The sequence below is a fragment of the Megalobrama amblycephala genome, linkage group LG1 (assembly GCF_018812025.1).
Source record: "Megalobrama amblycephala isolate DHTTF-2021 linkage group LG1, ASM1881202v1, whole genome shotgun sequence".
Classification (NCBI taxonomy): domain Eukaryota; kingdom Metazoa; phylum Chordata; class Actinopteri; order Cypriniformes; family Xenocyprididae; genus Megalobrama; species Megalobrama amblycephala.
Window position 1 is genome coordinate 52,678,574 of NC_063044.1, and position 59,973 is coordinate 52,738,546.

A 59,973-nucleotide genomic window follows, 5' to 3' on the forward strand; every position below is an offset into this window, starting at 1 on the left:
GTGGTTCACTTGCTTTCTCAAACAGGAAAATCGATGTCATTTAGAAATAAGATTGCATGGGTGTTTGATTTGAGATCACAATCTTTTTACGATTAATCGTGCAGCTCATGTTAGCTACATAAAATGGTGGCTTCATGTTGATTTTAATTTTCCACAATGTTTTGGGATCACCTCTATGAAGTGGATGTTCAGAGCCAAATAATCCATTTTAAGACATAACAAAAAATGCATTCTATGTTTATTTAATCATCTGCATTAAAGATGTGAATGACAAAAGGGTAAATAAAGAGCTTTCATCTTCAATTCACCCTCATGGAGACCATTCTCAACAAAAAAAAAAGTGTTTTTCAGTCAGATAAAAAAGCTTTTCAAAGCGCAGCAGGACTGAAGGTCGCTGGCAAAGGCAAAGCAGGGAGAAATGACTGCGACGATATGCCCACCGGGAAAACTCATCTGAGCACGTGTTGTTCTTCATTGTAGATCCCGAAGGGAAAAGTGAACAGAAAACACTCTCTCTCTGGGCTGAACATGTGCTCTTTATACTGACACTGTGACTTTAATGAAAGCCTTTGAAATACGCTTTCTTCTGCTAATAAAGGAGCACAATACAAAGACATGGAGGTGGGTTTGTGTTCGTTTACAAAGAGCAACGTGAAAATAGAAAAGTTAGCGGGGAATTTCAATCATACACCCGAGGATTAAAGCTCATAACAGATTATTCAAGAGATTGCATGTTATTTTCGTTGTTTTCATGTTAAAGCAGGCCGAATGCTGCTTAATTACACACCGGAGGAAACATGAACGCGAGTGTTTTGTTCCTAACAAAAAAACAGTATGCAAATGCTTGGCCAACAAATTGTAAGCATGCATTAGAGTGGCATAACAAACCTCAGTATGATGGAGTTACACACTTTTTCCCTAAGCATTTTCAATCCTTATTCTTTTTGAATGGAGTGGAGACAAATATGCTAATGAATAACTAACCTAATAAATAACTGGTAATTAATGTAAGTTATTAGGAAACTGTAATGCTGTCAGTGCATTCAATCAATGCATATGATAAACACACTCTTTTTCGAATATGTCCATTAAACATGCTCTACGCAAGTTTGTAAACCCAAACTTTGCTGCCGTACCATGAGTGCAGCAGGCGCAATGATATTATGCCTTATAGGCGCAATAATATCATTGCGCCTGCTGCACCCATGGTACGGCAGCAAAGTTTCTTGATTATTACGCCTGAATGAGAGTATAGTTCCTAGCCATATCGGCCTAGAAAATCGCAACTTTTCATTTTCCGTCGGTCTTAGTACACAATGTAACTACAGAAGAGTCAAGTTTTAAATAGGAAAAATATCAAAACTTTTTAGTAATTTTTGAGCGAGATGCTAATGGTCTAATCAGATTCAATGAACTATGCTAAGCTATGCTAAAAGTGGTACCGCCAGACCCGGAGATCGGCTGAATGGATTCGAAAACATCCATGGTTATAATATATAATGGTTCTTATTATCATGTTGAAAATCATGATTTACTGCTGAATATTTTTGTGGAAACCATGATCATTTTTTTTTCAAGACTCTTTGATGATTAGAAAGTTAAAAAAAAACAGCATTTATTTGAAATTAATCTTTTGTAACATTATAAATGTCTTTACTGTCACTTTTGAATAATTTAGTCCGTCCTTGTTCAATATAAGTAAAAAAAGAATTGTTGGTTTAACTTAAAAAAAAGTAAGTTACCTGGTTGTCTTAAAATTGAGTTCATTGAAATTAAAAATTTGAGTTAATACAATGAAGGTGATTGGATTAATCAAGAAAAACTCAAAATATTATGTTAAATGAACTACATTAATTATCTAAGTTGATTTGACAAAAGAAAAAAATTTTGTGATAAATCATGAAAATATATTTTTACAGTGAATTAATGTCACGGTTGCTGATCCGCTGTCTCATTCTGTTGTCTTGTGTGCGTGTGGTTTGTCACGTAATCTGTTCGTGTGGGCGTCGCCGCTGATTGTTTGATCAGCGGCAGCTGTATCTCATCACCTCAGCCTACTTAATGCCCTGTCTTTCGTCTCTTGTTGTCAGATCGTTGTTTGGAGTCCCGCTTGTGTTTTCCCCTCGTGTTCCTCGTGAGTTTACCTGTGAGTGGAGTCTTCGTGTCTTCGTGTTCCTGTTTCCACGCACCCACGCTGGATTACACTCTCCCCGGACTTCCACTGATCTGCATCACCACGGACCTGTTTCACCACCTCATCTCACCTGCTTCACGGCCCATCGAAGTCCCTGTGATCACCCCTCTCCTGCTGCCAGCCCATTGTATCTTGTGTTAACTTTCTGGAGTGAAGCTCAATAAATGAGATTGTACTTGCATTTGCATCCGCCTTATTATTCCGTGACAGAACGATCTGACCATCATGGATGCAGCAAGTTCAGCGGCGCTGACTGAATTCATCAACCACAGTATTTCACGGATGGATCAGCAGCAGGAGAGTATCTCATCCACCGGCCGTGCTGTACAAGCCCTGGTGACACAGGTGTCCGAGCTCTCTCAGCAGCTACAAGAACTACGCAATCCCACTGCGCCACCCACGCCGCCCGTTCCCCCCTCACCACCGGATCGAGGAGACCATCCTGAGCCTCGACTGCCTGTCCCTCAACCATACTCGGGTGAGCCGAATTTCTGCAGAGCCTTTCTTAATCGTTGTTCTATGCATTTCTCTCTTCAGCCTCGCACCTTTGAGAGAGAGGAGACCAAGGTGGCATTCGTGCTCACCCTGCTCACGGGACAGGCAGCTTTATGGGGGACGGCGGTGTGGGAGAATCGGGATCCCTGCTGTTCCTCGTTCCAGGCACTCGCCGCGGAGATGAAGAGGGTCTTTGACCGTGCGGTCGCGGGCAAGGAAGCGGCTCGCCAACTCACGGAACTTAAACAAGGTCGTCGCACTGTGGCCGAGTATTCCATTGAATTCCGCACCCTCGCGGCGGAGTGCCGATGGAACGAGGAGGCGCAGTGGGACGTCTTCCTGCATGGGCTGGCTGACCGTGTCCACAAGGAGATCTACGCTTTGGACCTACCACCGGATCTCAACGGCCTCATTGAACTGGCGCTACGGGTGGATTCCCGGCTCAATCGTTTAGAGCGCCTCTCCCGGCCAGACGGCGGAGCTAGTGGCTCGGAGGTTCGGACAGGCGGCGTAAGAGACACGGTCAGTCCCGCTTTCGATCCGGAGCCCATGCAGGTTGGGAGAGCTCGGCTTTCCCGGGAGGAGAGAGAGCGGCGGAGGTCCCAAGGACTGTGTATTTACTGTGGTGGTTCCGGGCACTTCCTGAATGCGTGCCCGGTAAAAGACCGAGCCCGGTAGTAAAGACGAGGCTACTATCGGGCGGGATCTCCGCGGAAAAGTCCTCTCCATCCACTCTCCTTCCGGTAAGACTTAGATGGGCCAATCACTCAGTCACCTGTCAAGCCTTGCTGGATTCAGGAGCAGAAGGTAATTTCATGGACACTCAGTTTGCACTCAAGTTTCATTTATCCACTGTTCCACTCACTAAACAGATTACTGTCAACGCACTCAACGGCCAGAGTCTACCGGACATTTCATTCTCCACCGAGAAGATAACCATGGTCACTTCCGGCAACCACACTGAACGCATTCATTTCCTTCTCATGGACTCACCACTAGCACCCATTGTTCTCGGACACCCGTGGCTCACCCAGCACAATCCCAAGGTGGACTGGCGGCAGCACACCATTCTGGAATGGAGCACTCAGTGTCATGAGTCCTGTCTTGTGTCTGCTTGTCCGTCTGTTTCTGTTTCTGTGTTACAGGAGAAGGCAGCGGATTTGTCAAACGTGCCTGTGGAGTACCTGGACCTGAAGGAGGTGTTCAGTAAGTCCCGGGCTGCTTCTCTCCCTCCGCATCGTCCCTATGACTGTGCTATAGATTTAGTGCCCGGTAAGTCTCCGCCTAAAGGCAAATTATACTCTCTTTCTGTTCCTGAGAGGGAGGCCATGGAGAAATACATTTCTGATTCTCTAGCAGCGGGGTTCATCCGTCCTTCCTCTTCTCCAGCGGGGGCGGGGTTCTTTTTTGTGGGGAAGAAGGATGGTTCCTTGCGACCTTGTATTGACTACCGAGGGCTGAATAACATCACGGTAAAGAATACCTACCCTTTGCCGTTGATGGCTTCAGCCTTCGAGAGGTTGCAGGGAGCATCCGTTTTCACAAAACTGGATTTACGTAACGCTTATCATTTGGTCCGCATCAGGAAGGGGGATGAATGGAAGACTGCCTTTAACACCCCCAGGGGGCACTTTGAATACTTGGTCATGCCCTTCGGGCTGTCCAACTCCCCGGCGGTCTTCCAAGCACTCGTCAATGACGTGTTGAGAGATATGGTTGACCAGTTCATATATGTCTACCTGGACGACATATTGATTTTCTCCTCGTCTCTCCAGGAACATGTTCAACATGTCAGGCGAGTGCTTCAACGACTGCTAGAGAATGGGCTTTTTGTCAAGGCGGAGAAATGCGATTTTCATGCACAGTCTGTTTCTTTTTTAGGGTACATCGTCTCGTCTGAGGGAGTTCGCATGGACCCTGACAAGGTTAAGGCTGTGGTGGATTGGCCAACTCCAGATTCCCGTAAGGCCCTACAGAGGTTCCTGGGGTTTGCCAATTTTTACCGGCGTTTTATTCGCAATTTCAGCCAACTAGCCGCGCCTCTGACCGCCTTGACCTCCCCCAGAACGGCGTTCAGGTGGTCTGACGCAGCTCAGGCTGCGTTCTCCAAACTGAAAGGCCGCTTCGTTTCGGCTCCCATTCTGATTGCCCCTGATTCCACACGTCAGTTCGTGGTGGAGGTCGATGCGTCAGAGGTGGGGGTAGGTGCAGTTCTATCTCAGCGTTCTCCCACAGACGATAAGATTCACCCTTGCGCGTTTTATTCTCATCGCTTATCTCCAGCCGAACGCAATTACGACATTGGTAACAGAGAGTTGCTGGCGGTCAAGTTAGCATTGGAAGAATGGCGTCATTGGTTGGAAGGTTCGGGGGTACCTTTTATCGTTTGGACTGATCACAAGAACTTAGAATATATCAGATCTGCCAAAAGACTCAACTCCAGGCAGGCTCGGTGGGCACTTTTTTTCGGACGTTTTGACTTTTCTCTCTCGTACCGCCCGGGTTCAAAAAACATCAAACCCGATTCTTTATCTCGTATTTTTGATCCATCCGAACGCCCGTCTACTCCCGAGTGTATTTTTCCCGAGACATTAGTGGTCTCCACTCTGACATGGGAGATCGAATCGAGGGTCAAATCGGCCTTAGAAGGGGTAACGCCTCCGACCGGGTGTCCACCGAATCGGTTATTTGTGCCGGAGGAGTTAAGGTCCAATGTTATCAAGTGGGGGCATTGTTCCAACGTGGCCTGTCATCCAGGGGTTCATCGTACCATTTTTCTGGTCAAGCAACGATTCTGGTGGCCTGCCATGGCTCGTGACGTTCGCAGTTTTGTTTTGGCTTGCTCGGTTTGTGCCACTGGTAAGACTTCCAATCGACCTCCAGATGGGTTACTCCAACCGCTGTCTGTCCCTTCGAGACCCTGGTCCCACATTTCGCTAGATTTTATCACCGCCCTCCCACCCTCCCAGGGTAACACGGTCGTTTTGACCGTAGTGGACCGATTCTCGAAGGCGACTCATTTCATCCCTTTGCCCAAATTACCCTCTGCTAAGGAGACAGCGGTAACTGTCGTAGACCAGGTCTTTCGGTTACATGGCCTCCCGATGGATGTGGTCTCCGACAGGGGTCCCCAATTTGTGTCCAAATTTTGGCAAGAATTTTGTAAGTTGCTGGGGGCGACGGTCAGTCTTTCCTCTGGGTTTCATCCCCAGAGCAATGGTCAAACCGAGAGAGCCAACCAAGATCTGGAAAGAGCGTTGCGATGTTTGGTCTCCAAGAATCCTTCCTCCTGGAGCCAGCAACTCTCTATGATTGAGTACGCACATAATTCGTTACCAGTGTCTTCCACGGGCCTCTCGCCGTTCGAATGTAGTTTAGGTTACCAGCCACCTATTTTTCCCAGTATGGAATCCGAAGTCGCGGTCCCCTCCGCTCACGCCTTCGTCCAGAGGTGCCGCCGCACCTGGAGTAGAGCCCGTGAGACTCTACTCCGGGTGAGGGCGCGCACCAAGGCTAAGACCGATCGCCACCGGTCGAGGCCTCCCGTATACGTCGTGGGTCAAAAAGTGTGGCTTTCTACCAAGAACATTCCTCTCCGCTCCGTCTCTAATAAACTTGCTCCTAAATTTATTGGCCCATTTCCTGTCACCAAGATCATTAGTCCGGTGGCAGTCCGCCTTAAACTTCCTCCAGCGTACAGGAGAATTCATCCCGCTTTCCATGTGTCCAAAATTAAACCTGTGTTTCATTCACACTTTAATCCGCCCACTCCGGTTCCCCCACCGCCGCGACTCGTAGACGGGGAACCCACTTATTCGGTTAATCGTATTCTGGACTCGAGAAGGAGGGGACGCGGTTTCCAGTACTTGGTGGACTGGGAAGGTTACGGTCCGGAGGAGAGAAGTTGGGTTCCTGCTAGGGACATTCTGGATCACACCCTTATCGATGATTACAATCGACAGGTAGGTGCTCCTGGGAACGCCGTGAGGCGTTCTTAGGAGGGGGGGTACTGTCACGGTTGCTGATCCGCTGTCTCATTCTGTTGTCTTGTGTGCGTGTGGTTTGTCACGTAATCTGTTCGTGTGGGCGTCGCCGCTGATTGTTTGATCAGCGGCAGCTGTATCTCATCACCTCAGCCTACTTAATGCCCTGTCTTTCGTCTCTTGTTATCAGATCGTTGTTTGGAGTCCCGCTTGTGTTTTCCCCTCGTGTTCCTCGTGAGTTTACCTGTGAGTGGAGTCTTCGTGTCTTCGTGTTCCTGTTTCCACGCACCCACGCTGGATTACACTCTCCCCGGACTTCCACTGATCTGCATCACCACGGACCTGTTTCACCACCTCATCTCACCTGCTTCACGGCCCATCGAAGTCCCTGTGATCACCCCTCTCCTGCTGCCAGCCCATTGTATCTTGTGTTAACTTTCTGGAGTGAAGCTCAATAAATGAGATTGTACTTGCATTTGCATCCGCCTTATTATTCCGTGACAATTAATTTCTATTTAAAAAAAAAAAAAAAGGTTTTACTTACCCCAAAGTTTTCCACAGTTTCCACAAAAATATGAAGTGATTTCAACACTGATAATAATCAGAAATGTTTCTTGAGCATCAAATCATCATATTAGAATGATTTCTGAAGTATCATGTGACTCTGAAGACTGGAGTAATGATGCTGAAAATTCAGCTTTGATCACAGGAATAAATTACATTTTAACATATATTCACATAAAAAACACTTATTGTAAATTGTAATAATATTTCACAATATTACCGTAGTATTTTTTATCAAATAAATGCAGTCTTGATGACCAGAGGCGACTTCTTTCAAAAACATTAAGCACTTGTAATTATTCCAAACATTTGACGTGTTGTTATTTTGAAATAAAAGCACACATACCTTTATACTGGACAAGATTTTGGTCACACGGCCCACACTAGAGGACCCACACTGTCATCAGGCCTGTATGATCCTCTGAAGACCCATTCACTGAAAGCTGCATCGTCCTTGTCCTGGAAAGAACAATAAACTTAATGTCACCAGCCACTCTTGAAACCAGAGAAAAGAATCATGGGACACTTTTTTCTTTCTTTTATGTCTGTGTGTGTCCTTCATGTCCATCTGTAGCTCAGACTCATCACACACTCTTTTTGAATTCTCCGTTCAGCTTTTTGCCTTTAAACGTCTCTTGAGATCCGAGTCCTTGGTACTGAAACAAAGCTGCCTGAGTCTCTGCGGATGTAATAGACTGTCTCATAAAGAGCGTTTCTCTTTACAAAAACAGAAAATGACATCTCCTGACTGTCTGTCCTTTTGTAACTTCACAGTCAACTTCGTCAGAGGTCTTTCAGAAACATCCATCATGCTGAAACAAAACATTTTTGCTGTCATGCATCACCTTCCCCTGTTGTTTATTTGACGCAGCTTTTTTATTGAAAGTCTAAGGCCTGAAATTTACTATTTGCAAGTATGTGAATGCAAATGCTTACGCAAGCTTGAATTCATTGTGCTCCAAAATGTCATAATGGAATTTATAAAACAACATAAAGTGCATTATCTGAAATGCTATACAGTGCTTTCACATCTTCTTCTACAGTCAGCAGAATTCAGAATAGCATACTAGTATACTATTTGTACTATTTCAGCCATGAATGAATATAGTATAAGAGTATATATGACAGTATATCATATTTTCATTCAGCAAGGATGTATTAAATTGACGATAAGCCATGCCAACATGGCTGGGAGTGTCAGACCAGCTGCAACAACAAGCAAGTAACAACATTTTAAGATGATTTTATGCAAATTGGCTGAAAAATCATAAATACAGTCATTACAAATATGATTGAAAGGTTTATCACAGTCGACCAATAGGTGGCGCTGTGACCAAATTGGTGTGGTAGGGTCAGAGTGAGGTGACAATGACTCATGCAAAGTTTGGTGTCAATATGCATTACAGAGATACAGCTTCAAGAGTTGTTTTTGCATAATTCCTCAACTCATTCCCGAAAACGGTTTGACGAATCGACTTGAATTCCTTTTTGAAAACCTTTTTGTCGGCATGGTCTGAAGATGATATGATTCCATTTTGGTGAAAATCGGAACAACGGTCTAGGAGGAGTTCGGAAAAGTAGGTTTGAAAGAAAAACAAAATGGTGGACAGGAAGTTCAGCCGATTATGGGAAAATTGGTATCTATGTTCTCGGCATGACCCAAGGAATCTACTGAGTCCAGTTTCATTAATATAGGTTAATATTTGAATTGGATTTGATATTGGATTTGGTTTAACAAATCAACATGAATTCCATAACATTTTGTCAGCATGGTCTGAAGATGATCTGGTTCAATTTTCATACAAAAAACGGAGCACCGGCCCAGGAGGAGTTCAAAAAGTAGGTTTTTTGGAAAATTCAAAATGGAGGAAAAATTCCATGATGGAAAATGACATGCAATCATTGAGGCAAGGAATCAGAGGAAAAGTCTTTATGATTCAAAAGTTATTAGCATAAATGTGAATTCAACTTTGGACAGCTGGTGGCACTAGAGGGATTAAGTTAGAGACTCCAAATTTGCAGTGGAGACAGTTTGGACAGACAGGAATGCCAATGGATACAATAGGTGCCTAAGCATCTTCGGTGCTTGGCCCCTAAAAACATTTGCACAGTAATCTTAAGCAAGGTTATTATCTACGGAAGAGGATTAGGGCCAAGCAATAATAAAAATATAAAACCATCTCGAGATTAAAGTTGTTAAATTTTGAGAAAAAACTCGTTAAATTTCAAGAAAAAAGTCGAGATAAAATGTTGAGAATAAACTCGGTAAATTACGAGAAAAAACTCGTTAAATTTTGAGAAAAAAGTCGAGATAAAATGTTGAGAATAAACTCGTTAAATTACGAAAAAAAACTTGTTAAATTATGAAAAAAGTTGAGATAAAATGTTGAGAATAAAGTCATTAAATTACGAGAAAAAAGTCTTTAAATTTCGAGAAAAAAGTCAAGATAAAATGTTGAGAAAAAAGTCATTAAATTTCGAGAAAAAAGTTGAGATAAAATGTTGAGAATAAAGTCATTAAATTACGAGAAAAAACTCGTTAAATTTCGAGAAAAAAGTCGAGATAAAATGTTGAGAATAAACTCGTTAAATTACGAGAAAAAACTCGTTAAATTTCGAGAAAAAAGTCGAGATAAAATGTTGAGAATAAAGTCATTAAAGTACGAGAAAAAAGTCGTTAAATTACGAGAACAAATTCGTTAAATTATGAGAAAAATGTCGTTAAATTTCGAGAAAAAAAGTCGAGATAAAATGTTGAGAATAAAGTTATTACATTTCGAGAAAAAAGTCGAGATAAAATGTTGAGAATAAAGTCATTAAATTACGAGAAAAAACTCGTTAAATTTCGAGAAAAAAGTCGAGATAAAATGTTGAGAATAAAGTCATTAAATTACGAGAAAAAACTTGTTAAATTTCGAGAAAAAAGTCGAGATAAAATGTTGAGAATAAAGTCATTAAATTACGAGAAAAAACTTGTTAAATTACGAGAACAAATTCGTTAAATTATGAGAAAAATGTCGTTCAATTTCGAGAAAAAAGTCGAGATAAAATGTTGAGAATAAACTCGTTAAATTACGAAAAAAAACGCGTTAAATTTCGAGAAAAAAGTCGAGATAAAATGTTGAGAATAAACTCATTAAATTACGAGAAAAAAAATTGGTTAAATTTCGAGAAAAAAGTCGAGATAAAATGTTGAGAATAAAGTCATTAAATTACGAGAAAAAAGTCGTTAAATTACGAGAACAAATTCGTTAAATTATGAGAAAAATGTCGTTAAATTTCGAGAAAAAAAGTCGAGATAAAATGTTGAGAATAAAGTTATTAAATTTCAAGAAAAAAGTCGAGATAAAATGTTGAGAATAAAGTCATTAAATTACGAGAAAAAACTCGTTAAATTTCGAGAAAAAAGTCGAGATAAAATGTTGAGAATAAACTCATTAAATTACGAGAAAAAAACTCGTTAAATTTTGAGAAAAAAGTCGAGATAAAATGTTGAGAATAAAGTCATTAAATTACGAGAAAAAAGTCGTTAAATTACGAGAACAAATTTGTTAAATTATGAGAAAAATGTTGTTAAATTTCGAGAAATAAAGTCGAGATAAAATGTTGAGAATAAAGTTATTAAATTTCGAGAAAAAAGTCGAGATAAAATGTTGAGAATAAACTCATTAAATTACGAGAAAAAAACTCGTTAAATTTTGAGAAAAAGTCGAGATAAAATGTTGAGAATAAAGTCATTAAATTACGAGAAAAAAGTCGTTAAATTACGAGAACAAATTCGTTAAATTATGAGAAAAATGTCGTTAAATTTCGAGAAAAAAAGTCGAGATAAAATGTTGAGAATAAAGTTATTAAATTTCAAGAAAAAAGTCGAGATAAAATGTTGAGAATAAAGTCATTAAATTACGAGAAAAAACTCGTTAAATTTCGAGAAAAAAGTCGAGATAAAATGTTGAGAATAAAGTCATTAAATTACGAGAAAAAACTCGTTAAATTTCGAGAAAAAAGTCGAGATAAAATGTTGAGAATAAAGTCATTAAATTACGAGAAAAAACGCATTAAATTACGAGAACAAATTCGTTAAATTATGAGAAAAATGTCGTTCAATTTCGAGAAAAAAGTCGAGATAAAATGTTGAGAATAAACTTGTTAAATTACGAAAAAAAACTAAAATGTGAGAATAAATTAAATTGAAAAAACTCGTTAAATTTGAAAAAAGATAAAATGTTGAGAATAAAGTCATTAAATTATGAGAAAAAAGTCGTTAAATTACGAGAACAAATTCGTTAAATTATGAGAAAAATGTCGTTAAATTTCGAGAAAAAAGTTGAGATAAAATGTTGAGAATAAAGTCATTAAATTACGAGAAAAAAGTCGTTAAATTACGAGAACAAATTCGTTAAATTATGAGAAAAATGTCGTTAAATTTCGAGAAAAAAGTTGAGATAAAATGTTGAGAATAAAGTCATTAAATTACGAGAAAAAAACTCGTTAAATTTCGAGAAAAAAGTCGAGATAAAATGTTGAGAATAAAGTCATTAAATTACGAGAAAAAAGTCGTTAAATTACGAGAACAAATTCGTTAAATTATGAGAAAAATGTCGTTAAATTTCGAGAAAAAAAGTCGAGATAAAATGTTGAGAATAAAGTTATTAAATTTCGAGAAAAAAGTCGAGATAAAATGTTGAGAATAAAGTCATTAAATTACGAGAAAAAACTCGTTAAATTTCGAGAAAAAAGTCGAGATAAAATGTTGAGAATAAAGTCATTAAATTACGAGAAAAAACTCGTTAAATTTCGAGAAAAAAGTCGAGATAAAATGTTGAGAATAAAGTCATTAAATTATGAGAAAAAACTTGTTAAATTACGAGAACAAATTCGTTAAATTATGAGAAAAATGTTGTTCAATTTCGAGAAAAAAGTCGAGATAAAATGTTGAGAATAAACTCGTTAAATTACGAAAAAAAACTTGTTAAATTATGAAAAAAGTTGAGATAAAATGTTGAGAATAAAGTCATTAAATTACGAGAAAAAAACTTGTTAAATTTCGAGAAAAAAGTCGAAATAAAATGTTGAGAATAAAGTCATTAAATTATGAGAAAAAAGTTGTTAAATTACGAGAACAAATTCATTAAATTATGAGAAAAATGTCGTTAAATTTCGAGAAAAAAGTCGAGATAAAATGTTGAGAATAAAGTCATTAAATTACGAGAAAAAAGTCGTTAAATTACGAGAACAAATTCGTTAAATTATGAGAAAAATGTCGTTAAATTTCGAGAAAAAAGTTGAGATAAAATGTTGAGAATAAAGTCATTAAATTACGAGAAAAAACGCGTTAAATTACGAGAACAAATTCGTTAAATTATGAGAAAAATGTCGTTCAATTTCGAGAAAAAAGTCGAGATAAAATGTTGAGAATAAACTTGTTAAATTACGAAAAAAAAACTTGTTAAATTATGAAAAAAGTTGAGATAAAATGTTGAGAATAAAGTCATTAAATTACGAGAAAAAAACTCGTTAAATTTCGAGAAAAAAGTCGAAATAAAATGTTGAGAATAAAGTCATTAAATTATGAGAAAAAAGTCGTTAAATTACGAGAACAAATTCATTAAATTATGAGAAAAATGTCGTTACATTTCGAGAAAAAAGTCGAGATAAAATGTTGAGAATAAAGTCATTAAATTATGAGAAAAAAGTTGTTAAATTACGAGAACAAATTCGTTAAATTATGAAAAATGTCGAGATAAAATGTTGAGAATAAAGTCATTAAATTATGAGAAAAAAGTCATTAAATTACGAGAACAAATTCGTTAAATTACGAATTTGTTCTCATAATTTAATGACTTTTTTTCTCGTAATTTAATGACTTTATTCTCATAATTTAATGAGTTTATTCTCAACATTTTATTTTGACTTTTTTCTTGAAATTTAACGAGTTTTTTCTCGAAATTTAACAACTTTAATCTCGAGATGGTTTTATTATTGCTTGGCCCTAATCCTCTTCCGTAATTATCGTATAACATTAACTGAAATTAAATAAAATATTAAAAAACGTATTTTATTTCAGCTAGTTGCCAAAGCAACATTTCTATTTTTTGTTTAGTTTAAGCTAAACTACTAACTAAAATTGAATAAAAACTAATAAAAATGACAAAACACAACAAAATTAATAAAACTTTAACCAAAATTAAAATAAAAAACATAAAAATAAAATCTAATTCAAAATACTCACAAAAAACACTATAACCTATATCCAATTCCTGTCTTGTTTCCGCCGATTTGTATTTACAGACTTTTATTTAGATATGTATTTTCCCATTGTTCCTGTTTGCCTTGTTTCCTCAGCTCCCTTGTTTGTTGCTATAGCGATTAATTTCCCACACCTGTTCCTCATTAGCTCTTAATTATCAGTGTTTCAGTCTGTTGTTGTCTGTTGCATGTTTGTAAAGCTGTTGCTTTCCGTACCCTATCTTGTTACCTTGTTCCTGCTCCCTGTTCTGAATTATCTTTGTTGGTGTTTCGAATACATTTTGTCTGCATTTAGATCCTCGACTCCCCTCTTTCCTGCCACTGCGTAATAACAACACTGATGTTATAAATAATGTAAATGGCAGTAAAATCTATTTATGGCTGGTAAATGTTGTCATTCACTGGCAGGTGCAAAAATGTAATTTTGTACTGTGATCTTACCGTAGCATGTCTTCTCTCTCTGAGCCTTTGGAGGTCGTTCTTCACTCGTGACCCCTGTGTAAACAGATCGATTCTTACCTGTTTTCCTCCCTGTCGACTCTACCTGCACGTGTCCAAAAATAAGCCTCTCCTTCACCTCTTACCCTTCACCTTCCTCTCACATGGGCATACATGTACATGACTGCCACAGGTGACCTCTCTGACCCCTTCAGTGATGGCGGGAGAAAGTGAGCGATCAGCAGTTGACTCTGTAAGAGAGAGAGAGAGAGAGAGCATAAATAAAAGAATCCGCTGTGCTCGTGGCGGTAATGGACTCTGATTGGCTGATTCCACTGCTATTGATTTCCAATAGTTCAGATCAGAGAGGAACAGATTCATCCAGCCCAACACGCACCCACAGGTCAGCCACGGAAAATATCATTATCACAGGATTAGAAACACACCTACATGTTCTGAAGGAGACCGGAGGTCAAGGTTTGGCTGGTTAGCAACGTCCTTGCTGCTGTAACCACACTGTTTTGTGTGCAAAAATAATCTTTTTCCATTGACGACCATGCAAAATTAACCATGCCAAAATTACCTGTTAAATTTATGTATGAATGACAAATATGCATCACATTAAGTTTATTAGTTTATGCTAAAACTGTGTAATCCAAATGGATTGAAGATTTATATGCATTTCAGATATATAAATATTAAATTTTAGGCCTAAATATTTTGACAGAGGAAGGCACCAAAGTCATATTTAAGGCCTGTTCAGAACAATAATAATAACTATAAAGATAACAATAAAGATATAGTTCTAAAATCATTCTAAATATAAAAGAATAGCTCTGTGTTACAACTGCTGGTGTGTTGGAGAGATGAGAGTAACACGGATATCCACAGTAATGGGTTTTACTCAATAAGGCAGGAGAAAGCATACAAGATACACACATTTAGCAAACTACATAACATTAAGAACGGACAGGGAGTGAGTCCATTATAAAGGGAGTGATGATGATAGAGTCCAGGTGCAGGTGATCCGTGATGATGGGGAGATGACAAGGGAAGTGAGTGCAGGTGTGGAGACAAGAGGATTCTGGGAAATGGAGTCCGGGAGACACGGGATATGTAACACACTGTCCACACCACTATAACGATAAAGATATAGAGAAACGATACTGTTGAGATCACTTTCAGAACTATCTTTTCCAGCCGTTAAACGATAAAACACTGACAGCCAATCAGAATCTCTTCAAATTTAAGGACCCGCCCATTTAAAATGGCGGACATTGCAGAGAAGTTAATCGCCGAGGTCCAGAAAAAGCCACCACTGTTTGACAAGTCAAACCCCCTTTTCAAGGACACTTTAAAGAAAATGGATATATGTAAATCAATTAGTCATACCCTCAGAATAAATGGTGAGAAGTATTAACGATGAGATCATTATGTCAGGCTAGCAAACAGTGTAACATAAAATTACCTCAGGTATCCAGCGCTAGTTTTGACAACATTGTCTTGCTTCTTTTGAAGTTGCAATGAAAAAGACTGTTATCGTTCATTGGTGTGGATGCAAATATAGTTATCTTTATAGTTATCTTTAATAATTTATAGTAAATGCTATAGTGTTTTTGAACCATACTATAGTAAAGTACTTAAATTCATTTGTTGTGGTAATATAACAACTATAGTAGGCTAATAAACAAATTACTTTACCCAATTACTTTACCATACTAAGTTTTCTACAACTATAGGGTATATTATTCTACAAATACACTACAGTTTACTGTAGTAAAAACTAAAGTATACTACAGTATTTATTACACTGCAAATTCCCCAGAGTTAAATCAACTCTGCTCAGATTACATATGGTCCCTCTCTATATAGTGTTAAAGTAACACTGAAGCAGAGTTAAAGTTAATGAGATAATTAAATGATTAAGTTACAATTGAGCATTAGTGATGAACACCTGCTGTTAACAAGCACAATCACTGAAGAGAAACAAAATAACTACAAAGGACTTCCAGCCACAGCCTTAGATGAAATCAACTGAAGATAAAAGACATTAAATCTCTCAAGATCTGATTAAACAACTCCACAAACAGCATATTATCTCATTAACTTTAACTCTGCTGTTATTTTAACTCTATATAGAGAGGGACCATATGTTCTCTGAGCAGAGTTGATTTAACTCTCGGGATTTTGCTGTGTACAGTTTATCAATTCACTAGTTAATGTATGTAGCATTCATTAACAAAGTGTTATAAATAGTATTTTTTCATGTGTTTAGACTATTATAACAGAAACTCTTTGACTTAGACCACTAAGAAACTGTCTAGAAACCACATATAAATATGGAAAAAATGTAAATATAGTTTGTGTTTTGAAGTTATAGGCTAAAACTTAAATTCAACTTAAAATTCAAACATAAGGAAAGCCTAAAAATATAACTAATAGACAAATGCAAACATGAAGTATTTGCCCTCATGAATCCAGGCAGCACATAAAGAAATGAATTTTAAATGTCACGTCTCGTGTCATGTTGAATGTGTGTCTCTCGTGTTCAGATGATAAAGAGACCGAAGTACAGCATTCATCTGTGAGGTGGATGATGTGACAGCATCATAATAATGGAGTGACTTTTGTGTGTGGCTTGTTCGAGTATGTGTGATTGTGTGTCTCAAGGTCTCTGAGAGTGTTAATAACTTCATCTCTAGCTTAAAGGAATAGTCCGGAAAATGAAAATTCCTCATTTACCTTCCATGTCGACTGTCAGTAAAAAATACTAAAATATTATTACAATTTAAAATAGCTGTTTTCTATGTGAATATATATATATATATATATATATATATATATATATATATATATATATATATATATATATATATATATATATATTAAAATGCAATTCATTTCTGTGATCAAATCTGAATTTTCAGCATCATTACTCCAGTCTTCGGTATCACATGATCCTTCAGAAATTATTCTATGATGTAAATTTGCTGCACAAGAAACATTTCTGATTATTATCAGTTGTGCTGCTTCATATTTTTGTGGAAACCGCAATACATTTTATTTTTCAGGATTTTTAATGAATATAAAGTTCAAAAGAACAGCATTTATTCAAAATATAAATCTTTTATAACATTATAAATGTATTTTCTGTCACTTTTGATCAGTTTAATGCATCCTCCTTGATGAATGAAAGTATTATTTTCTCTCTGCGTTGGAGAAAAAAACATAAGCCTAATGAAAAATGATTGTTTCTCATTGTTTGTTCCACTGAAGAAAGTCATGCAGGTTTAGACCAACATGAGCGTCAGTAAAGGATGACCAAGAATCATTCTTGGGTGAACTGTCTCTTTAAATGCTCACACACACACACACACACACACACACACACACACACACACAAAGTGTGTTCTCTGCATTAACCTCTTAGTTTATCTCCAGCACTAAGGGAAAGAACAGGATTAGAACATTGTGAGAAATTGGTTTCGGGTCCTTGTCTCTGTGGTGTGATTATTAACGTATACACTAACACACACACAGAGAGAGAGAGGGAGAGAGAGAGTTGCTTGCCTTCCCTCTCACTAGGAGGGATTCCCTGCTGTTCAGTGTCAAGCTGAAGTGTGTGTGTGTGGATTGTGACTTTGCGTTTTACCCCAGAGCAGAGCTGCTGTGAGCTAGAAACAGGTGAGGTTTCTGTAAGGTTAAACCCAGCTAACAAAACTATATGTGACCCGTGCTGGCAAAATGAGTCGCAATGAGCAACATTTTTGATTTCATTTTTATTTTGATTTGTTGGAATCAGAGATCAGAAATGACTGAGCTACGTAGTACACCTGTTTGAAGTCGATAGAGTTAGCAGCCAATTTTGAGAAAAATCGAGTTAAAGTTTTCTTGAGGTTCCAAAACAAAAACACCTAGCAACCATAAAAGCTTAAAATCCCTGGTAGTAATAACACCAAATTTGGCACAAACCTCATCAAAAACCAAATTTCTGTAGGCCAATGTATATATTCAACTTTTTTCAATATTTTACTTCAATATTTTGAAGTAATGTAATTTTGTTTATATGGGTAGGCCTATATCGGGATCCACGCTGTCTGAGGCATCTTTTTCGCGCGTTTCTGATCTGTCAGTCAGTGCGAGTTAAGATCGTTTTGTTTACACCAGCATGAGTTTAAAAATTACATTTCAATGGTTCAGACTCATGCTATCGAGAATTCGCTATGAATTTTCACAAAGTTGGAATGCTGCGCTTTATAACGATACCAAACTTGTGCTGATGGGAAGCGCCAGTCGTCGAGAAGCGAGGGGAGAAAAATGGCATTTTTAATGGACAAAGGAAAGGTACTCCTCTCAGAAAATGTACAAATAAAGACACTTTTAGATGTTTTATTGCTATTTGGAGCATTTAGATCACTAGGGCTTAATGAACTCATTTTTTTTTTTTTTTTTTTTTTTTTTGTGAAATCCTCAAAATTGACATTTCTACTTGTTTTGCCTGTACTGTAGCTTGAAATTAGCCTGAACGCATTCCGACTCATTTTGACAGCACGGGTCACATTCTAAGAACGTTTCTCCAATGTTCCCATTAAGTTATGAAAACGTTATTTATGAATGTTCCCTGAATGTTAAAAAACGTCCAGTTTTGTGCTAACATTTAGAGAACGTTATTAAATACCAGATGACTTTGAATGAAAATTCTATTAGCCTAATGTTATTGAAAGTACGTTTGTTCATAACTTTGAGAGAACCTTGCCAGAACGTTGCCAAAGTTCTAACAACATTCCCTGTTAGCTGGGAAGTCACTTCCAGTTCATTTAATAGTAATTACGAGGAGTCATTTGAACACCTGGGGGAAAAACATCTAGACTAATCACTGACACAGAGAAACATGATCACACACATTTACGGAAACATTTTAAGGGAATTAATTTGCTTGATTTTCATCTCTAATTTTATTCATTAATGATTCCCTCTAATAATTTTAAGCTTTGTGTGCTCAACTCTTATGAGTAGAAAATATACATTACTGGTGACCAACCTGAGAAAAAACAATGGCACTGTCATATTTTAAGATATGTCAGTTCAAGTTGCTTTCATTTAAAACAGCTCAAACATGCATTTTAGTCTGTTAAGCCTCGTCTGTGAAACCTGCGTATAAAAGATGAATCAGATTTGAAATATAGGCTAATAAACACAGACAGATGTATTTCAGGAGATATATGTGATGCACTAATATTATCTTCTGTTCATAATCACATTCGGAGACAAGCTTTTTTTGTCGATCGACTTTGTTCTTGATAGAAACTGAAGGAAAATATGTAATCTGTGTCAAGATAAAGAGTTACATCACATGTTTTATATTAATAGGCCTTGAGTTAAGTGTCGGTTAAAAGGTTAGTACATCCATATAAAGACATCTGTCGTCATTTACTCACCCTCAGGCTGTTTCAAACCTGGATGACTGTAATTCTTTCATATAACATGATATCTTTCACTGATACATTCAAGCTTCAAAAAAGACACAAAGGCACCATTAAATAGTCCTTATGACTCATGCACTATAATATGTGTGCACTAATTAATATAAGAGAGGATCTGACCAAACCTAGCGTTTAAGTTAGTCTGTAGTTGTTCTAACTAGCTTTATGTAAAAACAGCCAACTGAAGACTATAGTCACTGTATGCAGTGCGTGTGCGCCCCCTTCTGCTCTAAATATGAACTACACTTCAGTTAAAACACTGGCAATGAAAACATAAGTGGTCCTGTCCTGTGATCCGAGAACCGAAAACACTCACAGCGTATAATCATTGCAAACAACAAAGGTCATCGCATGCTATGAGCGAGTGGATGCTTCTGTCATGTTTTAAAACAACTTTTGATTTGTTGAGTTGATTTAAATGCATGAATTTTCAAATGGCTGTTTATTTGGTGAAGGTTCTGCTAAAGGAATTAAAAAGCTAATATTACAATTCTGTACATGAAGTCATTAGTGAGAATTTATATATCTGTAAGATATCTGACAAAATTATGATTTATGTTAACCTTAAAAAATCGGAGGTGTCGCTGATGGTGAAGGTGTGAAAATAAGACAACTGCAGTAACAAAAATGTGAGAGCTGCATTAAGAGGTTGCCAAGGTGATGGGTCAATAGTGAGGGGTCATCATGGTGACACTGTAGAGAGAGAAGTTGTCATGGTGACCAAGTCAGTAGTGAGGTGTAGTCATGGTGACACTGTCAGGAGTGAGGGGTCCTTATGGTGAACTAGTCAGTGGTGAGAGGTCATCATGGTGATGCTGTCAGTAGTGAGGAGTAGTCGTGGTGACGCTGTCAGGAGTGAGGGGTCGTCATGGTGAAGTAGTCAGTAGTGAGGGATCATCATGGTGACGCTGTCAGGAGTGAGGGGTTGTCATGGTGAAGTAGTCAGTAGTGAGAGATCATCATGGTGACACTGTCAGGAGTGAGGGGTCATCATGATGAAATAGTCAGTAGCAAGGAGTAGTCATGGTGGCACTGTCAGGAGTAAGGGGTCGTCATGATTAAGTAGTCAGTAGTGAGAGATCATCATGGTGACACTGTCAGGAGTGAGGGGTCGTCATGGTGACGCTGTCAGTAGTGAGGGGTAGTCATGGTGACGCTGTCAGGAATAAGGGGCCGTCATGATGAAGTAGTCAGTAGTGAGAGATCATCATGGTGACACTGTCAGGAGTGAGGGGTCATCATGATGAAATAGTCAGTAGTGAGAGATCATCATGGTGACACTGTCAGGAGTGAGGGGTCGTCATGGTGACGCTGTCAGTAGTGAGGGGTAGTCATGGTGACGCTGTCAGGAGTAAGGGGTCATCATGGTGACGCTGTCAGTAGCGAGGAGTAGTCATGGTGACACTGTCAGGAGTAAGGGGTCGTCATGATTAAGTAGTCAGTAGTGAGAGATCATCATGGTGACACTGTCAGGAGTGAGGGGTCGTCATGGTGACGCTGTCAGTAGTGAGGGGTAGTCATGGCATGGTGACGCTGTCAGGAATAAGGGGCCGTCATGATGAAGTAGTCAGTAGTGAGAGATCATCATGGTGACACTGTCAGGAGTGAGGGGTCGTCATGGTGACGCTGTCAGTAGTGAGGGGTAGTCATGGTGACGCTGTCAGGAGTAAGGGGTCACCATGGTGACGCTGTCAGTAGCGAGGAGTAGTCATGGTGACACTGTCAGGAGTAAGGGGTCGTCATGATTAAGTAGTCAGTAGTGAGAGATCATCATGGTGACACTGTCAGGAGTAAGGGGTCGTCATGATGAAATAGTCAGTAGTGAGAGATCATCATGGTGACACTGTCAGGAGTAAGGGGTCGTCATGATGAAATAGTCAGTAGTGAGAGATCATCATGGTGACACTGTCAGGAGTGAGGGGTCGTCATGGTGACGCTGTCAGTAGTGAGGGGTAGTCATGGTGACGCTGTCAGGAGTAAGGGGTCACCATGGTGACGCTGTCAGTAGCGAGGAGTAGTCATGGTGACACTGTCAGGAGTAAGGGGTCGTCATGATTAAGTAGTCAGTAGTGAGAGATCATCATGGTGACACTGTCAGGAGTGAGGGGTCGTCATGGTGACGCTGTCAGTAGTGAGGGGTAGTCATGGTGACGCTGTCAGGAATAAGGGGCCGTCATGATGAAGTAGTCAGTAGTGAGAGATCATCATGGTGACACTGTCAGGAGTGAGGGGTCGTCATGGTGACGCTGTCAGTAGTGAGGGGTAGTCATGGTGACGCTGTCAGCAGTGAGGGGTCGTCATGGTGAAGTAGTCAGTAGTGAGAGATCATCATGGTGACACTGTCAGGAGTGAGGGGTCGTCATGGTGACGCTGTCAGTAGTGAGGGGTAGTCATGGTGACGCTGTCAGGAGTAAGGGGTCGTCATGATTAAGTAGTCAGTAGTGAGAGATCATCATGGTGACACTGTCAGGAGTGAGGGGTCGTCATGGTGACGCTGTCAGTAGTGAGGGGTAGTCATGGTGACGCTGTCAGGAATAAGGGGCCGTCATGATGAAGTAGTCAGTAGTGAGAGATCATCATGGTGACACTGTCAGGAGTGAGGGGTCATCATGGTGACGCTGTCAGTAGCGAGGAGTAGTCATGGTGACACTGTCAGGAGTAAGGGGTCGTCATGATTAAGTAGTCAGTAGTGAGAGATCATCATGGTGACACTGTCAGGAGTGAGGGGTCGTCATGGTGACGCTGTCAGTAGTAAGGGGTAGTCATGGTGACGCTGTCAGGAGTAAGGGGTCGTCATGATGAAATAGTCAGTAGTGAGAGATCATCATGGTGACACTGTCAGGAGTGAGGGGACGTCATGGTGACGCTGTCAGTAGTGAGGGGTAGTCATGGTGACACTGTCAGGAGTAAGGGGTCATCATGGTGAAGTAGTCAGTAAGAGGTCGTCATGGTGACACTAGTGTTGTCAAAAGTACCGGTACTTCGGTACCAAGTCGGTACTGAAATTTTGAAAATATGACGATACCAGCATTTCTGTAGTACCGGTAGTAGGCCTACATAGGATCCGGGTATATTCGGTACCCACAGATAGGGCTGTGGCATTTACGTGAATATGACACGAGTGAAGCACAAAGCTTTGTTTACAAAAGAAATAATAGGTTAGCAATTAAATGTGAAATCGCAGCCATGGAAATATTTTGGTTCATGAGAGAGGTCCGTGAGTCCATGTTTTGCGAATCACGATCCTGTCACCCGATTATCAGAGAATTCAACAATATTCCATTAGTTCCACTGAACGTGGAATTTCTGTTTATTTTCCCAAATCTTCACTCACGCAGGAGATTATAAACGTTTCTTTCTTTCGTTCGCATTGAGGCCTATTAGGCTATTCGCATTCTTTACTGTGGTAAAGTAGAAAAAACACCGTAGGACAGACACCTTTTTGCTTGCACGTCAATTTCTATTTAACACAGTTTGTGCTTGTTATTAGACTGTATAAGGCGCGCGTCAAGTTTATTTGTATAGCGCGTTTCACACACCGGTGATTTTTAGTTTAGTTTTCTCAGGCAGCGCTAAATCAAACATAGCCTGAATGTCTGAAGATAAAACTCGCTCTTCAGACCTATTTATAATAGGCTGAGGGATGTAATTCTTTATCTTCGCACAGATTAGATATTTCCCCAGAACTACTGTCAAGGACAAAGACAAGAGAAAAAGCTCTTTCAGAAAGACATTGATAACTGTTTAACAAGGTCAATAATGATATTGAAATGAGTGAGATAGTAAGTAAGATATGCTTTCCGGTCAGTGCTAATCATGCACTGATAAGTGCAATAATAACACCTTTCATTAAGTTTATAGAACACCTGTGTGAACTTGAGGAGAACTTGATACATCCAGTAAAAATCACCAAAACACCAGCTGATTAAAAGCCACCGATCCATCCTGAATGTGATGATTTGATGCTCAAGAAACATTTCTGATTATTATCAATGATGAAAACAATTGTGCTGCTTCATATTCTTGTGGAAACTGATACTTTACTATCTGATTAGATGCACCATTTTCACCTGCTGGACCAGGAAACAGGTGAAAAAAACCCCACAGACACACACTGAAGGAGCGACTCGAGCATATCTACACACTAGAAGATCACAGAGACATGGTGATGCAGGACTCTTTTCACACCAGACACCTATAAACCACTTAGCAACACCCTTACAACCAACTTAACCTAGCAATCAGAGAGAACTTGTGTACAGGCAAACAGCAATCACACTTTCTTAAATTTATATGTCTAAATCACACATGTGTGTAAATCAAGTCTCAGCAAAAAACTGCAAACCGGCAAATCTTGAAGAGATAAGATAATCAGATGAAACTTTGACCTGCAGAGACGTGCGCTATTGGGAGTAAAAGAGGTTGAGCAGGAGAACAGAAAGCAATCAGGTGTGAGCCGCTGATTGTGCCACAGAGACAGTGAGGTCGAACACCTGCAGCAGCTGTGAATCCGCACTGACTGTGATTCATCATGCTGTGGACGGCGGTTCTCTGTCTGTGTTTGTGTGTTCAGTCTCTGGCGGTCCCCGTTCCAGCGCACCGGGCAACTGAGCACAGCAAACTACTGCTCATCTCCTTTGATGGCTTCAGGTGGGACTACGACAGGGACGTGGACACGCCGCACCTGGACGCCATGGCGAAGGACGGGGTCAAAGCCACGTACGTGACCCCTGCGTTCATCACCATCACCAGCCCGACACACTTCACCATCCTGACAGGTAAAATATATCGCATATGAATTAATGGATGCCAGTATAAAATTACAAATATATATAATGTAATAATAATTCACTCATAATGAATTCTAATAATGAAATGAATTTTCATTCTATACAATGCAAATAGTTTTAAATATATATTTAATATTTATGTATAATATATATTTATATAATAAATAGATGAAACAATGCAATAATGAATACTTACACACACACGGATCTCCTTGCAGGTAAACATATTGAGAATCACGGTGTAATTCACAACATGTGGTTTAACACCAGCACCTGGGAGAAGAAGTCCTACTACAAATCACAGTTTGTGAACGATTGGTGGGACAACGGAAGTCTGCCCATATGGATCACGGCTCAGAGACAGGTACACACACCTGCCACTTACACAACCTGGTTCCATCCTAGGTAGCATCACTGTTTAGGTTTATCAGTATGCATGTATTCTATTCTGAACATAGCCTTTGTATTAACAATTTGTCATATTATTTACTATATTTATTATTTACTATATTATTGTACTTGAAGTATATAATATAATATAATATAATATAATATAATATAATATAATATAATATAATATAATATAATATAATATAATATAATATAATATAATATAATATAATATAATATAATAATGCTTGGTTGGTTAGAGAGGACCATTTCAAATTGACTTGCTCTCCTTCAAGACACGTATTTCCCACACGCAAACCATCTGCTAATGATCAGAAACACTTCACTTTGAATCATTTTGATCACCTCATTTAATTTCCACCAGTGACCTCTACATATAAAACCAGATATACACAAGAGATTTGACCAAATTAATCGCTGAAAATGAGTCAAACCAATTATTTCCAACTCAGAAACTGAGTCTCATATGATATGCTCACAGTAATAAATAATAATAAAAATCCTAGTCGGTAAAAATGCAGACTGGTAAGGTTGTAGGTTCAAACCCTTAGAAAGGGTGATGCATGAACTACCACAATTGTGCCCTTAAGCAAAGCCATTTAAAGGACATTTCTATCATCATGTACTCACTCCCTCTCATGTTGCACCAAACCTATGACTTTCGTTTTTTCTGTGGAACAAAAAAAGTGTTTTAAAGCTTAGGAGGCAGAGGTGTTTTTAAGGCAGAGTTTCTCTTGTCCATGCAGTGGATGCATATTGTGATCAAGGTCTGTCAATCTTCAAACAAAGACCATAAAAGAAGTATATGTGGCCCTGTTTACACTTAAGATGCTTTTCTTTTGTAAACATACCCGTTTACACCTGGTGTTTTAATCCATCTGTTTTGTCCACTTTCAACCACTTTTGCCCTGATTTCTTCATGGGGAGGGTCTATGGGTTGGTAAATGTATGGGCTCTTTCAGATCTAATGGCCGAAAAAAGCTCACACAATTTGCATATGAATGCAAGAGGAGACGACGGAAAAACGTTCTGCACAGCCAAACGCTGTGAGTGTGTATTAGAAATCAGGAATGGGGAGAGAACATTGTGCTTGGTAAATTTTTTGTCTTCAAAGCAAACTTGGGTCTTCAGCCGACAGTTTAAATGATGTTTTAGTAACAAAGTTTGGGAGGAGTATGTTCAGATAATTAACCTAATTAAGACGAGAGGAGCACATTCAGTTAATTAACTTAATTAATAATAAGAGGTATATATACATAGCAGACTTACCTCTATTCATTGACAGTTTATCAGCAATCTCAGCGGCCGAAAAAGGCCTTTCCCAGTAGCAGATCCAAGCTCTCGGACGATGGTCCTCAGACGCTTTCCAAAGCTACATCAGGACAAACTGGCTCCACATCAAAAAAGCACACCAAACCCTCATTAGATTAAAAAAAAGTTTATCCATCCGGCGAGGCTTACCCATTCAATGCCGTGAGTCTTGATGTCCCGTCGGACACTGCGTGTGCCCTTCTGGCCGAGCGTCCATGTTTTATCTTTCCCTGTCTGGTGAGGCTTACCCATCTGATTCTGTGAGTCTTGATCCCCCATTGGACGCTGCGAGAGACCTTCCGGTCGAGCGTCCATGTTTTCTCTTTCTCCTTCCGACGAGGCTTACCTGTCCGATGCCATGAGTCTTGATCTCCCATTGGACGCTGCGGGAGCATCACAGCCAAACATCTATGCTTTACTTTCCGTCCTTCTGCTGGCAATGCTTACTTGTCTGATGCAGTAAGTCTTGATCTCCCATGGGATGCTGCGAGAGCCTCACGGTCGTACATCTATGCTTTACTTTCCGTCCTTCTGCTGGCAATGCTTACTTGTCTGATGCAGTAAGTCTTGATCTCCCATGGGATGCTGCGAGAGCCTCACGGTCGTACATCTATGCTTTACTTTCTGCCCGTCTGGCACTGAGGCTTACCCGTCCGATGGTGTGAGTATTGAACTCCCATCGGACACTGCAAATTGCTGCAAATTTTTCGAATCACGTCACTCCCATTCATCGATCGGTAGGGCACTGTGAGCTGCTTCCATCAGAGGCGGCGTGGGCCCTCCCGGTCAGATGGCTCAAATTAAGATGCTCCTCGTTCATCACTTGGTGAGCCCTCTCGATCAGGCATTCCAAATCACACAGTTCATTGTGTAATGGAGGCAAGCTAGTAGTCACTGTGCGAGTAAACCTCACTCCTCTGATCTCAATAGATGCTCTAGCGACTGACGCTAGAAGTTGCAGCCTTTAGCCTCCTTGTTAGAGCGTCCAACTCCCACGCTGGAGATCTAGGTTTGAGGCCCGCACAGAACGGGGTGAGTAGGACCTGGGTGAGGGGTTACATTGGTGCCGTGAAACAGATGGGAGTGAGGTTTAGGGGGGTGAGTGTAACGGAGGCCAGGTAGTAGTCGCTGTGCGAGTAAACCTCACTGATAGCAAGAGATGCACTAGCGGTCGGTATTCATAATGTTGATCTGTGTTGGTAGCCGGTAGGGCCCACCCGCCTGATGCTGTGAGCTGCTCCCATTAGAGGTTGTGTGGGCCCACCCAGTCAAATGACCAGGGTTCTTTTTAAAATGCCAGCCTGCCAAATCTTGGTGCTTTAGTCTGCCGACTGTCCTTTGCCCATTTGCTTTTTGGTTGAGAACTCTGGGTTTGGGCCAAATTCCCCCCGGGCAGCATGCCAAATACGCATAACCTTTACTCTATCTAATTATATGTAAGTGTGAACTCATGAAATGATGCGGAGCGAATTTAGTTAATCAAGTCAGTTAATGAGATAAGAGCTATATATGCAGCAGACTTACTTCTGTTTGTTGAAAGTTTATCAGCATCCCTCCACCACCCTATCTCCTCACTTCTAGTCCTAACTATTGTTATCACAACCGGGGGGAGTATGTTGGGTTCGGACCAAAATTCGGAGCTCGGAGCCCTCCCCCCAAACAGCACGCCAAATATGCAAAACCTTCTCTATCTAATTATATGTAAGTGTGAACTAGTGAAATCCCATCTGGCTAGTGTGATTCCCATAATGTTTACGGCTTACGTCAGTGGGCGGAGTGTATGCGTCTTTTGTGGCTGTTCGAACTCATTTGAACACATGAGCATTTACACTCTGAAAGCAATCTGGCCGAATGCATTTTCAGCTACCTCTGGAAGTGGTTGAAAGTGGACAAGCTCAAAACATTTTAGACCTCGTTACACCTGTATTTAGTGTAGATCACTTGTGATCCAATCGACCAAAATGCATCTTAAAACTAAGTGTAAACAGGGCCTATGACTCGTCAAATTGTGGATGTGGATGCTTGAATTAAGTTTTTTGGGCTTGGTCACTGTCTACTTTGACTGTATGGAAAAATAATTGTATACTATACTTGTTTTGTGTTTAATGAAATACATACAGGTTTTAAAAAGACACAAAACTGAGTAAATAATGATAGATTTATAATTTTCCACTTCTCTAGGAGGTCTAGGTTTGCTCTTAGAGTAAAAACATTCAGGAAGTTGCATTGATAAAAGAAGAGTTTTCTAAATTAATATGAATGATTTCCCCCCACAAAAAAAGGGTCTCAAGGCCGGTTCACTCCACTTTCCTGGGACAGCATCCACTTATCAGGGTGAAAGTGCTGTTGTGAAAGAAGTGGAGCCTGAAAACTACAATTACAGCAATGAAACGGCCTGGCAAGAGAACATAGACAAAGTGATGGAGTCCTGGTTCAGAGAAAAGGACCTGGACTTTGTGTCCATGTACTTCGGTGAGCCTGACAGCACCGGACACAAGTACGGACCAGACTCCCCCGAGCGCAGGGCAATGGTCAGACAGGTGGACCGTACCGTCGGCTACCTGAGGAGTGCGGCCGAGCGAAATGGCCTGAGCGAGCGGCTCAACATCATCATCACGGCCGATCACGGCATGAGCACTGTCTACAGGAACGGGCTGGTGGAAGAGATCATCCTCTCCAAGATTCCCGGCTTCTCTTTCCAAGATCTGTCCTTCCATATTGTGGACTTTGGACCGGTGGGACTTCTGCTTCCCAAAGAAGGAAGAATCGATAAAGTGTACAACGCACTGAAAGGCGCTCATCCGCATCTACACGTCTATAAGAAAGAGGAGATTCCCACTCGCCTGCATTTCTCCCATAATGACCGCATATTACCCATCATACTCTGGGCCGATCCAGGATACGTCATTAATGGGGTGAGCCTTTCATTTTTAAAAAGACATTTAAGTAAAATTCTTAGAGGATTAGTTCACTTTCTAATTAAAATTTCCTGATAATTTACTCACCCCCATGTCATCCGAGATGTCCATGTCCTTCTCTCTTCAGTCGAAAAGAAATTAAGGTTTTTGATGAAAACATACCAGGATTTTTCTCCATATAGTGGACTTCAATGGCCTCCAAATGGTTGAAGGTCAAAATAACAGTTTTAGTGCAGCTTCAAAGCGTTCTACACGATCCCAGATGAGAAAGAAGGGTCTTAAAAATGTTAAAATTATATAGGTTTTAACCATAAATGCTCATCTCGAACTAGCTCTCTTCTTCTCTATTTGAATTCCAGCAGTGTAGACACTGCTAAGGGTATTACTGCCCTCCACAGGTCAAAGTTTGAACTAATTGTTATATACTTGCACTAGCATATTGAATATGACAATTTAGTTTAAACTTTGACCTGTGGAGGGCAGTAATACGCTTAGCAGTGTCTACACTGCTGGAATTCAAATAGAGAAGAAGAAGAAGAGAGCTAGTTCAAGATGAGCATTTATGGTTAAAATGTATAAAATTGTATTTATTTATTTTTTAGAAAATGAGCGATGGTTTCTCTAGATAAGACCCTTATTTATCGTCTGGGATTGCGTAGAACGCTTTGAAGCTGCACTGAAACTGTAATTTTGATCCTCAACCGTTTGGAGGCCATTGAAGTCCATTATAAGGAGAATAATCCTGGAATGTTTTCCTCAAAAACCTTCATTTCTTTTTGACTGAAGAAAGAAAGACATGAACATCTTGGATGACATGGGGGTGAGTAAATTATCAGGAAATTTTAAATAATCCTTTAATGCAAATCTATTAAGGAATTAAAAAAAGACCTTACTCAAGCATATCTGGGTGAATTTTCACCTCAAAATTAAGAAAAAAGAAAAAAAGTTGTATCACATGAAAAAGATAAAGCATGTTTTTGGTATCAGTTATGACTTTTGCATTGTGACATTATTTTTGTGATTTTTAAGCACATTTTCCTACCAGTTTCTTCCTATAAAGTAAAGTACAATAAAGTAAAGTCGCTACACACTAGCATCATCAAGGTCATAGGTTCGATTCACAGCGAATGCATGAACTGATAAAAATGTAAACGATAATGTACAAAAATACAAAATGAATGAATTAACCTAAAATAAATAAATACATTTGCATTACAGTAATGAGAACTTGGGGGTAAATGTGCTAAATCACCATGAAAATAATGTACAAAAAAATGCACATTATAAACATACAAATAAAGAAATACTTTTGCATTACGGTAATGAGAATTTGGGGGTAAATGTCCTAAATCACCATAAAAATACATTTTAAAAATGTTAATCCTTGATGTTAATGGTAATGGCTTGAATTAGCGATCTGCTGACACACATGCAATATTACATTCATTTGGTTTTGATTTATCAGTGAAAGCGATCACTCTGTGTTCAGATCAAAGCACATGTAAACAATGGTTGCTTTTATTGATTTAGTTGTAGTTAACTATAATAACAGATTGTAGAAGAAAACATGAATAATGTAAATCTAATTACAGGCAAACAAACCGAACACAATCAATGGCTGACATCTACTCTGCCCCTGACTCCTTTTAATTTACATTGCTAGCAATCAATCAATCAAATCTGCACCCATGACAACCTGTGAGGTCAGGTCAAAGCGCATGGATCGCACTGAGCTCCTATTCACCTTTGACCTACAGATGTCAGAGGTCAGATTTACAAGTGTGGCATACTAACAACCGCACACTGGTGCAAAGCATGAGAAAATCAAATCAAGCCAGACACCTGGTCGACTTTGCCATCCTAAACTATTCAATAACCATAACATGATTCAAGAGCCAAACAAAACACTTACCATAGCTGAATTTTGTTTCTGAACCCACATGTTGCCATGACAACCATAAGACAAATCAGCTGGTTTGTGGCGCCCTCTGCTGTTTAAATTGTCACATCTCTCTGAAGATTCAAACGCATGTGCATAGATCAACGCATAGATCATCACCTACTGAGTGAAAAAAGTAGATGCAAACATTAAACTCACATGAAGAACTGCAAATACATTTCATTTTACATTTGCCAAAATGTTCAGTACACTTTGTGTTTGATAATGTTTCTCACAACTTTATTTTCCATTTCCAATGTGATTTACAAACCAGATGCTTTTCTCATTATTTGATTGGACTATCAAATATTTGGCTAAAAATGCTCATATTTATTTCCAAGACAATAACTCTGCACTAGCTGTATTAAACATTCAACATGATGAGGTCATGTGACAAATATTAAAATGTAAATTTTATCTGGGTTTATTATTCCGTTTTGCATATTGGCTCTAAGAACAGTCTGTTAAAATAGGTCACAATGCACTGTGTTAATATGAAGGGATTTCCCATATTGATTTTTCACAGGTGTTTTACCTGTAGTTTTTAACAGTAGCATATAGTGAACATTAAGGAGTAAGCCTCAGAATAGTCATTAACATAGTATTACATTCCAAACATAAGATGATCGCTGTTAATTTGAATATTTTGGTGCTCTAAAGTAGTTTCTATATCCATTTATTCATGTGCCTTTATACTCTCTTTATTTTTCCGCAGTATTTCCCAGTGCAGTTCCATAAGGGAGAGCACGGCTATGATAACCAGGCTCTGGACATGAAGCCGTTCTTCAGGGCCGTGGGGCCGGACTTCCAGAAGAATCTGGAGGTGGGGCCGTTTGAAACAGTCAACATCTACCCGCTGATGTGCCACCTGCTGGGAATCACACCTGAACCCAACGACGGACACCTGGACGTCACACGACACATGCTGACCTCCTCCATACAGCCTGAGAGTGAGAACAGCTATCTATCTATCTATCTATCTATCTATCTATCTATCTATCTGTCTGTCTGTCTATATGTCTGTCTACCCGTCCATCCTTTCATCCATCCATCCATCCGTCCGTTTGTCCTTTTTTTAAGTTAAAGCACTGATGTTAAAGGATTAGTTCACTTTAAAATGAAAATTAGCCCAAGATTTACTCACCCTCAAGCCATCCTAGGTGTATATGGCTTTCTTCTTTCTGATGAACACAATCTGAGAAATATTAATAAATATCCTGACACATTATATATATATATAATATTATATACTATATTAAGGTGATCATTATTTTAGAGCATTATTTTAAATTCCCCCGCAGTGTTATTAATGACACATATAATTAAGTGTTTCCTCCCATAAAAAAAAGACAGTGCCATTAAAAGACCAAACTTAGTAAACACTATATTAAAACATAATATACAGAAAAATTGGTTTGTGCCGAATTTGATCTTTTAATATCACTTATGCTACATTAAGCGTCGTTTTCTTTATAACAGTTTTCTATATGAGGAAAAAGCTTGTGAATTTAAAAACGTTGCGTTCAAATTCTGGGCTCAACTGCTTTTCTCTAGGCTACTTTATTAGTATGATGTTTAGTGAGTTTGGTCTATTAATATCACTGTCTTTCCTAATACATTAAGCTACTTTAAGCGTTTTCTATAACGGTTTTATATGGGAGGAAAAGGCTTAACGTGTTATTAAACGCATTGAGATCATTCAGGATCTGATTTTTTTGTACGCCTACATAGTATTTATTAGTACGATGTTTAGTGAGTTTGGTCTGTTATTATCACTGCTACAAGCCACATTAAGCTATATCATGAATTATATAATATATTCCTATTATTCCTAATATGTGGAAGTGAATGTGTTTTGTTATAGCCTAATGATCAAGTTGATAAAACAGAGGATCAGTCGGATTTACATCACGTAAATTCATCAATTTTTCCGGAAATGCGTAAACGTAAGTGGCTGGTGAACTGAGAGAAAAGTGTAAACTTTATTGTTTCATACGCAATGTATCTGATATGAATAAAAATATAAATTATAATCGAAAGGGTTATTTCAGCTTATATCAATGTTTGGAGTTTGCATTTAACAAACTATAAATGTCTTTTTTATATATAGCCTAGTGCTTAATTTAAATGTCTTTTTAAATGCCTGAAACCTCAAATAAACATTATGTGGTTGAAAACACTGAATAGTTGTAAAATATGAAAAGCACAGAGCGCGTCCATCTCTGGCTCAGCGCCAGCAGCGTGAAAGCAGGTTTGAATGCACGCGTTAAAGGATAAAATTGGGAGTGAATGGGGGAAAAATTTAAACTGAGGGGGCACAAATCAGATCTAAGGGGGGCGATGCCCCCTTTTGCCCCCTCGTGGTGCCGGGCCTGTTTCTTCGTAATTTGAGTCTGGTGGAAGCTAGATATTTTACTTCATAACTTGTTAAATATGGATATGTTTCTTACACAAACGCATCGCTTCGCTTCAGAAGGCCTTTATTAAAGGATTAGTTCACTTTCCAATTAAAATTTCCTGATAATTTACTCACCCCCATGTCATCCAAGATGTTCATGTCTTTCTTTCTTGAGTCAAAAAGAAATTAAGGTTTTTGATGAAAACATTCCAAGATTTTTCTCCATATAGTGGACTTCAATGGGCACCAAATGGTTGAAGGTCAAAATTACAGTTTCAGTGCAGCTTCAAAGAGCTTTAAACTTACGGAACAAACCCGGCACCAGTTCCATTTTTTTCCGTAAGTAGAATAGGGAAGGCGTAGGACATTCAGCGTAAGCTTTTTGAAGAATACGAAAGTGTGGTTTTGGCGGAAGCACTTGGAAGGCGATCATTTGTTTATATAAAGCATATACATTTAAATTTTTTTAGAAAATGAGCGATGGTTTCTCTAGATAAGACCCTTATTCCTCGTCTGGTATCGTTTAAAGTCCTTTGAAGCTGCAATGAAACTGTAATTTTGACCTTTAACCGTCTGGAGGCCATTGAAGTCCACTATAAGGAGAAAAATCCTGGAAGGTTTTCATCAAAAACCTTCATTTCTTTTCGACTGAAAAAAGAAGGGCATGAACATTTTGGATGACATGGGGGTGAGTAAATTATCATGAAAATTTAATTTGAAAGTGAACTAATCCTTTAACCCCCCAGAGCCGTGTGGAGTACACGTTTATGATGGATGGAGGCAGTTTCTTCAGCTCAAACTCGTTGGTATCGCTCACTGACATTGTAAAGCTTGGAAGCGTCAGGATATTCATTAATATTTCTCAGACTGTGTTGATCAGAATTCAGAAAGAAGAAAGTCATATACACCTAGGATGGCTAGAGGGTGAGTAAAGCTTGGGCTAATTTTCATTTTAAAGTGAACTAATCCTTGAAACATTGACTAATGAAACATTAATCATCAGAACCGTGTGTGTGTGTTTCAGATGAGGGCTCTTCTGGTAATGATATTCTCACCAATGTTTTCACTGCCCTGGGAGCTGTTGCTGGTTTTCTGCTCATCGTCTTTGTTGTTCTGTTAAGTCGTGGCATTCACAGACGCAGGAGGAACAAAAGCAGGTAAATCTCACACTAACTGACATCTCAGAATATCAGACAGTGACTGACAGTAGAAAGTTGAAATGTTTTATGTTGTACTGCCTTCTTTAGCCCTTTCTGTTCAATGCAAACTACATAAAAAAAGAAAATATTTAATATGATACAATAGTTTTAAGATTACAATAACAAAAAAACATGTATTTTTGAAATAGAATGAAACTGAATAGTCGGACTGAACAATAATAAATATGATCATTACTAACCTTGTTTTGCCTTTCCAGAGCAGATCTTGAATGTTGCACTTAATGATCTGGATGTGATTTATATTCTGGTTCTTTACAGTTCCACAGACGAGGGGAAGATCGACACGTGTCACTCTGAAACAAAACAAACATCATTTTAGAACCAGGAATCCAGAGGAAGAAACGCACAAATATATATGAGGACATCCTTCCCACAGATATAATCTACTGCAAGACAGAGAAAAACATCTCATTAGATGAGATAACTGCTTGTGTGTAGTGCTGTAGCTCTTGATGAATTTACAGTGGCAAGAAAAAGTATGTGAACCACTTGCAGAATCTGTGAAAATGTGAATAATTATAACAAAATAAGAGAGATCATACAAAATGCATGTTATTTTTTATTAAAAAAAAAAGATGGATCTCAAAATCCTACAGTCACTGCTGGAAAGGGTTCAAATATGCAAAAGATGCTGGAAAACTGATGAATCTGCAGGACTTGGAGGATTTTTCTGAAGAACAGAGCTCAGTTTAACTGCTCAGGACAAACAAGAGACTCATGAACAACCATCACAAAACACAAAAACAGTCGTGGATCATCAGGTAACCACACACAGTATTGAGAATCAATGGTTCACATACTTATGAATGGGGTTATTTTAATAAATTCAGCTATTGTTTTGTCTTGTGAACTAAATGCAAACATCTTTTATGTAAAATATCTTACTCAGGACAGTACTAAACAAAAAATAACATGCATTTTGTATGATCTCTCTTATTTTATTAAAATTATTCACATTTTCACAGATTCTGCAAGGGGTTCACATACTTTTTCTTGCAACTGTATATAATTATCAAGAGATGAATTCATTGTGTTCAGAATTTTATCAGAAACTTTCAAAACAGTCCTATATTTAAAAACATTTCATTTGACTTTGTTTTAAGTTTTCCCTTGTATTTTTAAACAAATCCCTTAGAAATATTAAGAATGTATTAATTTTCATATTTAAAAACACATTTTGTTATATTTTGTAATACTGAAAATATTCATATTTTATTGTTTTATTGTGATCAAAACCACTTGCTTTTACACTTCCACAGTGAATTGCTTTCTCTTTATATCAAATAAAATTGATTTGTTATACTTTTTTATATAAATAATTGTACCTCATTATTTAACGTTTCACCTTTATTAAACTCAGTCTGTTTTTATTTATGTATTACAAGAATACTATACAAAAAGAGTGTTGAAATAATTAGATATTTTGAAATATATATATATATATATATATATATATATATATATATATATATATATATATATATATATACAGCTATGGAAAAAATTAAGAGACCACTTAACATTGATTTCTGAACTTGGAGTGGTCTCTTAATTTTTTCCATAGCTGTGTATATATATATATATATATATATATATATATATATATATATATATATATATATATATATATATATATATATATATATATATATATATATATATATACCATACAATATTATATTAATTACATATATAATGTGTGTGTGTATAATATGAAGTATAAGATCACAATGTTATATTTGAAAAAAATCAAAACCTAAGTCAATAAATTAATTCAAACTAACAATATATAGGCTTTTGATCATTTTTATGTGTATTGTTTATAAGTAAAAGTTAAAAGGTTGCATTAATAAAGTTAATAAAGAGAGAAATGTCTTTATTTATGTTTGTAAATACTTTGAAATGAGTAGATTCTATCAAAACAACACAGCTACAATGAAGTCAGATTATCATACATAATTTATGCTGTTGACCAAAAACTCAAAGTCTTTAAAAATGTGTGACGTCACGCGGACGGTGTCCTCCGAGGGCCACTGCGCGCGCTCGCTGCGCGTTTGCGTATCCGCCCCCCTCTGCCCTGTTCTGCTCTCCCTCTCACACACGGTCACGGAGAATGAGATGAGAATGAGATGAGAACGAGATGAGAACAGTCATGGAGGAGCTGAGCGCGGTGGGAGAGCAGGTCTTTGATGCCGAGTGTATCCTCAACAAACGCCTGAGGAAGGTAACAAACATCCACACAGACACACACATTCACCGCGCGTGAATCGTGATCCTCAACGCGTGTTTGATTTCCACAGGGAAAACTGGAGTATCTGGTCAAGTGGAGGGGATGGTCGTCCAAGTAAGTGAGAACTGATACACATACTACCTTTATTATGTGTGTGTGTGAGCATATATGTTGAATATATAGGCTATATATACATTATATGGACTAGTACTTTGCCATTGCAGCGCTATTTTACTCACGGTGCCAGTAAACATCTTTGAATGTGAATCGCGAGAAGGGGTGAGAGAGAGAGAAACAATGAAAACAACAACAACAGCGTGTTGCGCGTTTCATTTCACGTCCACGCGTGAATTCGTGCACTGCTGTCTACTTGATCACACTGCATCGGCTGTGCCTCGTTTTGCTGCATTTCTCTTTGTCTTCCAAGTTACTTTTTCTCCACGGTGTCTTTTCATCAAGTTGTTTTGCTTTTTTTGTTGTTCGTTATGTCCTAACGCGGTTGCGGGTCGACAGAACTAAACATAAAGATATTTGCATGCATTGTTTTTAGTGTTATGATTTATTGTAGTTTTCAGTGATAAACATTGAGTGTTGAAGTTCTAGAGTCGCCTAATGGTTGTTATAAAGCGAACTGATACATTGTATCAGTTTTGGAACGCATTGTGTTACTTTGCAACAATTTGTTCTTTTGTGACGAAAACAGTTTGATCTCGCGCCGCCTGTAGAACGCACAGCGCGTGGTTTGATTCGAGTTTTTTTTTTCTTCTTCTTTAAAAACTCCAGCTGCCCCCCAACCCCCCTTAATGCCCCCACTCTTGCTCTCTGTTACATTGTCGCCCCCTTTTTGCCCCGTCTATGGGCACTTGAGCTGTCAATCACACGAGCCACACCTCCCGCGCGCGCTTCCATCTGCTTCATTGATTATTTACAGCTTCCACCTATTTTTTATTCTTTATCATTACTTCTTCAAGCAGGGTCATAAACTGATCAGAACTGAGGGCAAAATGCCACTCAATGTGTCTAAAATGAGGGACGAGAGGTGAAATCTCATTGTTTAGTCTAACATTTGACATGTTTTGTAAAGTAAGCTATTAAAGGGTTAGTTCACCCAAAAATGAAAATTCTGTCATTTATTACTCACCCTCATGCCGCTTTACACCCGTAAGACCTTTGTTGATCTTCAGAACACAAATTAAGATATTTTAGTTGAAATCCGATGGCTCCATGAGGCTGCATAGAGAGCAATGACATTTCCTCTCTCAAGATCCATTAATGTACTAAAAACATATTTAAATCAGTTCATGTGAGCACAGTGGTTCAATATTAATATTATAAAGCGACGAGAATATATTTGGAGCGCCAAAACTAAATAATGACTTATTTAGTGATGGCTGATTTCAAAACACTAATAAGCATAATGAATCAGTGTATCGAATCATGATTCGGATCGGATGTCAAACCGCCAAACTGCTGAAATCACGTGACTTTGGTGCTCCGAACAGCTGATTCGACACGCTGATTCATTATTCTCTGAAGCAGTGTTTTGAAATCGGCCATCACTAAATAAGTCATTATTTTGTTTTGTTTTTTGGCGCACCAAAAATATTCTCGTCGCTTTATAATATTAATATTGAAGCACTGTGCTCACATGAACTGATTTACATATGTTTTTAGTACATTAATGGATCTTGAGAGAGGAAATGTCATTGCTCTCTATGGAGGCCTCACGGAGCCATCGGATTTCAACTAAAATATCTTAATTTGTGTTCCGAAGATTAATGAAGGTCTTACGGGTGTGGAACGGCATGAGGGTGAGTAATTAATGACAGAATTTTCATTTTGGGGTGAACTAACCCTTTAAATACTTTATAATTTTGTTGTGGGATGTAAGTGATAACTTATTCTAACACACTTTGCTGACTGATTCATATGTGCACACTATTCTAAAAGAAAAAAGTTACATGCTTAATCTTTCATCAAAATGTAATAACTTCTCCACCTCTGGAATGACTGAATGTCTCTAAGCGCTCTTATTTTTCAACCACCTGTTACTTTTCACCATCCGAACAATTTCTGATGGAAAATTCAAGCCTCGTCCTGCATTGTTTTCTCATTGGAAGTAGCAGTATTAGTAGTTATAGAAGTAAAATGAATGCTGTTGATTTTGAGTAATGCTGAGTTAAGGCCGTCTGTTTTGGTGGATCACTACTTTTTTTTTTTTGTGTTAAATGAAATCCAGACGGTCCAGACACTTTGAAGTGCCTTTTCTTCATCTTATCTCTTTTTTCTCTGATACATAACGCCAATTAAAGTCCAGTTTTACTCCACATCCCTTCTGTTTACATTTACAGTAGTAGAAGCAAAATTGGTATCCAAATGGTATTGGATGCTACACAAATAGCTTGTTTTGCATGCATGGCTATGTTGATTCAGTCTAAGCATCTTGCGGTGTATAAATAAAAAAAAGTATTTTTGGCGATGCTTGTATGTGCATATGATAATTGCAAGGCTAAATGAAATATTTGTACTTGTAAAACTTTGTCAGACTGTAGGAAAATGAGATTAAAATGGTGTGAAACGTAAATAAGTTACGGAACTTTAGATAAACACTTTTCCTTGTACATAACCATCTTTTTTTATCATAAGTGTGTTATATGTCATCTACTCACATGCTAAACACACCAGTGTCTGTGTTCCAGGCATAACAGTTGGGAACCTCAGGAAAACCTTCTTGACCCGAGACTATTGGCTGCGTTTAACAAGAGGTAAGAGGTTTCTCCCATTGGACGAGCAGGTCTCTGTGTGAGAGCGACGCCCCCTTTTCTCCATGTGCAAACAATATGGGCTGCAACGCTTGGGAGGGTGTAAATGGGGCTCCATTCACAGGCCATTCAGGGGCTGCAGACGTGTCCAGGCTCACGAGGTCCTCTGCAGACTGACAGAAAATCAAACATCGTTAACATTTTTAACAGTTAACATTTTCAGCAGAACTAGTTTTCTCTGTCAGCGTTTTGTTTTCGCAGTTTATGAAGAATCCGTGTGAAAACAAGACTTGGATTAGAAGAAAAAACGAAACCACATGTTGACACCAACTTGCTACTGTTTACTGTTTAGATTTTCAGAAGAATATTTGTCTAAATATGGCTCGGGTCTATCCTTCAGTGTAAGTCTGTGGGAATTTTTCTCCTGTCCTATCATTGGCCAAGGAAAAAAACATAAATCTGATCACTTAAAATAACATTTGAGGAATCATTCATCTCTGGAGCACAAACGATGACGCTTTTCTTTAAAAACACAACTTTTTGTTAACGCATCCACCAAAAAACAAAGAAAGACAAGAAAGATATTTTTGTTGTTTTCCAAATTAGAACAACAGAGACTTCTGAAAGGAAGAAGTGAGAAAGAACAGGAAGTGAGGAGATGTAAACGTTCATTCATAAAAACAGGAAATGAATTTCACAATCAGGCCACTGTTTTTTGCCGTACTTGATATGCTACCTAAGACTTTTTGTTAAAATAATAAATAAAATGATAAATCTGTGAATAATCTGTGAAAAAAAAATATATATATATATATATATATATATATATATATATATATATATATATATATATATATATATATATATATAATTGTTCAAGATTATTTACTTCGATACCAAGTTGGTACTGAAATTTTAAAAATGTGACGCTTTGAGCGGATTCTTAAACCCCTCTGATTGGCCGATGTGTTCACGGGCTCATTAGATATGTTTGTGATTGGCTACAATGAAGTGTTTGATTTTGAAAGCGGGAGGCCCCGTGTGTATCAGTGTAAGCGCTCAGTGAAGAGCATCATTTATGACTATTTACAACATGTTTTTGAAGCGTTGATCATCGTGGCCAATCACAGGCATATCTGATGATCGCGTGAACACAATGGCCAATCAGAGGTGTTTAAGAATCCGCTCAACAGCGCTCAAAGCGCAACATTTTTAAAATTTCAGTACCGACTTGGTACCGAAGTCTGTACTTTTGACTATACACACTGCTCTCCAAAAGTTTGGAAACACCCCTGGCAAAGTGTGGTATTGGAGGATATCAGCATAAATCCTTATCATTTTTTGGTGCAAATACATTACAGTAACTTGACATTATCATTGAAGACCAGCAATAATAATTTTCATTTTGATTACATAATAATGGCAATATATACATGTCAAAGTCAGACATGCCCCTTTGCCAGCTGTGATGTCTGAACCAATCAGAACCCAGTTTAGGTCAGATAGCTGCTAATGGTGGATATTTTGATGAATCGAAAATTTAAGGTTTTTTCTATGGATAAACTGTTTATGTAATAAAATATGTTTTTGTAGTTTGTATTGTCCCTTATCAGTGCAAAATTATCACAAATTAAAAGGATTCATGCCAATATTGTCCAAAACCCCACTTTTCTAGGGCTTTTCCAAACTTTTGGAGGGCAGTATATATATATATATATATATATATATATATATATATATATATATATATATATATATATATATATATATATATATATAACGCAGCATAACTTGCGTAATGGTCATAATTGAACAAAAATATTGCTAATCACTGCTATTTTGTAAATGTTTTTTTTTTTTTAACTAAATCTTTTATCCATTCTTAGGGAGCAGGAGCGGGAACTCTTAATCCGTAAAAAGGGGAAACGGCCTCGTGGACGACCCAGAAAAATATTGGTGAGTATGTCACAAAAAAATACCCCAGATCTAGTGAAAAATTTTAATTGGCGCAATACATTGTTCTCACCATTTTCCATACATTCCTTTCTCAGGAAACTATTCCAGTGGTGTCCAAATCAAGCAGCTCGTCCTCATCATCCTCATCTTCTGGTTCATCCTCATCTTCCTCGTCTTCTTCCTCTTCTTCAGACGACGATGATGAAGACGATAACGACAGGAATCCGAAGCCGAGCCCTCGTCCACGAGAGCATCACCCGGTCCCGCAGAAGAAAGCGCAAATTGTGGTGGCCAAGCCAGATCCGCCAAAGAAGCGAGGGAGGAAAGCGTTGCCTCCGGAGCTGAAGGCGCTGCGTCAGGCCAAAGGTCCACGGAAGATTCTCAAGCCCATTTCCAGAGACTCGGACCTCAGAGGGAGCATAAAGAAACCGCTCATGCCTGCAAGCTTCACCTACACCGGATTGAACCGAACCTCTGGAAGGGAGCCGATGGCACTGCAAAACAGAAGTCCTTTTACCCAGAAGAGTTCTTTAAGTTCCCTCGGACGGGTCGGGTCGGCCTCATCGCCTCCTGCACTAAGTCGGCCAGCACAAACAAAAACCGCTTCGGATTTCAAACTCTCGGTCTCGGATATGGGCAGCGGAGGAGTCGATCCCAAAACACCTACATGCAAATCTCCAGGAGTGGCTGCATTGAATGTGCACAGCAGCAATGGGCAGACATGCCCACAACTCTCTCCTAATGTGCCGAGGAAACAGGAGGCGTTGGAGCAGACTCTACTTCAAAGATCAGGATCTCTCCAGAAATCTCCATCGAGCTCATTTCCATCACTCAAAACTCCCTCCAGCCTTCAAGCTCTCAATCTACAGAGCGTCAACAAAACAGCGCAGGGTAACGGGACCGACAGTGCCTACGTGAAGGGTTCCTCCAACCCGGGAAGGAAAAGTTCTGGGTTCAACACAAGACACGAGCAGAGTCCTGCACCGAACGCCCCTAGTAAGTTCTCGACCAACCAACAAGTCCTAAAGAGTCCGCAACGGGAGAAATCCAAAGCGGATGATTTGGCCGAGAGGCTCGGGAAGAAGAATCAAGGTCGAGCAGACAAGATTTTGGCTCAGACTCCAGCAACTGAAGGTCGAGATTCCCAACCGGTGCAAGACAGAGCCTTGTCTAAAGATGCCGGGAAACAAAGCAAGACCCTGAGTGAATTGAGCACCGGAGAAGAGGGAAGCAGCTCGGATTCCGACCACGATTCCTCGTTTCCGAGCGACAACCGTGACCTGGCCATCTCTGTGCAGGCGGGTCAGGACTGGAGGCCGACGCGGAGCCTGATAGAGCACGTGTTCGTCACAGACGTCACTGCAAACCTGGTCACGGTAACGGTGAAGGAGTCGCCCACCAGCGTTGGGTTTTTTAGCATCCGTAACTATTGAATGTCTTCAACTGAAATTGCAGCTACTCTGGGATAATTGGGAGAAGTTTCGAAAGAATCAAAGGAGCTTTTTTGGTGCTTCTCAATCTTCAACGGATTTTACTGGTTTTAATGCAGACTGTTGGTCGGTTCTTGGAGAAGACCAATGCCTGAAGACCAGCTCAATCAGAGACATGTATAGTCTCACCTAATTTGAATCAAACGTAAACATATATCATCATCTTGGTTTCCACTGCAGGGATGGTGTCTTGTTCTCTCGATGTTGATTCTGAGAACTGTACTAGGAAAGTAGAAAACCACAAGATCAAAACAAATGTATCCAAAGTGTTTTAAAGCCGAATTTCAGATCACATCTTTTAAGGTGCCTGTTTATAAAGCTGTCCTCTTTCTGCCTGATAATAGTTATAACTGAGGGTTTATTTTCCTTCTAGAATGAATGTGGGCATTTTTTTTTTATACTACACAACAGTTCTGTTTTATTTATTATTATTTCTTACTGGTCTTTGTTGTTAGGTGACATGCTGAAACACACAGTAAAGATTCTTTTTATACAAAATTCATCTTTGTCTGTTCTGAATCAAACCTACAGTTTAGAACATAATTGTGTATATATTCAAGGGCTTGTAGTTGTAAGAATGATATTGACCCAGTAGTCTTAAATGATTTCCTTTAAAAAAAAAAAAGAAAAAAAAGGCAAGTACACTTCCGTGCAAAAGTTTGGTGTCTATAAGATTTTTAAAATGTTTTTAAAAGAAGTTTCTTCTGCTCACGAAGGTTGCTTATTTGAGCAAAATACAGTAAAAACAGAGTTTAGCTCAAACCCTTATTGAACACACCCGATCCAGCTAATAAAGGTCTCCAGGATTACTAGAAACTTTCAGACGGGTGATTTGACACTGGTTGGAGCTAAACTCTGCAGGACTGAGTTTGAGACTACTGATTTAGTGGAATACATGATACGGTTAAAAAGAACAGAATTGATCTGAAATCAAAACTTTTGAAAGCAGTGAACTTTATTATTTTTAGAATGGTTTTTATATTGTAATAGTAACTACACCGCTGACAACAAAAACGTGGATCTGTGAAAACGGTGAAGGCATGCACATGCGTATTACGTGTTTAGCCTATTGGCATGTGTGTTTGGTGCGAATGCTTTGTAATGCTGCATTCACACAGGGCGTCGACGGTTGACGGAGGGCGTGTCTGAAGCTTGGTGCTGACGCAACCATCATAGTGACAACAACCAATTGCATTACTTTCCAGTCTTGCATGAAATGCAAGTGGCTATAGTGTCTGCACAAGGGTATTTGCATAAGGCGATCTGTTGAAAAAAAATTGAACATTTTTCAACATCTGTCACGAGCAATGCCAGTGACGTGACAACAGAACCCACAATTCAGTTTGGCAATGCATAATGTCACCCTTTCAAAGTAAATAGGCTTGTTCGAGATGCATATGACATTAAAGTACCACAAGAGTACTTTCTTTTGAATCGCTTTCGCGGTATTTTGATGTCATTCGCCAATTGGTCTATGCAGAGCCAATGCATCTCGAACAAGCCTAATGAGGAAGGTTAATGCCGACGCCCGGTGTGAATGCACCATTAAGGATTTCATTTGTGCTAAGACGCGTAGTGACATCGCCAACTACTCATCTGGCATGCATAATACAGCGTTTCTAGTTGTTTTCACGCATCCATGTGTACGGAATCGTTTTGACAGCGTTCTCATCTATACAAAGAAAAAAACTTTTTCTTTTTTTCAAATTATTTTAATTGGAAAATAAGATTAAGAGTACGATTTTTGCAGATTTTTTTCAGATCCGACACATACAAGCAATTATTGCTACATTCTTAGAATGTAGAAAGGTTCAGTGGGGTTCTATTTAGAACTCGGGGTCTTGACTCAGTTTTAAAGAACCCTTTATGCCAAAAATTGTTCTATATAAGGAGAAATGTCTTAAATGATTGTATAATACTTTCATGTTTAATGGGTTATTTCAAAATTTTTTGTGACAATGTATGTTTACAAGCCGTTTAAATCATTAAATGTACACTAAAAAATGCTGGGTTAAAACAACCCAAGTTGGGTTGAAAATGGACAAACCCAGTGATTGTGTTAAATGTTTGCCCAACATTCTGGGCAGTTTTATTTAACCCAACTATTGTTTAAAAATTACTATATGGCTGGCTTAAAATGAACCCACAATAGGTTGAAAATTAATAATCAGACACATAATTATTAGAGGCAACAATAATAATCAAAAGTTGAACATTTATTAATAAGAAATTTAATAAATGTTTATTGTTTCATTATTATTAATTAACCTTATGAATAAATGTTCATTTATTAAACATATTAATAAATGTTAATTTCCAACATACTTTGGGTTCATTTTAAACAAGCAATACTGTCATTTTTAAACAATAGTTGAGTTAAATAAAACTACCCAGCAGGTTTGTTAAACATTTAACCCAACCCTCTTCATATCTATATATATGAAGAGCTTGACAGAACTCTTTAAGATTCCATTTAGAACCTTTTCTTCTAAGAGTGTAATATGTACTGAAACTCACGTTGTGTTTGCTGTCTGTCTTTTGTCTGATCTCCTCCACCATCCTGCACATCTGAGAGGCTGTTTAATTACGTAGGTTTAGAAGTTTTAAGAAGCCCTTTAATTTTCCCAGAATTCCAAGAGGCGGCTTCCTGAAACAGACTCTACTGTGGTCTGTCTGGGCACACAGCCTTCCCTGAACCTCTCACGGACTCCAGTGGCTTTACCTGCTTAGTTTGTTCAGTAAAGTCAGCTTTGTCTCAAATGTTTCTTCTAAAACTTCTGGGGAAAATAAAACAGACACAAATGAGTCACTAGTATAGAGCTGTGAAATTAATGCGGAGAGCAGCTCAGAGTTCATATCTCTGATGACTGATTGCACATTTTGAGACATGTGAGATTACATTTGGTCTTTTTTATCAGGAGAAACATCTAGAAACATCAACTCAGATAGTAAAGAGATTTCATTCATGATTTTTCTTTGGGTTGGTATGAAACTTGAAACGGATTTTTAAGATAAACATATTTTTCAGCCTGATTTTCAGTGTTGTTGATATGTGACAAAGTAGTGCTAACAGCTGACAGTGTAAAGAAGCAGTTTTTGCCCGGAGGCAGTAGGAAGTTTGCGAGCAGCTCGGCATGTTTGCAGTCAATGCAATGCTCTGCATGTCGCCGCAGGGCTGGTGTTATCAGCGCCGGCTCATTCCTGACTGGAGTGAGATAATCAGAAGGAATGAGATAAGAGGACACACATGTGCTGAGGCTGCTGCAGTGTTTCACCAGCAGGTACCTCAGAGCTCGCTTATGTAAGCTGCTGCACGACTGCCAAACTCTGCAGACCTGACATGCTGAGCAGGAGGGTTCGGATTACAGCCTGAGCTCCTGACGCTCAATGCAACTCTGTGTTCCTGTGGGCTACATTTAAAAACGTTTAACCTGGGGTTCACTTCTAAACTCATTGCCAATCCAATGACCTAAAAGCACATATTGAGAATACTGTGTAAAACGCTAATACAAGAAATAAAAAATTACTGCTTTTTGTATTGAAACATTTGCACAGTTACTCATGAGATATAGCATTTATACAACAGTTCGACAGCAGGAGTGTGGAAATAAATAAGAACAACAACGGAGTGTCTTTAAAACCCTCTTTTGTGTGGAACAACTTCCTTCCACCACAGATTCAAATCTCAAGTTTTTGACTTTTTGACCAGTGCTGCGTCCGAAATCGAATACTTCTCTACTATATAGTACATGAAAAACATTATGCTAACAGAGTAGTATGTCCGAGTTCATAGTATTCGAAAAACAGTAGGCAAAAAGTACCCGGATGACTTACTACTTCCGGTGTGATTGTGAAGATTGTGAACACTTTACTATCCCATGAGGCCACGGGAGAGGATTTGTGAATGGAGTTGAAGGGACGTAACTGACGCTGGTAGGTCATGTGACAGTAATAACATGGTGGATGTAGTACGTCTGAGTTCATTCATACTACATGCATTCGTAATATACATACTTTTTCAACGGTCATGAAGTAAATTTAAATTCAAATGTAGTACCTACTCAACAGTATGCAATTTCGGATGTAGCTCAAGGCTCTATTACTAATTCTAAAACGTCACTTTAGAACTAGTAATGAAGGAATGTTGAGTCGCTCCAACTCATTGTATTTTGTACAGTATTAGAGAGAGAGAGACAGAGAGCCTGAGCAAGCATTACCTGTGTCTGATATAACATTCAATCTTCAGGTCAATGTCCATAATATTATATCCATTATAAAAATCAGTTTGAACGTCTCAATTTAAAAGTCTTTTGCGACTGACTCATTCACTCGTAAAGCCTGCCGCCATCTAATGGCGTATTAATGTAACTTTCACTCAATCCATATTACGCACTAATGGACCTTTCTCAGTACTAAAACATATTATTTATATAAAATAATATTTATTGAACAACAATATTAACAACAATAGCCATTATAAATAATAGGAAATAAACACAATTGTACAATTCAGTCAAACGCACAAAAACAGTGCTCTACAGGATGAAAGTTAAATATGGCCTTAATATTAAATTATTAAATTTAACATCGCCCAATTCAATTTGCTCTGGAACAAGTAATAGATTAATAAGGCCAAAGATTGTCCATTTTATGTACCCAAAAATAATTATATCTCATGTTTAAAAGCCATAAAACACAACGGAAAATCCCCAAAGCACTGGCCAAGATGAAGCTGTTCTCGGCGGGTACTTGAGCACTGAACGGCCGCTGATGGCCTGGAGCTCTCATCTCCAAAAATGTCTAAACAAATAGTAAAATAAGTGCTATGATTAAATATGAGTCACATATTTCAGGTCTAAATAATTACATTCTCACCTAAAAACTCCTAAAACTACAGTTTAGTATTTGTACAAATTACGGTGGATTTGCTCGGCCGCCATGACAGTCACTTCAAGTGGAGTGATACAAACGGTGAAAAGGTAGGAGTGCTGTTATCACTAGAATATCGCACGGCTCTCAGCCAATCAGATTCGAGAACCAGAAATATAGAAATATCTGTTTGTGTGTATATATATATATATATATATATATATATATATATATATATATATATATATATTACAATGTTACTTATATCCGTGTTAGTTTAGCATTAATGAGATAATATTATAGTTTTTATTATTTCGATTTGTTTTTATGATTATTTTTCTATTTTCATTTTAGTTAAAGGTGCCCTAGAACATGTTTTTAAAAGATGTAATATAAGTCTAAGGTGTCCCCTGAATGTGTCTGTGAAGTTTCAGCTCAAAATACCCCATAGATTTTTTTTAATAAATTTTTTTAACTGCCTATTTTGGGGCATCATTAACAATGCACTGATTTACACTCGACGCCGCCCCTTTAAATCATGTGTTTACTGTCACACGAGCTCTCGACTATATTACAGCGCATTTACAAAGTTCACACAGCTAATAAAACCCTCAAATGGATCTTTACAAGATGTTCGTCATGGATGCTGCATGCATGCTTCGAATTATGTGAGTAAAGTATTTATTTTGATGTTTATATTTGATTCTCTATGAGTTTGAGGCTATGCTCTGTGGCTAACGGCTAATGCTACACTGTTGGAGAGATTTATAAAGAATGAAGTTGTGTTTATGAATTATACAGACTGCAAGTGTTTAAAAATTAAAATAACGACGGCTCTTGTCTCCGTGAATACAGTAAGAAACGATGGTAACTTTAACCTCATTTAACAGTACATTAGCAACATGCTAACGAAACATTTAGAAAGACAATTTACAAATATCACTAAAAATATCATGCTATCATGGATCATGTCAGTTATTATTGCTCCATCTGCCATTTTCTGCTATTGTTCTTGCTTGCTTACCTAGTCTGTTGATTCACCTGTGCAGATCCAGACGTTAATACTGGCTGCCCTTGTCTAATGCCTTTCATAATGTTGGGAACATGGGCTGGCATATGCAAATATTGGGGCGTACACCCCGACTGTTACGTAACAGTCGGTGTTATGTTGAGATCCGCGTGTTTTCCGGAAGTCTCGAGATTTATATAAGAAGGAGGAAACAATGGTGTTTGAAACTCACTGTATGTCATTTCCATGTACTGAACTCTTGTTATTTAACCATGCCAAGATAAATTCAATTTTTCATTCAAGGGCACCTTTAAAGGTTTAGTAATTTCCTCCTTGTTTCCTCCTAAAAGAGCGATTTAAGGCTCTTCGTGGGCGTATGAACAAGACTGGACACACAAGCTGATCAAGTCCATCAACATTTTTTTGCCAAGCATCTTTCAGGAGGTGCTTTCTTTTCATTTATTTGCATTAATGCACAACAATCTGACCTTGTTCAGTCTTTTTCAGCATGTATAATCCTTCACAACAATGTATGTCTTTCATAACATTAATAATCTGTGTGAATTATTCATCAGTGTACAGTCATCTGTATAGTCTCAGGCGTTAAACAATGGTTGGGCTGTGGAAAGGGTGGAGTCGAGGAAAACTAACAATCATCTCTACCACCCACACCTAAAAACACAAGCAGCAAACATGTGCGAGATCTGACTGTGAGTGTCAAAACGCAACTGAAAGAAAACAGACGACGCTTGTGTTTGTTTAGCAGAAAGAAGTTTAAAAAAAAGCATCACTGTCATCACTGTTAGTCTGTTAAACATGATAAGATCTGCAAACTCTTCAACTATGTTTGTAATTCAAGTAAAATAAATAACACAGGTTACAGTACAATGTCTGTGTGTATCAGTGATGCGCGGGTCAATGTATAGGCTAAACAACCCGCACCCGACCGACGTTTTCAACTAACCCGCCCACAACTCGGACCGCAAAAAAAAAGGAAAATATTGTACCCGACCCGCATTTTTTTAAAAGTAGTAAATGCTCATTGTAGCGTCATTGGGCCATAGACTTAAGAACTAGGGGTGCGGGGGGGTGTGGCCGCCCCCCCTCCCATACGCCCCCCATCAGCCTCCTTGGCCTATAATATCCATTAATCCAGCCTGTGGAGGAGAGAAATGTTTCAGGACCTGACGTGGTGCGCTCAGAGGTGCAGCGGCGAGAGCAGGCAGTTCTTGAGGGGTCCATCATTTCAGCTGTCTAGATGCATATTATTGATGAATGCGATGTTTATGTTTCGACCCTGCTTGAAGAATTCATCAGCAGGTCAACTGAGAGAAGGCCCACTTTTGGAAAAGTGTGAAAGCCCTTAGGAGCGCAATGTTCTTTTTCTGAATGTTGTATGATATAGCCTAGTGTTAAAGGCTTGATTTATTCATTTATTTCGTTTCCTTTTCTTAACAATTAAGATGCTGCATGTGTTTATCCAGTCTAATCGAAGTGTGCGTCTCTCCCCCGACTTTCCCGACAAAAATCCCGCCCCCTCAGAAAATACATAAAATTGACATTACTGAGCTATATGCGTTTAAAAGTAGCCTATTAAAATCGTACAATGGCATTGCTCAGTTCAACGTGTTGGGAAATCGGGCATTTTGTCCCGCGTCAGCATTTATTCAAAAGTTAATAACGCTCAACATTCAAAAGATAGTAGGCTTAGGCTATTTCGCCAAGTGAATGCCCAATTGAAGCTCTCACAAGCACAAAATGCAGGGATAGAATATGTTAATAAAGTATTTATTAACGCATTTTAGACGAACAAAAAAAGGTAGGCTAAGCCAAAGACTGAGGCTACAAATATCCATAAATAAATGTTCACAAATACCCATGAAAGTAAAACTGAAACCTTTAGTAAGTAAAACTGAAAATTACAAAGGTTTAATTGGCATCTTTATTTCAAACGACCCGACCGACCGCGACCTGAATATCATTAAAAATATTTTTGGATGACTCGTAACCGCGGGTGACCGCAGGCACCCGCTCATTTTGGATCAACCCGCGCATCACTGGTGTGTATTATACACAAGATCCAACTTAGATGTTTCAGACGGCAATACAATGGTGTTTACATTCTAACCTAACCTACTTCACAGAATACCATGGTTTTCTCTAATTTATATAACGCTGAAATAAATTAAATACAAATATTAGATAAAAACTTGAAATACTATTTAAACTTAAACAAACAAAAAAAACTTAAATGAAACGTAGAAACATTGCCTTTGAATCTGAAATAAAATATGTGAAGACAAACTAAAACCAGTGTTATTATCCAACTTAGGCATATGGTCTTCCTTAATTTTTTTTTATTTTCCTTCTCTACCTTCTCTTAGTTTCCAGACTCACCTTAGCACAGTTTTCTGAATGATTTTAATTACTTCAGCAGATTTGACATATATCGACTTCAGTAATATTTTATGGTGTTACTATGGTGAAATTACAGACAAGAAATACACATTCTGAGACATGAAATGAAATGAATTACTGGGGATTTTATTAACATCAAATCATCCTTCTCCCATTTTCACCTCAATTTTGGGAAGGCCTTGCAAAAAAAAAGGTGTGATGTTCAGCTTAGAAGACTAGTGTTTTTTGTTCATTTAATAAGAGATCTATTAAAAATCCATGTAAATGTCAGTTTTGAACGTGCCATTTGCTCGGCCAATCGCATGCTTAAATGCAGCAACATGAGCATAGGGACTGTGAACTACAGAGAACTAACACCTTAAATAACTACTTTGTTATTTAACACTATGGTACTCTGAATGAAGTGCACAATGCAAGAGAATATATTACAAATGGTCTTTAATCTAAAATCTCATGGGACAAGCAGGAAAAACTCACCAGACATAGACAGGACAAGAAATGCATGAACACAGGGAGTTTAAATACCAGAACAAATAAAGAAACTAATGAGCTAATTGCTTAACAACAGGTGAGCTGAATAATAATCAAACAAGCTGAGAAACTGGGTTCATGTAGACAAGCTAGGAAGACACAAATCTGTGAAATGAGATCGGAGATGTGATGAAATGGTCTGAACATTTTAGATCACATGTCATGTCATGTCATGTCTACAGCTCTAGGTGTATTCATTTTTGAGCAAATGTAATTTATTGTAACATGTTTGCTTCTGTGATGCAGATTTATGATTTGCATGCATAATTATTATGCAAGTTGATTTTCTGATCATATTTTTTCCACCCACATTTTACCAATTCAAAACCACATCAATCTTAATTCTTAATTCTTAAGAAATTGTTTTCTCTTTACAGCAGCTCTAAGAAAATATTATTATCGAGCTAAAGTAGGTTTTTGATTGATTAAATTCTGTTGTAAAAATCATTAATTATTAACTAAGGGGTCGCTTAAATGACACCATTTTAACTGAAAACCGAAGAACTTTAATGCGTTCTTGCCATTCATTTATGTGTTTAGTCTACAGGTATGCCTGTTTGAATGTGTATGTGCGCAGACGCTTCATCTTTTTTACAAAGTGACATCGCCAAATTACTTGTCTGGCCTGCGTAATACAGAATTATTTGTCGTCGTGTCTAGGGGTCATTTATCTCATCTGGATATGGCCTGCATCTGGCAGACTACAGGAAACCTTGCGATAAACATAGAGAGACTAATTTTAGCATAGACACCATTCTTCTTATGATGTAGTGAGTACATCAGGTGTTATGGGAAGTGTTCCCGGTTCTGACTGACCTAATTTATGCAGCCTAACAATTTATAAGATTTGAATTATAGAAATATTGCTTGACCCTGCTGCCCCATTGAGCATTTCACTGTCCAATGGTCATGCATTAACTTTGCAATTTCTAGTATTGCATTAGTATTGCATCCTTCTCATGGGCATTTTATATTTTTTGGCTTTTCAGTCTGAGTTAAATCTCTTTTTCGGCTCATTTTATCTGTAAAAGCAAACCTGCTTGCTTAATAATTAAGCACACCTGAACATAAGGCATTTTCCCTTCCAGCCTTCATGAACAATTATACTGTACATCATTTATAAATTATTAAATACAAAATTAGTGGTAGTTATTAAGATTGATGTGGTTAGGAATTGGATACATGTGTTTGGAAAAAAATGTAATCAGAAAATCAACTTGCATAATAATTATGCATGCAGTGTATTTTTCAAGAGTCATGTATTTGTATTTCCTATTCCAAAACTAATAATTGCTGTTCAATTGTAATGATTGTATGAAATTTACATTTATATATATATATATATATATATATATATATATATATATATATATATATATAATATATTTATATTGAGGTATATACTGCAGATATTAAAAAAAAATCCTCAAAATATAATTTAATCTTTGGGTTAAGTAATTAAACATTTGTGTGAAGGTGAATACGACCCGTTCTCTGATCGTAGTCAAGGCTGCCAGTTCTCCAATCGCAGTCCCGATCGCAGTCTCCGCTGCACCACCTCCGATCGCAGCCTCCGCTGCGCCTCCTCCGATCGCAGCCTCGGCTGCGCCACCTCCGATCGCAGTCTCCGCTGCGCCTCCTCCGATCGCAGCCTCGGCTGCGCCACCTCCGATCGCAGTCTCCGCTGCGCCTCCTCCAAACAGAATCTTGGCCACACCTCCAAACACAGTCTCGGCAGCACCTCCTCCGATCGCAGCCTCGGCTGCACCTCCTCCGATCGCAGCCTCGGCTGCACCTTCTCCGATCGCAGCCTCGGCTGCACCTTCTCCGATCTCAGCTTCGGCTGCACCTTCTCCGATCTCAGGGTTGGGTGCACGTTCTCCGATCTCAGGGTTGGGTGCACGTTCTCCGATCTCAGGGTTGGGTGCACGTTCTCCGATCTCAGGGTTGGGTGCACGTTCTCCGATCTCAGCTTCGGCTGCACGTTCTCCGATCTCAGGGTTGGGTGCACGTTCTCCGATCTCAGGGTTGGGTGCACGTTCTCCGATCTCAGGGTTGGGTGCACGTTCTCCGATCTCAGGGTTTGGTGCACGTTCTCCGATCTCAGGGTTTGGTGCACGTTCTCCGATCTCAGGGTTGGGTGCACGTTCTCCGATCTCAGGGTTTGGTGCTCGTTCTCCGATCTCAGGGTTGGGTGCACGTTCTCCGATCTCAGGGTTTGGTGCTCGTTCTCCGATCTCAGGGTTGGGTGCACGTTCTCCGATCTCAGGGTTGGGTGCACGTTCTCCGATCTCAGGGTTGGGTGCACGTTCTCCGATCTCAGGGTTGGGTGCACGTTCTCCGATCTCAGGGTTGGGTGCACGTTCTCCGATCTCAGGGTTGGGTGCACGTTCTCCGATCTCAGGGTTTGGTGCACGTTCTCCGATCTCAGGGTTGGGTGCACGTTCTCCGATCTCAGGGTTTGGTGCACGTTCTCCGATCTTAGTTTTTGGTGCACCTTTCTCCGATCTCAGGGTTTGGTGCACGTTCTCCGATCTCAGGGTTTGGTGCACGTTCTCTGATCTCAGGGTTTGGTGCACGTTCTCCGATCTTAGTTTTTGGTGCACGTTCTCCGATCTCAGGGTTTGGTGCACGTTCTCCGATCTTAGTTTTTGGTGCACGTTCTCCGATCTCAGGGTTTGGTGCACGTTCTCCGATCTTAGTTTTTGGTGCACGTTCTCCGATCTCAGGGTTTGGTGCACGTTCTCCGATCTCAGGGTTGGGTGCACGTTCTCCGATCTTAGTTTTTGGTGCACGTTCTCCGATCTCAGGGTTGGGTGCACGTTCTCCGATCTCAGGGTTGGGTGCACGTTCTCCGATCTCAGGGTTGGGTGCACGTTCTCCGATCTTAGTTTTTGGTGCACGTTCTCCGATCTCAGGGTTGGGTGCACGTTCTCCGATCTCAGGGTTGGGTGCACGTTCTCCGATCTCAGGGTTGGGTGCACGTTCTCCGATCTCAGGGTTGGGTGCACGTTCTCCGATCTTAGTTTTTGGTGCACGTTCTCCGATCTCAGGGTTGGGTGCACGTTCTCCGATCTCAGGGTTGGGTGCACGTTCTCCGATCTCAGGGTTGGGTGCACGTTCTCCGATCTCAGGGTTTGGTGCACGTTCTCCGATCTTAGTTTTTGGTGCACGTTCTCCGATCTCAGGGTTGGGTGCACGTTCTCCGATCTCAGGGTTGGGTGCACGTTCTCCGATCTCAGGGTTTGGTGCACGTTCTCCGATCTCAGGGTTTGGTGCACGTTCTCCGATCTCAGGGTTGGGTGCACGTTCTCCGATCTTAGTTTTTGGTGCACGTTCTCCGATCTCAGGGTTTGGTGCACGTTCTCCGATCTCAGGGTTGGGTGCACGTTCTCTGATCTCAGGGTTTGGTGCACGTTCTCCGATCTTAGTTTTTGGTGCACGTTCTCCGATCTCAGGGTTTGGTGCACGTTCTCCGATCTTAGTTTTTGGTGCACGTTCTCCGATCTCAGGGTTTGGTGCACGTTCTCCGATCTTAGTTTTTGGTGCACGTTCTCCGATCTCAGGGTTTGGTGCACGTTCTCCGATCTCAGGGTTGGGTGCACGTTCTCCGATCTTAGTTTTTGGTGCACGTTCTCCGATCTCAGGGTTGGGTGCACGTTCTCCGATCTCAGGGTTGGGTGCACGTTCTCCGATCTTAGTTTTTGGTGCACGTTCTCCGATCTCAGGGTTGGGTGCACGTTCTCCGATCTCAGGGTTGGGTGCACGTTCTCCGATCTCAGGGTTGGGTGCACGTTCTCCGATCTCAGGGTTGGGTGCACGTTCTCCGATCTTAGTTTTTGGTGCACGTTCTCCGATCTCAGGGTTGGGTGCACGTTCTCCGATCTCAGGGTTGGGTGCACGTTCTCCGATCTCAGGGTTGGGTGCACGTTCTCCGATCTCAGGGTTGGGTGCACGTTCTCCGATCTCAGGGTTTGGTGCACGTTCTCCGATCTCAGGGTTTGGTGCACGTTCTCCGATCTCAGGGTTGGGTGCACGTTCTCCGATCTCAGGGTTTGGTGCTCGTTCTCCGATCTCAGGGTTGGGTGCACGTTCTCCGATCTCAGGGTTTGGTGCTCGTTCTCCGATCTCAGGGTTGGGTGCACGTTCTCCGATCTCAGGGTTGGGTGCACGTTCTCCGATCTCAGGGTTGGGTGCACGTTCTCCGATCTCAGGGTTGGGTGCACGTTCTCCGATCTCAGGGTTGGGTGCACGTTCTCCGATCTCAGGGTTTGGTGCACGTTCTCCGATCTCAGGGTTGGGTGCACGTTCTCCGATCTCAGGGTTTGGTGCACGTTCTCCGATCTTAGTTTTTGGTGCACGTTCTCCGATCTCAGGGTTTGGTGCACGTTCTCCGATCTCAGGGTTTGGTGCACGTTCTCCGATCTCAGGGTTGGGTGCACGTTCTCTGATCTCAGGGTTTGGTGCACGTTCTCCGATCTTAGTTTTTGGTGCACGTTCTCCGATCTCAGGGTTTGGTGCACGTTCTCCGATCTTAGTTTTTGGTGCACGTTCTCCGATCTCAGGGTTTGGTGCACGTTCTCCGATCTTAGTTTTTGGTGCACGTTCTCCGATCTCAGGGTTTGGTGCACGTTCTCCGATCTCAGGGTTGGGTGCACGTTCTCCGATCTTAGTTTTTGGTGCACGTTCTCCGATCTCAGGGTTGGGTGCACGTTCTCCGATCTCAGGGTTGGGTGCACGTTCTCCGATCTCAGGGTTGGGTGCACGTTCTCCGATCTCAGGGTTGGGTGCACGTTCTCCGATCTTAGTTTTTGGTGCACGTTCTCCGATCTCAGGGTTTGGTGCACGTTCTCCGATCTTAGTTTTTGGTGCACGTTCTCCGATCTCAGGGTTTGGTGCACGTTCTCCGATCTTAGTTTTTGGTGCACGTTCTCCGATCTCAGGGTTTGGTGCACGTTCTCCGATCTCAGGGTTTGGTGCACGTTCTCCGATCTTAGTTTTTGGTGCACGTTCTCCGATCTCAGGGTTTGGTGCACGTTCTCCGATCTTAGTTTTTGGTGCACGTTCTCCGATTTCAGGGTTTGGTGCACGTTCTCCGATCTCAGGGTTTGGTGCACGTTCTCTGATCTCAGGGTTGGGTGCACGTTCTCCGATCTCAGGGTTGGGTGCACGTTCTCCGATCTCAGGGTTGGGTGCACGTTCTCCGATCTCAGGGTTGGGTGCACGTTCTCCGATCTCAGGGTTGGGTGCACGTTCTCCGATCTCAGGGTTGGGTGCACGTTCTCCGATCTCAGGGTTTGGTGCACGTTCTCCGATCTCAGGGTTGGGTGCACGTTCTCCGATCTCAGGGTTTGGTGCACGTTCTCCGATCTTAGTTTTTGGTGCACGTTCTCCGATCTCAGGGTTTGGTGCACGTTCTCCGATCTCAGGGTTTGGTGCACGTTCTCCGATCTCAGGGTTGGGTGCACGTTCTCTGATCTCAGGGTTTGGTGCACGTTCTCCGATCTTAGTTTTTGGTGCACGTTCTCCGATCTCAGGGTTTGGTGCACGTTCTCCGATCTTAGTTTTTGGTGCACGTTCTCCGATCTCAGGGTTGGGTGCACGTTCTCCGATCTCAGGGTTGGGTGCACGTTCTCCGATCTCAGGGTTGGGTGCACGTTCTCCGATCTCAGGGTTGGGTGCACGTTCTCCGATCTCAGGGTTTGGTGCACGTTCTCCGATCTCAGGGTTTGGTGCACGTTCTCCGATCTCAGGGTTGGGTGCACGTTCTCCGATCTCAGGGTTTGGTGCTCGTTCTCCGATCTCAGGGTTGGGTGCACGTTCTCCGATCTCAGGGTTTGGTGCTCGTTCTCCGATCTCAGGGTTGGGTGCACGTTCTCCGATCTCAGGGTTGGGTGCACGTTCTCCGATCTCAGGGTTGGGTGCACGTTCTCCGATCTCAGGGTTGGGTGCACGTTCTCCGATCTCAGGGTTGGGTGCACGTTCTCCGATCTCAGGGTTTGGTGCACGTTCTCCGATCTCAGGGTTGGGTGCACGTTCTCCGATCTCAGGGTTTGGTGCACGTTCTCCGATCTTAGTTTTTGGTGCACGTTCTCCGATCTCAGGGTTTGGTGCACGTTCTCCGATCTCAGGGTTTGGTGCACGTTCTCCGATCTCAGGGTTGGGTGCACGTTCTCTGATCTCAGGGTTTGGTGCACGTTCTCCGATCTTAGTTTTTGGTGCACGTTCTCCGATCTCAGGGTTTGGTGCACGTTCTCCGATCTTAGTTTTTGGTGCACGTTCTCCGATCTCAGGGTTTGGTGCACGTTCTCCGATCTTAGTTTTTGGTGCACGTTCTCCGATCTCAGGGTTTGGTGCACGTTCTCCGATCTCAGGGTTGGGTGCACGTTCTCCGATCTTAGTTTTTGGTGCACGTTCTCCGATCTCAGGGTTGGGTGCACGTTCTCCGATCTCAGGGTTGGGTGCACGTTCTCCGATCTCAGGGTTGGGTGCACGTTCTCCGATCTCAGGGTTGGGTGCACGTTCTCCGATCTTAGTTTTTGGTGCACGTTCTCCGATCTCAGGGTTTGGTGCACGTTCTCCGATCTTAGTTTTTGGTGCACGTTCTCCGATCTCAGGGTTTGGTGCACGTTCTCCGATCTTAGTTTTTGGTGCACGTTCTCCGATCTCAGGGTTTGGTGCACGTTCTCCGATCTCAGGGTTTGGTGCACGTTCTCCGATCTTAGTTTTTGGTGCACGTTCTCCGATCTCAGGGTTTGGTGCACGTTCTCCGATCTTAGTTTTTGGTGCACGTTCTCCGATTTCAGGGTTTGGTGCACGTTCTCCGATCTCAGGGTTTGGTGCACGTTCTCTGATCTCAGGGTTGGGTGCACGTTCTCCGATCTCAGGGTTGGGTGCACGTTCTCCGATCTCAGGGTTGGGTGCACGTTCTCCGATCTCAGGGTTGGGTGCACGTTCTCCTATCTCAGGGTTTGGTGCACGTTCTCTTGTAGTTATGTCTCTGATCTGAGCCATGGCTCTGTTCGCAGCTATGGCTGTACTTTCTCCAATCAAAGTCATGGCTTTGATTACATCCTGGGTTGCCCCTTCTCCAATTGCAGTTATGATTTCAATGTCAGTCATGATTTCCAAAACTGCTCTATTTCCTTTAAGTACTTTTTTCACATGAAGAGTTTGTCCACTTTTCATTTTTTTTAAGTGTTGAGCAATATTTTTAGTTTGTTCAAAGTGAACTGGATATCCGTTGTTGTCAAGAGCAACCACAACATAATCATGTCTTTCGTCGACATGACGTCCTTTATCACTGACATCATAAATATCCATTGTGTTCTCACTTCTGTATAATACGCTTTCTTTATAGCGTGCATTTGGAGTTTCATCATGAATTTTAATTGGAAAATTATGTGTGAACTTTTTATTAAAATCTTTTCTATTCATGTAGGTTTGTGTTAATGGTACGGTTGGTCTAAGATTTGCTGTTTGTTTAAACTTCTCCAGCCAATATGAATTATAGTTCTTATCAGATTTTTTTGGAGGATTGTCCACTAAATGCCTCTTTTTAAAATCATTATATGTGGCACGTCTGTGTCTGATGTGCAATTTTTCGCAAACACACAGAAATTCTGATTGTGTATCAATGGAGTTTATAGGAATGTTTGAAGAGAATCCTCCTGGAAAATGCTGGCTTGGTTTGTCTTGTTTAAACACCATAAAACGTCTCGGTTACGTATGTAACCCTCGTTCCCTGAAGGAGGGAACGGAGACGTACGTCAGTAGTGACCGACGAATTGGGATATCGCTTAGAGAGCCCTATCATCTTCGTGTAAACTAAAACAAGCCAATGGAATTGGCGTGCGATATTTGCATAATGCGCACCGCCCCCGACAGGTGTATATAAATAGGAAGCGGATGCAATCGCACTCTGTTTTTCGCTGAGGAGACAACTGGTGTCCGCGCTACAGCGAGGGTACAGAAACTGTGGCGACGGGACGTACGTCTCCGTTCCCTCCTTCAGGGAACGAGGGTTACATACGTAACCGAGACGTTCCCTTTCAGTCGGTCACGTTCGACGTACGTCAGTAGTGACCGACGAATTGGGATCCCAACTAAAGCGCCACAGTTACGAAACCCCTTCCAGTGCCCAGCGCAAGCTCAGCCGCCCATAGCACCGGCTGGCGGTGAAGGGGGCGAGCTTACACCGAGAGAGTCTACTGCTGTCTAACCACTACCCACTAAGTAAACTAGACACACTGGGGAAGCGAACCCGTAAGGGACGCTGCGGAGACCACTACCTACCCAATGGGGGAGGAGTTTAC

At 40.0% G+C, this 59,973-nt stretch overlaps 2 protein-coding genes and 1 long non-coding RNA gene across 5 annotated transcripts; 2 read left to right on the top strand and 1 right to left on the bottom strand.

Annotated features, from left to right (window-relative positions):
- Positions 1-7,576: 7,576 nt before the first annotated feature.
- LOC125250163 lies at positions 7,577-20,125 on the bottom strand. Of its 3 annotated transcripts, XR_007180741.1 has the most exons (4): positions 19,362-20,125; positions 13,927-14,174; positions 13,702-13,806; positions 7,577-7,695 (listed from the first exon to the last, which is right to left on the bottom strand). It is a non-coding gene; the product is annotated as an uncharacterized LOC125250163 (long non-coding RNA). The 3 variants fall into 3 exon arrangements; XR_007180739.1 differs by having other exon boundaries at positions 13,702-14,174; XR_007180740.1 differs by having other exon boundaries at positions 7,582-7,695; positions 13,715-14,174.
- A 3,743-nt stretch (positions 20,126-23,868) lies between these two features.
- Positions 23,869-34,870, top strand: LOC125274360 (ectonucleotide pyrophosphatase/phosphodiesterase family member 7-like). The gene is made up of 6 exons (XM_048200704.1): positions 23,869-24,184; positions 24,415-24,560; positions 28,201-28,833; positions 31,491-31,725; positions 34,198-34,330; positions 34,652-34,870. The coding sequence occupies exons 1-6, from the start codon at positions 23,938-23,940 to the stop codon at positions 34,710-34,712; spliced, it is 1,455 nt and encodes a 484-aa protein (XP_048056661.1). The 5' UTR covers positions 23,869-23,937; the 3' UTR covers positions 34,713-34,870.
- A 1,555-nt stretch (positions 34,871-36,425) lies between these two features.
- On the top strand, positions 36,426-43,329 carry cbx2 (chromobox homolog 2 (Drosophila Pc class)). Its single transcript, XM_048200716.1, has 5 exons — positions 36,426-36,617; positions 36,694-36,737; positions 39,323-39,388; positions 41,272-41,341; positions 41,437-43,329. Exons 1-5 carry the CDS (start codon positions 36,534-36,536, stop codon positions 42,772-42,774), a joined length of 1,602 nt encoding a protein of 533 aa, XP_048056673.1. The 5' UTR covers positions 36,426-36,533; the 3' UTR covers positions 42,775-43,329.
- Positions 43,330-59,973: the final 16,644 nt, after the last annotated feature.

Coding starts and splice junctions, on each gene's coding strand:
- LOC125274360 (XM_048200704.1), top strand. CDS start 23,938: ATGCTGTGGACGGCGGTTCTCTGTCTGTGTTTGTGTGTTCAGTCTCTG. Junction 24,561..28,200: donor GGATCACGGCTCAGAGACAG/GTACACACACCT, acceptor CCACAAAAAAAG/GGTCTCAAGGCCGGTTCACT. Junction 34,331..34,651: donor CGCAGGAGGAACAAAAGCAG/GTAAATCTCACA, acceptor GGTTCTTTACAG/TTCCACAGACGAGGGGAAGA.
- cbx2 (XM_048200716.1), top strand. CDS start 36,534: ATGAGAACAGTCATGGAGGAGCTGAGCGCGGTGGGAGAGCAGGTCTTT. Junction 36,618..36,693: donor TCAACAAACGCCTGAGGAAG/GTAACAAACATC, acceptor TGATTTCCACAG/GGAAAACTGGAGTATCTGGT. Junction 39,389..41,271: donor TTGGCTGCGTTTAACAAGAG/GTAAGAGGTTTC, acceptor ATCCATTCTTAG/GGAGCAGGAGCGGGAACTCT.